This window comes from Melanaphis sacchari, unplaced genomic scaffold (assembly GCF_002803265.2).
Source record: "Melanaphis sacchari strain LSU unplaced genomic scaffold, SCAv2.0 Contig43_pilon_pilon, whole genome shotgun sequence".
Classification (NCBI taxonomy): domain Eukaryota; kingdom Metazoa; phylum Arthropoda; class Insecta; order Hemiptera; family Aphididae; genus Melanaphis; species Melanaphis sacchari.
In genome coordinates this window covers 1-72,089 of record NW_020271284.1, presented here as the reverse complement: position 1 = coordinate 72,089, position 72,089 = coordinate 1, and the positions used below count along the sequence as shown (strand labels likewise).

The 72,089-nt window shown below is 26.7% G+C and overlaps 5 protein-coding genes across 8 annotated transcripts in view; 2 read left to right on the top strand and 3 right to left on the bottom strand.

Annotated features, from left to right (window-relative positions):
- The window catches only part of LOC112597742 (ATP-binding cassette sub-family G member 1-like), a 27,501-nt gene extending 4,832 nt beyond the window's left edge, over nucleotides 1-22,669 (top strand). Inside the window, exons 2-10 of the mRNA XM_025343924.1 lie at nucleotides 10,625-10,742; nucleotides 13,971-14,306; nucleotides 18,515-18,756; nucleotides 19,269-19,403; nucleotides 19,495-19,628; nucleotides 20,739-20,907; nucleotides 21,012-21,112; nucleotides 21,514-21,669; nucleotides 22,126-22,669. Coding sequence (XP_025199709.1) covers nucleotides 10,625-10,742; nucleotides 13,971-14,306; nucleotides 18,515-18,756; nucleotides 19,269-19,403; nucleotides 19,495-19,628; nucleotides 20,739-20,907; nucleotides 21,012-21,112; nucleotides 21,514-21,669; nucleotides 22,126-22,467 — 1,733 coding nt within the window. The 3' untranslated portion in view covers nucleotides 22,468-22,669. The remainder of the gene's footprint in view (nucleotides 1-10,624; nucleotides 10,743-13,970; nucleotides 14,307-18,514; nucleotides 18,757-19,268; nucleotides 19,404-19,494; nucleotides 19,629-20,738; nucleotides 20,908-21,011; nucleotides 21,113-21,513; nucleotides 21,670-22,125) is intronic.
- Nucleotides 22,670-26,288: 3,619 nt separating this feature from the next.
- On the top strand, nucleotides 26,289-40,357 carry LOC112597841 (ATP-binding cassette sub-family G member 1-like). 3 transcript variants are annotated; one of them, XM_025344068.1, is made up of 10 exons: nucleotides 26,293-27,026; nucleotides 32,232-32,349; nucleotides 32,858-33,193; nucleotides 34,407-34,648; nucleotides 35,208-35,345; nucleotides 35,452-35,582; nucleotides 38,096-38,264; nucleotides 38,389-38,489; nucleotides 38,610-38,765; nucleotides 39,867-40,357. In XM_025344068.1, the coding sequence occupies exons 1-10, from the start codon at nucleotides 26,876-26,878 to the stop codon at nucleotides 40,203-40,205; spliced, it is 1,881 nt and encodes a 626-aa protein (XP_025199853.1). In that variant the 5' UTR covers nucleotides 26,293-26,875; the 3' UTR covers nucleotides 40,206-40,357. The 3 variants fall into 3 exon arrangements, with proteins under 3 accessions (XP_025199855.1, XP_025199853.1, XP_025199854.1); XM_025344070.1 differs by lacking the exon at nucleotides 38,389-38,489 and having other exon boundaries at nucleotides 26,289-27,026; nucleotides 39,867-40,066; XM_025344069.1 differs by lacking the exon at nucleotides 35,208-35,345.
- A 1,772-nt stretch (nucleotides 40,358-42,129) lies between these two features.
- Nucleotides 42,130-47,810, bottom strand: LOC112597759 (lipoprotein lipase-like). 2 transcript variants are annotated; one of them, XM_025343951.1, is made up of 7 exons: nucleotides 47,346-47,810; nucleotides 46,147-46,273; nucleotides 45,100-45,251; nucleotides 44,639-44,890; nucleotides 44,344-44,559; nucleotides 43,957-44,113; nucleotides 42,130-42,437 (listed from the first exon to the last, which is right to left on the bottom strand). In XM_025343951.1, exons 1-7 carry the CDS (start codon nucleotides 47,410-47,412, stop codon nucleotides 42,359-42,361), a joined length of 1,050 nt encoding a protein of 349 aa, XP_025199736.1. In that variant the 5' UTR covers nucleotides 47,413-47,810; the 3' UTR covers nucleotides 42,130-42,358. The 2 variants fall into 2 exon arrangements, with proteins under 2 accessions (XP_025199736.1, XP_025199737.1); XM_025343952.1 differs by having other exon boundaries at nucleotides 47,338-47,425.
- A 2,502-nt stretch (nucleotides 47,811-50,312) lies between these two features.
- On the bottom strand, nucleotides 50,313-54,973 carry LOC112597760 (lipase member H-B-like). The gene is made up of 7 exons (XM_025343953.1): nucleotides 54,850-54,973; nucleotides 54,440-54,566; nucleotides 53,448-53,599; nucleotides 52,968-53,219; nucleotides 51,903-52,103; nucleotides 51,181-51,343; nucleotides 50,313-50,430 (listed from the first exon to the last, which is right to left on the bottom strand). The coding sequence occupies exons 1-7, from the start codon at nucleotides 54,899-54,901 to the stop codon at nucleotides 50,373-50,375; spliced, it is 1,005 nt and encodes a 334-aa protein (XP_025199738.1). The 5' UTR covers nucleotides 54,902-54,973; the 3' UTR covers nucleotides 50,313-50,372.
- A 9,050-nt stretch (nucleotides 54,974-64,023) lies between these two features.
- On the bottom strand, nucleotides 64,024-68,285 carry LOC112597762 (pancreatic triacylglycerol lipase-like). Its single transcript, XM_025343956.1, has 7 exons — nucleotides 68,179-68,285; nucleotides 67,899-68,025; nucleotides 66,268-66,419; nucleotides 65,916-66,167; nucleotides 65,080-65,286; nucleotides 64,349-64,505; nucleotides 64,024-64,142 (listed from the first exon to the last, which is right to left on the bottom strand). Exons 1-7 carry the CDS (start codon nucleotides 68,228-68,230, stop codon nucleotides 64,082-64,084), a joined length of 1,008 nt encoding a protein of 335 aa, XP_025199741.1. The 5' UTR covers nucleotides 68,231-68,285; the 3' UTR covers nucleotides 64,024-64,081.
- Between the last annotated feature and the right edge of the window lie 3,804 nt (nucleotides 68,286-72,089).

Below are 72,089 nucleotides of genomic sequence, written 5' to 3'. Positions count from 1 at the left end.
TAATTATATTCACTGCTCAAAATATATGAATAATTTATAATGAATATAGAGCTTATGAACTTGGATTTTAACTTCTGTTTATATTTTTTTTTTTACACGTTAAACGAATTCTATTTGAATTATTTGATTAAATCATCAAATTAAGTATAATTTTAGATTTCTTTCAAGGTTTTATTGAATATTTAAATTAATTCATGATTAACTTATTAAATCTATATCAAAAAGCTTTATATTATGTGAGTTATTTAAAATGAATATTTATTACATAATATTATATAGGAACTAAAACGTATTAAAAGAGTGTAAAATTATTTTTCCAGTGGAACAAGAAGCACACACCTGCTAATAAAATTAAAATTTGTTTAAAATATTATCATATATGTCAGTTTATTTGATATTTAACGGAACATTACCATTATATTTTTATTGTGGTACGTTTCAACTGGATAAATAAACTATAAAGTTTCCATTCTAAATAAAATATTACTTATTATTAATGGTTGTATTAATCATATGGACGTATTATGCAATTTGAGTAATTTTTAAAATTATATAACCCAGAAAATTAAGGATCCGTTAATATTTAATTCGATTGTTTTAATTTTAAATAAAATATGATACAATTTCATACTGAAAAAAACATTATTACAAGAATATGAGTTGTCTTCCAACAATAAATTATAATATTAGTATTTATTATCTTAATTTAAAATTGTTTTTAACGTATATGTGTTATTAGCATTAAAATTGCCTGTTGTATAGTCCAAATAATTTTAGTTACTCGTTAATGATATTTTATATCATTTATTAATATAAAGTATAAATAAATAGACACATCTGTACTGCGACAATGAAAAAAAAAATTACGTACAAAGAAAAAGAATAAATAGAAACCAGGATAGTTAAAACAATTAATACAAAAAAAAAAAAAAGATTAAATAAATTAAATGTGAAAAGTAGGTAAGCGATTTGTTGTACAGTAGAAAAAACGATTCTAAGCAAAGACTATTTATGTTAGCTTATATTGCAAAGTATAGTTAATGATATTCTGTTTTTTGAAATTTCTATCGAAGTAATTCATTTTATTAAAAACTATTCAAGTATCTATGGTTATTCGTTTTTTAAATTACAACAAAATACAAAAAATCGATTGTCAAAAAACGGTTTTGTGAATACATTCTTATTTTTTCTTAATTTTTTTATCTTTTCCTAATTATTAAGTAAGTACTGGGAGCTTTTTAGTTTTGATCTTCTCCTCAAAAAAAAAAAAAAAAACTCTCATATATACTTTCCTCAAAAAAAAAGAGTTTAAAATCTAAACATTTTTTTTAGTCTAAAAGGCACTGAGAAATACAAAAACATATACCCACAAAGTTACACACACACCTAAATCATTGTAAAACCAATTCATCCATTGTTCCGTTTAGTTTCTAAAATTAGATGATAAGTCATTTTAATATGACTATATTATTAATTAAATTATAGATTACTGGAGTGTGGGGGTAAATTGAGAATAAACTTGATAGTGGGTGTAGGTTGTTGCCTGTCAGTATTTTATGAAGACGTGACGACTTGTGTCGATCGTGTTCTATCTCTTTAGATATTTTAGTGCAATCTTTTACGATGATGACTTAATAATTATGAATCATTCTATATAATTTTTTGTAGTTTTGATAAGATTCTTGATTAGTTTCATTTTAATAAATTAGACTTTATCTAATATTATACAGTACAACGTACATATTTGTTTTTGTACTGTAATACAATTTGGCGGGGAAAAGTATTACCTGCTACTTTACTCTTTTTATCTAAGCTTTAAACTCTTATAATAAACTATAATAAAATATCTGATTGAATTATGATATATAATATTTATAAATATTATATTATTTACCGAGTAATTATTTATAAGTTCCTCTGTACATAGAAATACATTAACTATGGATTAACCAATTAATTTTAAAACATAGAATATGTACGAAAATAATATTTTTTCGAATGCATTTAAAATATACTTTATATATTCATATACAATACTTTGAAAACATTGTATGATATATTTACTTACACATCATGTTCTGTGTTTATCAATTATTATTATTTATCATTTTAATTCAAAATAACTTAACACGCTTAAATAATTTTAATATTTTATAGCTTTAAGACTTAATTGTGTCGTTGAACTCTAGTGAACCTGATCAATATTAGACATATATATATATATATATATATATATATATATATATATATATACTTAATGAGGAATGGTATTTATGTGTCAAAGTTCTTAAGTCTAAAGGCTCTAATGACTTTCGAGATGTATAAGCCAATAAGCCTCTGCAATAATATTCAATCATACTGTATTTTATTGTTTTTTAATTTTTGAAATTGTTTTATCATATAACATAAATATAAAATATAAAATTATAATAATATATTATGTTAATAAATTCTGTTATTTGAATTGTTTAAGATTAAAATTAAAAAAAATATTGAATTTTATTTTAAAAATATGAATCTTTTTTCATTATATTATATTAATTAATTTCTCAATATTATGTGGATTGTGGATACATGATATTTTAACGATTACACTTCGCCATATATACAATTAATTACTTAATACTTCTAATGAAACGTTTGAATTTTAACTACAGTATGAGTGAGTTAGGTTAAATAATTTTAAAGAACTATGATATTAAAATATTGATTTAAAGAGTTAAAATCTGGACGTTTTACACACACAAAGACTTGTGTTAGCTATTATAATTAATTATAGTTAATTTATACTGCGTACGGTTGATATAAGAGCTATATTTTCTCTAACAAATATTTTTTTGGTGTTTTTTTAAATTTATTTTTATATTTGTTATGTTAATTGCATAACTAGGTACGGATTATTTGAATATTTTTAATTCTTTACTAATTGCTAAATCGTATTCGAATATGACAAGTGATTGTATAATATATTAGGTATGTTAATAACAAATGATGATGATTAGATATTGTACTATTAATTGTTCGTAGTTTTTTTAAATGCAAATATTTTTAAAATTATTATTGATATTTTATTAAATTTTTTTTAATATATGGTCATCAAGATTCAAGGTTAAGATTTGGATTCGTAAAGAGGATTATAATATGTATTTAAAATAGCAAACAACTACTCTAGGTAATCGTCTTCGGAACAGAATTTTACGTTTATATGCATTGAAATGCAATGCCAGTCTGAATTGTTTTGGTTTTTTATTACGTCAAAGTTTAAGATCAAAACAAATATGAGTTAACGATTAAGTCAAGTTTGTCAAGTTTGTTTTTGTCTGGAAATATCTAGTACTTTCGTATATAGTATATACAGAAATGAATTGTAAAGTCTTAATATACTCATTTTTTAATGTCTTATTTTTAGGATGTCGATCGAAAGATGTGTTATTTCTTTATCTTATTTTCATTCGTGCATTATATAACATAAATGGGTCAACTATAATAACGAGTTTTTTTATGAGTATTATTATTTTTATTTTTTTGATTACTGGTTCATCCATTTTTGTTATTAATAACTATACTGATTGTTACTTCTTTAGTTTTTACTTCACCCATCTATAGGCATTAAACTATGTTAGACGCTGTGTAAAAATGTACAAGATTTTTGATTTTTCTCTATTTATTTAATATTTCAAGCCAAAAGTAACAAGATACAGTAAATATTCTTCCTAAAAATTAATATTTAAGTCATTTTTTCTATTCATAATAAATACATTTAAGTGTATTAAAAAAAAAATAAAATTAAAATTGTTTTCATTACAATTTTGATTTAGTCATAAAGTGAAGGAGTAAACTAAATCATTAAAAATGCATATAATTGAAATTACAAAAGTATGTTATAATGGTTGTATAGCGCAATATTATGATTATTACCTATACTTTAAAGTGACAATAGTAGTTAAAAATTATTATATACATATTAAATAATTATGCATTTTGTTAATTATTGTTTTTTGAAATAGCTATAGTGGTCGCAATCGGAATTGGTTTTCTGGATGGATAATACGTTTTTATTTTTTTGGCTATTACACAGTTTACTCTTGCAATGAAAATAATTGATATTATTTTATAATAGCTTATAATTTATAGCAATGGTGATTATTGATCATTACACTAAAACAAAAGTTAGGTATTCATTATTTGACTCATGTATGATAAGTGATAACGCGTCAATATATAAGTGGTTGTCCACACTCTAGAATCTTATATTATAATATTTATTTAGCGATGGATAAATGTGATGCGTGACAGTTTTTGATAAGTAGAAAAAAAAATTTAAATAAAATATAATATAATAAGCATACATCTACCACCATACGTAAACACCAATAGCTTACGTCTGAGTTTTAATAGAATGTGGTATCTCTCCTTCCTGTTTTGTCGATTAATTGTCCTTGATAATATTGTATAATATAGATGTGTTATTAATTTTTGTCATCTTTTAAGTTTATTTTATTCTTCTGATTCAAAATAATAACTTGATAAAGCATCGCCTTCGCTGGCACTGATGACACGTACGATATTTTGATATTGTCGGCGCGTCTCAACGCTTGTGTGACGTCTATACGGAACACGACAATGCATAAAATATAATATAAAACACACTCCGTACACGATGTTAATAATTTCGGTATCCGTAGTTATCGTTTTTACTTCTGGTTTTCGTTTGTGATTTTTTATGTCGATTTCGCTATGCATGCTGCATTGTCGAGGTGTGACGATTGTGATCTGAAAAGTCGGTTCTAGTTTATCGTATAATTTGCCTTTCAGTAGAAAATATTTTGAATAACTCGAAAGTACATCTTGGATTTCGGCAAATATGATTATATTGTCGAACTTATAGAATGAAATCGATCTATGGCTCAATGGATATAACACCTTTCAATTAGTGCTTTAACCTTAACATTTTTATAATCTCAAAATGAATTCAAGTATAAAAAAAAAAATAAAGAAGGGTCTGGCTGTTAAAAATTGAAGTATTGAGTGAATTTTGGTAATCATTCAATACGTTTCACTATTTATTGTATTCTATTTTATAGAAATATAGAATTAATATATATTTTACTTTATATCCACCTAATTGGTTCTGTGTATAAAATATAAGTTATACTTTTAAATAAAATAAAACAAATTAGGTATCAAGTACCAACTATAGATTTAATATAGAGAACGAACAGACAATAGAAAATACTAAGATTTCAATGCTGGTATTAATTTATATTTTAAACTAAGATGTTTCGTGGGCTTGAAAAATAAATTATGCCACCCTTCATGGTTTCACTATACTAAGGTATATAAGCATATTAACTATTAAATATAATATATTCACTTGCTTACTTAATTATGATTTAAGTTGTATAAAATGGTTCAATTCGAATATTAAATACCTACGTATTCAGTAGAAATATATCAATGTATCATAAATTCATAAACCACAATGTGCATGCTGAAAAATATTAAACTTATAATATTGCAAATAGTTTTTGCAATCCAATTTTAAAATATACATGTATTTAAAACTGATTAAAAGTTATAACCGTAAGTAATTAATCAAGTTTCTACACAAACTGTAATTTGTTATTAATTATTAGTAAACTATTATGGGTTGTGGCAAACTGGAGTCTTGGTGACCTTGAACTGAGTTGCTTTCTATAATGTCAATAGCCGACTAACAATAATAATCGAAAGTGTATATAATATAATAATAAATTGTGAACATAGAGTTTTTTTTTTGAACTTAAAATAATATTTAATTTTGTTTGAATTATTTTTAAAATTTGTTGGTGTTACAATAAACTCAATATAAACAAAGAAATATATTGGCTTCACCTCTTTTATTGGTTATCGTAGTTTCATAAATAGTGAATATGTGATATTAAGCCAACTAATTAGTGTTTCTGGTGTCTTATGCCAAAAATACTTCTAAAATTATCACGAATAACGTTTGAAAGACATTTAATATTTTCAACTACTAAACTACATCGAACATTATTATATTTTATTATTTTTTTCATATATTTATATCGTGTACTTACTTATTTTATTTTGGTTATACGTTTTAAATTTTATTGTTTTATTTCAATTATTTAATATATTAATTACTTTTTAATTCGAGTAATTTATTATAGTTTTATGTATGGAGATAAATAATAATAATGATGATTGTGATCTATTATATATACTCGTATATTAGAATAATATATTACATTGTTGTTCTTTTTTTTTTATGATACATATTTTCAAAATTTTAATAATAGAAAATGATTTTATAAATATATTATGAGAAGTTATATGTTAAATATATTAGGTGCTTTAAAATATATATTACTGGATTACTAGCAAACATTATTTTAAAATCTATAAAATATTTATGTTATAATACCTAATGAATTAATATTTAATGTCATTACATTTTTACACAAAGTGATTTAAATATACATTTTTTATTGAAAGAATAAGGCAAAACAATATAACTGATAATAGTTAGTTTGATTAAATCAATTAAAATATAAATTAAATATATTTAAAGAATCAATTTATATTCGACATTTATAAAATGTTATAATTGATAAAAATAATAACCTTTCTACTTTTCGAATAATTCCCGCATTTTTTGATTTATTAATTTGATATTTTAATTCAGTTCAATAACCTCTTATCATTGTTCCTGTTTCTATCATTGCTACTTAAATGCACAAAACAAATTAATGTATCATAAGGATTCTAATAATTAAACCCTATACTTAATCACCTATTTATCAAAATGATAACATTTTACGAAATTAATAGTAAAGGTTAGAATCAGAAGAAGATGTAATATACTTTCCATCTTTTGATGCTGTTATAGCGAATTACTTCTATACTACCATTATATTATAGGAATATTGTATGTATTGCATTGCAAAATAAATGCAATGCAATGAAATACAATTTTTATTTTTTATGATTAAACATTGTCACAGGAATTTTATTATGAAAATCCTAAGCAAAATGTAATTAATCTATTCTCCTAAATATTTTTTATTTATTACTAAAATATAGTTTAAAATATTTTATAACATTTATTTATAATCTAATATAATTAATTTACTTTTAGATTTTGATAATTGCTCTGAGTTATAATGATGATATTGGTTATACAATGTTTTTTTTTTAATTTTTATTCAGGAAACATTACATTTTTTATATAGATAATGTAATTTCTATGTTTTTAGTATGTTTATATAATGGATTTATAGTACATAATTATTGGTCGGAAATTAACTTTAATATGTACAATCTAAGTAATGATAATTTTATACTGAGTTTAATGATAATTTAATCACTGTATAGTCAACAGAAAACAGTTGAAAGTTATAGTTATAAGGTATATAAAATTACTGAAGATTCAAATAAATAAATATTTTTATTTATTGTATAATCTATTGTTAATTTATATCATATATTGGATATTTAAAATGTTTTTTGTTTCTTTATTTAGTAATTGTTATTTAAATTATATAATTCCTAACTCATTCAGCAAGTCTCATTATTTTGAAAGTTGAAATTACAATATTTTATTAATACTTCGAATTAAATTTACATAAGTTTAAATAGCTTTATGCGTCATCTATGGGTTGAACAATAATATAGATAACTGGTTTAGTAGTACACAACTTGTTAGATTATTTTCGTTATGTTGAAGTCATATCATGGTGTTTGTTTTTAGGTATTTATAATTTATAAGCCAATTACTTTATAATATATTTATTATGTGTTCATTTTTTATTTTCATTAATATTAAGGCTCCTATTAACAATGATTATTGTTATCAGAGTAACATTTACTATTATGAATTTTTACCGTACTAGAAATAACATTTGATATTTATAGGTTTTTGTCTAAGTCTATTTGTTTAAAAAAATTAAAAATATTGGCGGTGTTGTTTTGATTGAGAGCTTTAAGTGGTAAAGAATTGTTGAGGAGAATACGTTAAGTTGAGTATTTGGGGTATGTGTATAATATTGTAAGGGGAATTTTGCGTATATCGCATGAAGGATCGAGTCCCTATATAATCTCAATATTATAGAGTAATGGTTAAAAATGTTACTAACTAAAATCAAAATAATGTTTACAAGTGTAATTTTATAAATAATATACAAAATATAATTTTTAAATTATATTCTTTATTATTTAGTTAAAATTAATTCGATGAGTAGTGCTTTGTGACTTGATTATTTATTATTCTATACTATTGTTTTTTTTTTCCATTATTCGTATAATATATAGACATAATGTATCTAATCTTTAATGTATAATATAGTATGTATAAATATGTTATTGCACGTGTACCAACTGGAAATATATTTTATTCTAATTCTATTTTCACAGAGTCGTTTATAAATATAAATTAGCAATAACTATTATTGTTTGTAATTTTCAGTACAATTTTTTTTTGTTTACTATGAACAAAATGTCTTATTAAATGACTTCGAAATTTCTAAAAGTTATATGTTGAAATACATTTTAACATAATACGCACTGTAAAAAATATTGTGTGCTGTACTTATCCCGTACTATTTAGTAATAAAATTAATAATTATACAATAATTGATAAAATGTTTTTTAGAGTTAAAATAAAAAAAAAAAACCATAATATCATTAAATACAATTATCATAATATTATATATTCACATCCTGCTGCTGTGTAATATTTGGTGACATGCAATGGTAATTTATTTCGTGTTATAATAATCAAAGACCAAGTTGATGGTTTCCGGTGAAGACGATAAACTATAAATAATTATCACCCCACGGGAGTTTTACTATTCAACTAGGATGTAATTGTAATTTATGTCATTGTATTAGTTATTTACGAATCACTTGACAGTAGGAAAATAATGTCTGGATAAGAGTTACTGCCGTAGTGCCGTCGCACATCGCCGACCTTCGATCTGAACAATATAATAATAATATGTACATATTGTACAAGGAGGCAATCGCACAGTCTACCATTATGCGAGCAACTGGACAAGTTAAGTGTAACGGTCGTCGAATGACCCATATTATTTTCATGTTCGATCTGCTATAATTGATTAGATTATTTCTATTTTATTTTACTTATAAATTAAAATATAATAGTATAAAATGATTTAATATTGTTAGTAATTGAACAAAGTGAAAAAATGTAATGTTTACATGCAGTATGGGCGAAGAGCATCATTCGAAAGTAAAAATGATATAGGCAGTTATATAATTTACGGAAATTCTTCAAAAATAAAAAAATACTATCCTTTTATTTCAATAGTATTTTATTTTATCATTGTTCTGCTCACTAGTTATATATTTAACACAATTAATTAATAATGATAGAACTATATTATGGAAATAATATTTTATTAATTACTTTGTGTAAAAAATCTCGGCTAATCTCATACGTATCGAAAAAAAAAAAAAATAAAGTATGATATTACCTATATATATGTACCTATGTCACCCGTGATCGTGATTGTGGTCTTGAAATGTGCAATATAAATAAAGGTGAACCCTCTAATAGAATAAAATATTCAGTAAAACCGTATCTATTTGACGCGAGAGTGATAAAATCATATAAATATTTATACATCAAATGATATAACGAGCGATTTCCGCTTTGAAATTCATTTCTGCCCAAGGAATCTAACTTACTGCTTCGTTTTTGGTGGGTGAGGTGACATTGCTGTTCCATAAATCTAAATCGACCTTTGACTTTTCACGTCATAAAAATACTGGTCATGTCGATTATTTTATTTTATTATTAATTAACCGATTAAGGCCCGGGTTGAGAAGACGATGGATGATATCAAAAAGATTATTAGTACTGCTGGTTCCTGGTCAAGCTCACCATTTTTTTTTTAGTTGAATTTTTTTTATCAGCTGGCATAAAATAAATATAATATTATTACTTAGTAAAATTATATATTTAGTGTGTTACGAGTCTTTAATATCAAATGAATATTTTTGAATTCTTGTTTTTTTTTCCAGCTAGATAGGCGCTGCTCAAACTATTGATTATCATTTATTTGAAAAAAAAAATTATTTGATTAGAATGGTTAAACTTTTTTCATAATTTAAAATAATACAATGTTCCTAAAATTAAAACAAGTCACAATATTTCTTAATAAAATTCGACTTCGATTACCTATTTGAATTATTTAATTTTTTTTAGTAGCTGTGTAGATAGATTGACAATTATATTTTATTTCATATTATAAACATAATATATATTTCTTTATTTGTTATTTTGACGTGTATAACGCGTCATATTAATGTGGTTTATTAAGTATCAGTTTTTTAAACTTATATGATATATTTTATTCTTAGTTTTTGATATCTCCAATAATATATATAGGATATTGTATTTATGTAATCGACAGCGTTGAGTTAAGTGTATGCTATAAAATCTTGACTTACACTACCGCTTGTTACGTATAAATACATATTATCTCTAACCTATTGTACAAGTGATCTATGATTTAAATAATAATATAGCTTGGTATCAAAATAGGTGTTATAAGAAAGTGTCATGGTTGATAAATACGTACTTGTTTTTTGTTTCTAGTAAAAAAAGAGATTTTGCACGGAATTGACGGCAGTTTCCGGTCTGGACAATTAACGGCTATCATGGGACCGTCAGGTTGCGGCAAAAGCACATTACTCAACGTTCTCGCCGGATACTCGTGAGTGCATTAAAACAATAATATTTTAATAAGCGTCGTGTACCACGGTGTGTAATTCATAATTATGAATAGATTAAAATGTACTACTAATAAATTCTAGCTTATAGGCTATTGTTTTCTTGGAGTTATAATCCTAAGTAGGAAATGTAATTTTTGTCGAACAAGATATCAAGTATTTTGGTTTTTGATTTGTGTTGTATATCTACACGACCTTAAGGTGACAACAATTTATGTTTTAGATACCTGGATATATAGGGCATTTAGACGATATGGTTGGGTAGAAATGTACTGAAATTATCACTAATATTTAGAAATATTTTATACTTGCAATAAGATTTAAATTCACCGCACTCATGGTAAATAATTTAAAATTGGTAATCACATAACTAAATACAATTACGATTTCACGTCCTTGCGCTCATTCAAACAATTTACCCCTTTAAAATCTAAACTAACAATACTTACTACAGTTGTCAATTTTTACAAACCCTTTAAATCTATCTACACAAAATGCATACAAATTTGAGCTCCGCTTAAAAAAACTCAACTTAAACAAATTTAAAACAAATTCCTCCCACGCCAAAAAAATAAAAAGGTTCTGACCTATTAAAAATAAATATTTGATGTTCTAAATTAAACCTTACACGGAGCTTCACAAATTAAAACCTCAATATTGAAACTATTAGAAAAACAACTATAAAACTATTTATTATCATAAGTCTTTAAATGATCTTTGCAAAAAATGATCTCAATACATTTTTTGTCTATCCCTCTAGTGGTTTAAAAGAAACTAACGTTGTGTCCTACACTCTTTAGTTTTAATCTAAAACCTAAGGAGTGTTGTCAGTGGTAGCTTCTCCAGATCAAGCTTTATTTAATGTTAATCTGTTTTTAGTAAATATCAAAATTGTTTGGATTGTGTAAATCAAATAAAGGAAAATAACAATGTCACATTGAATTTTATTCTTTTATTACACTCATGACAATAATTGTCAATTGATTAAAACAATGTTTCTCAAACGGTGTTCCATGGCACACAAGTGTGTCTCGAACTGGTTGTAGGTGTACCACGACCGTGGTATATGCGTATATTGTTATTTATTATTAATTTCTAATTAAATAATATATAAATAAAAATTATAATAATTAAAGTAAAAATGCCTTTTTTTTTGTTTGCCATTTATTATTTTATTACTATAGTGTTCGTCAAATTGTATAGTTTTAAGAAATGCTCCGTGAACATAAAAAGGTTGAGAACCACTAGATTAAATTGTTATTGTAAAAAAAAAAAAATTACAAATAAAAATAAAAATACAATAATTAGTTTTTAAATCACATACAATGTGTAGTAAAATAGCACTTGTATAAAAAAATTTGTATACAATGCACTTAAATTAAATTAATTATATGTTTAATTAGTTTCCAATGTTAACAAAACTAAAATAGTTTGTTATATACTTTTACATGATATTGAACATTAGAAGAAAAAAATTCTGCTGTTTAATAAGAATTTAATTATCAAATGATTTTGTTTTGTATGGGTTGATATATTATTTCTAATTAAACTCCTGATAAAAAATAGCCATTATATTATTCTTTATTCAAGATTCGATAACCATTTAAGTGAACAATTAGGTTTGTAAATAATAAGCCACGTGTAATATTTTATGCATACAAATTACAAATCCACTCATATGTTAGTTCCTTCAAAATAAATGATAAAATTATACTTGAGTAGCTTATAGAATCTGTTATTTTACTTGTTTATGACAAATATTTGTACAACTCACAAGTTATTTAAAAAATGTTTAAATACGTTTAATTGTTTCAAATTTTAATTTTGATTTAAAATATTTATAGAATAATTTTCATCGAGTTTTCACAATATTTTAGTATAAGGTATATTTGAAGAATATGGTCACTGGTATACTTATTAAACATGAAGTCGATGTCGTAAATTCATAATGATTAAGGGTATTTAATTTTTTTTAAAAATCATACGCTAACTTAATAATCTATATCACAAAAAAAATATTCCCCTAAAATGTATACACATACCTATAGACTTAAATTAAAAAAATGTTAAATGTTTTATTATTATATTTTGTCTTATAGGATAATATTGTTAGTATAGGTGTTCTTAATTTGCTTATTCTAATAAGGTTTTTATTACTGAAGAAGTAATATGTAATTGTGTATTTAATTTATATAAGTACATAAACAGTTTAATTTATTTCTATTAATTGTTATATAAATATGTTTACTTTACATTATATGATAATATCAATAATTGAAGTCTGAGTATAGTTTCCGTGTGTGACGGCATGGCTAATTAAAAATGTACTGAGGCAACGCTCCGTGCATTTTTTAAATATTTTGGACAACATCTGCACTCAAATTGCTAGTTATAGAGATGAATAATTTAATATTTCTGTAATATTTTATCGATGAATTATACAATGATACAATATAATAATAATACAACATATATCGTTACACCTGCAATGTGAATTAAATATATTTAATAATGGCTATAATATATATTAGCCATAATTTAATTGTGAATTTAAATTAAATTAGGGACTTCATAAATCTTGCTTAAAAAATATGTCTCTAAAAAAGATTTGCATATTTGATGAGTATTATTATTTTATAACTTTTATTATGTTGGCGCAATTTTTAATTTCATTATTTAAAAATAAATAAATTGGAAAATAATATTTTATTTTGTTAAAATCATCCAATAACAAGTTTTGATTTTTTTCTGTTGTAAAAATTACTATTTGAATTATTCATGTATAAGTTTTGTGTGATATTTATTATTGTTTGTTGTACAAAAGATAATATTTAAGATACCTGTAATTAAAAAAAAAGAACATTTATGTGCCTAATTAATCTAAGTTTTTCTCCCCTATCCCAAAAAATAAAACCGATTAAAACTTTGTCAAATTTGTCAATTTTAGGGCAAATACAAATTAAATATTTGTATAAGACATATAGGTACTACTTGCAAAACCTGCTTTCTTTGTGTAATAGTCAATAATGTGTGAATATTTTATCCATTGACAAACTTCAAAAGGTACTAAAATTTCTCTCTGGTTGCGATTTTTTTATAATTTATGATTGATTTAAGGCACGAGCACTTGGCCTTTCAGGGCCATGTTTCCAGAATGTCGCCAACATGTTATAATATAATACCTGATCTACGTTATTTAAATTACGTTGCAGGATAAGTGGAAGTTCAGGCCAAGTGTATTTGAACGACTCGTTACGAGATGAAAAACAAATGGCCAACATAAGCTGCTACATACAGCAGGACGATTACGTGCGTGACCTGTTGACTGTCAGAGAGTCGATGACGGTCGCTGCCCACCTCAAGTTACCAACAACCTTATCGGCTATATCAAAAGCCGATCGAGTGGAGGACCTGCTTGACGCGTTGGGCCTATCCGTTCATGGAGACACTATCACCAAACGGCTCTCCGGAGGCCAGAAAAAGAGACTGTCCATCGCTTTAGAACTTATAACCAACCCTTCAATATTGTTCCTAGACGAGCCCACCACGTGAGTACCTACTGCACGTCTTGCGATACATACAATGCGTTATTATTATTATTATTTTTTTTATAATATTTAATTTCCCTTATAATAAATTAGGTATCTGATTTTTTTATGTAAACAATTATGAATAAAAAAAAAAAAAAATTAGTAGGGAGAGAATAGAAACTAAGATATAAACTAGAATATACTATTATATATATTTAGTTAATATTTTTTTCAGTCATATTTAAGGCTAGATACTTTTATGAGTTTGCATGTTTTTCAATAATATAGCTAAGCAATATAGAAATTTGTTTCTTTCTTAGTTTTAGAAGTTTGAAGCAATCATTTTTTTTTTTTGAATATTTTGCATATTCAGGTTTTTTTTTCTTTTTAAGTGTATGTTTTATTATATTTGTATTTTAAGTACATATTTCACATATTTTATTAAAAAAAAATTTAAAAAAATTATGTGAGAAAGAGAATAATATTTTATATATATTTACAATATTTAATATTAATTTTTTGGAAATTGAAAAAAATAGATTAAAATGATTAAATATAAATATTTATATAATCTATCTACTGCGCGTTTTCCTAATTATTTCTGTTATGAAAAACAATGTCAGTCGATAAAGAATACGTTGAATATGGTCAGTTAATGTCAATGTGTTTGTTAGTATCGTATGTGTTCTCATTTGGCGTATGTTAGTATAGTTACTAAGTACAGTTTTGTTGTTGTAAAAATTAAATTAAAAACGCCTTGTTTAATAATTAATTAATTAATAATTTTTAATTTTTTAATGAAAAATAAAATATATTAAGAGCATATTTTAGAATTTTTGCATATTTTTAAAGCATGTAGTTCCTAGTCAAATTTATTATTATTATTATTGATTTAAGCAGTCTGTTATTACAGAGTTAATTAATGATAGTTATCAAATATTTTTGTTACAACTTGTATATTTATAATTAAAAAAGGTACCTAAGTGGGTACTGCTCTGCTGTACATTAGGTGTCAAGTGGATCACTATTAAATATGGATATGTTAAATTTGAATTCAATGATAACATATCATTGTACATGAAAAACTATTCTGAGCGGAAACGGTCTATCAACCTTTATCACCAAGTGATATATTTTTTGTTTTTAATGTAGCTATATTAAATTAATTTACTTTATTTTTAGTGTTATATACTTGATATTTTTAGTAGGTTGATATTATTTTTTCGAAATAATTGAATTTATTATATTAATAGTTTTTTAATAGAAGTATTTTATCAACAACTTTTATTGTACTTGACTATAAAGAAAAAAAAATTAATAACACATTATAAAATGAATAGGTACATTCATTATTGCCCAGCTTAGAATTAAAAATAAACAATGCATAATAATTGTGTAAAAATGTATTATTATAAATAATACGTGGAAAATTGTACGAATTGTTGATTATGAATTATGATATACTTAGTTATATAGCTAATGTTTGGTTACTGGTTTTTCGTTCATTTACTTAGTAGATATTTAGATATCATAAAAATGAATAATATAACATAAATTAAATAATCATTTTATTTGTTTATATATATATATATATATATATATATATATATTCATAAAACATCAAAGACAGAAATGGATTTGATTCACAAGTATCACTTATAAAATAAATCTATTGTATTTATATAATGTGTATATACACTTGGTCGTCAGTCGTTTCTTTAATAACACTTTTCACGAGTCACTTACGACGTGACTTTTTTGAAGGTCAGCTTTTCTAACTTCTCATTGTATAACTCATAAAGTCATAACTGATTTAGGTATTGTCTTCAGTGTTTGACAAATGATTACAGTAAAAATATAAAAGAGGTGTAAATCCAAATGAATACTTGTATGAAGAATGAAACTTTTAATATACGTACTGGTTTTTATAAAATAATCATTTAAACTTATTACGTAATTTTACGTTAATACTATTGTTGATTAATTATTATTTATTACAGTAAAAAACTGTTTGACAACTTTTATTGTTTAACTCGGAACAATCCTTTTATTGTATGTTACTATCATTATTTTCTTTGTAATTACTCTGATTCATTCCCTATGACGTCATTCGGAAAACGTCAGCGGATGATCTCTCGCATAAAACTGTTTCTAATGGGTTTTTATTTTGTAATATTGAAACTTTTCACTTGGCTACGTTTCAATAATATATCAACTGATATTTTTCCATTTATTTTACTAACACCTTAGTGAAATTTGTGATTGGTCTAAAGTGGAATATATAATTATGGTCAATCACATTTCTGAATTTAAAATCCGATTTAAAACAAAATCGTTCTATTTGTTTTTGTAATATAATTTTTAACTATACAACGTATTTTTTAGTACGAGTCAGTGGCATATTTAGGTTTTTGTCATAGGAGGGGGGGTATAGTTTTATAAATAAAGATACCAATGAAAATATTGTACAATATATTATAATATTTTAATTTTTGCAAATTTAATCAATTATTGATAAAAAAAAAAAAAAAATAAATAATAATAATATTTTAAATAATATAATTACTATAATTATTTGTGTGTATACAGCCTATGGGGGATTTATTTATTCCCTTGCCCCCCCCCCCCGTAAATGTGTCACTGGTACGAGTGTACGGCTATTGATATGTTATTTGTGTGTTATCTCATGTTAAAACGTAAAGCAAGTATAATTATGCTCGAATCTAAACTAACATATTACATTGTTTCATATAAATAAAATAAAATAATATATAGATGGTTCTGATGCGCCTAATCAAAATATTAGATTTATCTAAGCAGGTATAATATAGGGTAATTTAAAATGCTTACATATATTTATATTTTATACTTAGAACAATATTGTATACATTAAATTAAAGAAAAATATGTCAAGTTTAATTAGTTATGCTTATAAATGTTCTACGTGAGCTCCTTTGGTCACACAAATAACATCTAGTCGGTAGTCAAATTCATTCCATGCTTCTTGCAACATATATTTTGTAATTGACTCCACCGCTGTTATTATTCGATTTTTCAATTCATCTAGGGTTGATGGTAATGATGGTAAATATAAATCATCTTTAACACATCCCCAAAAAAAATAATTACATAGTATAAGATCTGGTGACCTAGGAGACCAGCTGCAAAATGCTAAGTCATTAGGTCCATTGCAACCAATCCAACGGTTAGGGAGTGTTTTGTTTAGAAAACCATGGACATCTAAATGCCAATGTGGTGGTGCTCCGTCTTGTTGATAAATGTAGTCATCAGAATATTGTTTTATCGTGGAAATAGCCAGATTTGAAGCATTTTTAAATAAGATCTACCATTTATTGTGTTTTTAATAAAAAAAAAAGGGCCATAAACCAAAATCTTGGATATGGCACAGAACAAAGTTTAGGTGAGTCACGCTCGTGTTGGATTATGGCATGAGGGTTGGTCGTACCCCATATACGAACGTTATGATGGTTTACTTTATCACTTAAGTGGAAAGATGCTTCGTCACTAAAAACTAATCACGAAGAAACATTTTTATCCTGCATAAAAATATCAAATTCAAGTCATTTCAACTTATCATTGGGTTTAAAACCTGCAACAGTTACAATCTGTATGGTTTCATAGTTAAACGTCGTCTTAAAACAAGCCGCTAAACAGTTGCTTGTAGAATTTCTAGTTCTCGACTTGCGCGGTTAGTTGATTTAACACGGATTGCGTTGAAAACTCTCTCTAATTCTTTCCGCATTATCGGATACACGAGGTCGACTTTTGCTTTTTCCTTTGCATAAACACCCTGTTTTTTCAAACTGCTTATATCACCGACGTATGCTCTGAGTAGTCGGTGCTTCGATACCATAATGACTACGAAAATCGCGTTGCACAGTTATATTATCGATTCCACTTCGAAAATCGCAACACACAAAACACTTTGCATTGTCCGCTCGACATATTTGCGGAAACTAACATATTATTGCCTTAAGAGATAATTTAAAAATAATGAATTTATAACATTGTAAAACTTGGGATTACGTTCTATTAATTTCTACATAACTTGATAAGATAAAATTTATATTTAATCATTTTACAGCTATCTTGAATTGAATGAATCATTTTAAATAACCCTTTAATAAAAATATTAATGATGACATTTATACAATTTAATTTTTATTATGATGCGATTTGAACTAAATCTAAAAATATTTTCATAGTGGTTTGGACAGCCAATCTTGCAGCCAGTTCGTATCATTGATGGCCGATCTAGCGCACAATCAAAGTCGTACCATGGTGTGCACACTGCATCAGCCTAGTGCTTTACTGTTTGAAAAGTTCGACCAAATTTATGCGTTGTCCTCAGGTCAATGTATCTACCAAGGATCTCCTAACTTAGTGATTCCTTATTTCGCTGAACAGACCATCGTATGTCCACCATATCACAATCCGGCAGACTTCTGTAAGTATATAAAAATATTATGTTATTTTTCTTAAAGGACTTTGCAAAAATTCATGTTAAGCAGTTTTATTAAAAAAATGATTGATCATCCCTGGTAATTTAAAATCAATTTCAAATTAAATTGATGGCTTGAACAATTTTTTCAATTTATTCAATTATACTATTTGAAGAATTATGTTTTTCGAGAAGTGTATTTTTTAATTTATTAATAATATGTTTATCTTGTATTATTTTTAAATTTATAAGTTAGTAATTTGTGTTGATTGAAGACCGCTATAAGATATTATTAGACTATAATTTCTATGTTGAATGAGTTAGGAATATATTAGTTTAGATAATTATCACACATCCAAAGTTAAAGTTAATTTTATAATATTTATTTAATTATATTTTATTTTATTTATTATGGTATAAAACAGTTTTAAGATTAATTTAGTCATTTGAACTATTGATATTTGTATTTTAAATTTATTTATATTGTGTATTATTATATTTTTTTGTTTATTTATTAGTGATCGAAGTGGCAATAGGAGAGTATGGTACTGATGTACTGGTCAAACTGGTTGATACAACGAAAATCCCATATATTAACGGACACAATAATTGTAATTTAATTTCCAGTGATCAAGAATTACAACTAAAACATGGTGCGTTTCCTTTATATCGTGTAATGTATATTTAAAAATCATAGATGATGGTGGTGATTTGAAATTAATAAGAAATGTATTCATTTTGTAGGTACATGCTTGAAAAACAATAATAATATTGACAAGAAACAACCATTTAAAACCAAGATCTTAAACAAACCTCCATATTATTTACAGGCTTATCATTTGTACTTACGAAATGTCATTATGTACAAACGTAACAAAGTGAGTAAAATATAGCCAATGTCCAATACCAATTTTATATAAATTACATGGTTACATTCATTTAAACAATATATAATATTTATACAATTGTGCGGTATAAATATAGCATGTAGATAATATAATTCCGATAAAAAAGCATTTCCCGGATGTAGACATTACACTCGTATTGATAGCGTACGTGTTGGACATTGTTAGAATTTGTTGGTCGTTACTAGAGACCGGATTTATATACAAATGCATATATGTATTGAAATACAAAGCTTTTTAAAATCTGATGAAAATTGTTTCCGATTTAGATTATTCTTATTAAAATAATACTACCTAATTGTATTTTGTATATTTTAACGTTTTATCTATTAAATGCATTTTTTTAGTTTTATAGTGTATATTATTATTTATAGCACACATATTTGTTTTCGTTGTATTTTCACATTCACAGCCACATACCTATTATCGATATAAATACGATTGACCATTATTGCCAAAGATAAGATGACAAACTCATATGCAACATATATTAAATTGATATAAATCAATTTTTTTTTCACTTTTTTTTTATTAATGTGGGCAAATATTTAATAGGTCGAGATAAAAAGTGTTAAATAGCGAAAATGACGAAAACTTTTATATCTTTTTTAATACTTATTTTTCACATAATTTTAAATAAAATATTTTCGATTCAATTTTTAATACATATTTAATAAAAAATACATATTTTGTAGCACATTATAGTATTTTTAGAAGTATATTTTGAAGATTTCTGGTACATATAAACCCAGTCACTAGTCATTACTTGCCGAATTATAGGCCTGTGGTACCAATGTATTCTAATAAAACTTACCTTGAAGTTTTTTAAAACCATTCACCGTAATATCGAGTTTTAGTCTAACAGTTGTGAAGTTAAAGTTAATGAAGTACTCTATCAACTTTATTTCAGTGTCTATCGTGTACCAAATATGTTTGCTATAGTAGTATTTAGTGTAAGTAATCGTATACTACCAATGTAGTGTTAACTTCACTTTCACGAAAAATTAATTTTCAGAGTTATTATTGAAAAATAATGTACATCAACTTTATTTAATTTAAAGTATATATTTTAAAAATTTTCAGACAAACCTTATGCTGCGGATCATTGCACATTTCGCCATTGCTCTTATTTTTGGATACTTATACCGTGGTGTTGGCGACGACGCATCGGTAGTGATCAGCAATATGGTGTTCATATACGGTACAAATTTGTTTTTGGTTTACACCGGCCAGATGGCCGTTATCGTATCTTGTGAGTATATTCTATTAGTAGGTATAGTACTTTAAATAATAGCAATTATCTTTGTTGTATGAATGTATTAATGTTTAAAAAAACCATTATTATTGTCTATCCAGTTCCATTAGAGTACAAGGTCTTGAAGCGGGAACACTTTAATAGTTGGTTTACACTTTTCCCGTACATGGTTTCCATATTGCTGGTTGAAATACCGTTTCAGGTGAGGTCACAAAATACAATGAAGTCAGTGAATTATGTTTGATGGATTTTACTAACCTATGAATTCATAAGTCATGTTTTGTTAATTACCTATTTTTTTGCATAATGTTAAAAACACACAAAAAAAAAAATTAAACCAATAAAAATAAATAACTTTTAATAGTGGTAATAAATTGTACTTGAGCGTCGAGTTTTATATTTTCCATATTAGCTTAAAATTTGGTTTAGGGTTTTATATTTTTATCCCAATAAACGATTGATTCTATAAAGCAGTATTCACGTTAAATAGTATGTAATGTCCAATTATTTGTCTAAGGCGTTATGGTCTTTTCAAAAATAAACAGACATCTAAACGTGCGTAGTGTCATCGATTTTAATATTAATTTTTTTTTTTGCTTTTAGATACTATGTTGTCTCGTTTATATTTTGCCATCGTATGTCATGACAAACCAACCACTGGAATTGATGCGATTTAGTTACTTCACTATTTTTTTGGTGGTTACATCTTTGACGTCGCAAAGTACTGGTTTCTTGTGTGGCGCTACTTTGCCAGTTAAGGTAAATTTTGTTATATTATTTCTATTCACTTTGTTGATAAATACTAGTCATTCATCATTTTTTAATCGAAATACTTCAAAGTTATTCCTAAGACTTGTTTAAACAATTAATCAAATTAAGTGAGATTAAAAAACATTATTTAAATCAATCTCTTTGTATTACGAAGAGAGGTACTTATTTACATAGTCAATATTATAGTAAAAATTGTAATATCTTGGTATAAACTATATATTATCAACAATTTTCATCACGATATAGTTTCATATACTATATTATCTATTTACTTTCAATACTTAATAGTTAATATGTTTCAAAATTTAATTTTTTTTTTTTTTTTTGATTATACTGCATAATGTAGTTATCAAAAATTATAACGAGAAACAAATAATTAGCGATTGTTAAAAAATTTAGTCATGTATGGAAAACGTGTGTGAAAAAAACGAATCTTTGTTTCAGGTGTCTGTATTCGTCGGACCAGTGTTCGTGGTACTCTTGTCTGTGTTCGGTTTCGCAATACGATTTACGGACATTCCCGCCATTTATGTGTGGCTTCACTATTTCAGTTTTGTACGAGGGTCGTTCCAGAGTCTCGTGTATACGTTGTACGGCTTCGGCAGAGACGTCCTACCATGCTCTGACGAAATGTACTGTCATTATAAGAACCCAATAAAGTTTCTCACCGAAATGGAATTCGCTCAAGTGAACATTTATCCCGAATTTTTCTACATATGCTTCTTTTTTCTGTGTACTTACATACTGACGACTACAATCATATGGTACAGGTTGAACAAACGGTAAATCTAACTCAAAACCTGTAATAGGATTGATGAGCATTAAGTCATAATTTTAAATTACGTGGCAAAATATTTTATTTTGGATGCGCAATAATATATTGTATAGTGTATGATGATTACTAATATGCTAATGTTATTTGTGTGTAAAAATATTTTATAAATTACAGAATATGTGTATATAACATTATGTTACATAAGAGTTTACTATTGATATGATTTTTATTGTAATAAACAATACAAAGAAAAATTATTGTGATAACTGATAATATGTGAAGTTAATATTGTTTACTCGTGATATATTATGTTCGTTTGAACGACGTTGCTCTATGTATGTTATATAGAAGAACACATTTATCTTGTAATCAAGTTCCTATAGAAAATTGTTTTTTTTTTGTTTTCTCATAAAAATGTTTTATTTAGGAACATACTTATGGCAATTTTTTTTTGATTTGTTTGTCACAAATACGTTAAGTTTTTCAATACCGTTTGATATGCTATATAATAATATTGTAATGTTTTTTTTACTCGCTATCTATTTTTGTAATATATGATATTATTACATTTTAATGTTTAAGCATTTTGTTAATGTCTCAACTCGTATCGATATTTCATCTGTTAAGCGAAAAGTGGTTACTTTTAGGTTATTATGTTATAACATTTTGGATTATTTGGAGAACACTAGCGGGACGTTTACCATATAAATTCAGCTAGATTTTGAAATTTAACACAAACCGAAATTGAACATAACAAAAAACATATTTCAAGTCAAATCTTAAATTTCTATATATATCTACCTATCATCACGATGACACGTACGTTTGATGATTTTGTTGATAGCGTAACTTTTAATCGTAAAAATCAGAAAAAAAAATCACGCGTTTTTCGTAAGAAATGATGGTAGAGTTACTATAGTAATGCTTTGATGGATTGATGGAATGATGGAATGACAATACCTCATGGTAATTTTAATATTATTATAATATTTCAACGCATGTCAAGTCCTCGCTTCAGAGACCACGCCCAAATATTAAGAGGTTTGTAGTGGGCCACGTGTATAATGTTGTAATAGGTTATTATTTCGAAAAAAAAGACACTTGAAGACAGAAACCTTCAGTTTTGACTGTTTTCGAAACGTATGAGCTACATGTATGATTGACGGCTGATATTTTATTTTCGAATTATTATTTGTGTAAATAAATAAGCTATACACTAATCGTACGTGTACCTACACATCGCAATGCGGATATAGTAATAGAATTTTTTTCTGAGGCTGTATTTATTTAAATAATCGAAGAAACTTGGTATTCGTAACACAACGTTTTAAATGTTTACAATTTTTTTTTTTTTTTTATGAAATATTTGATATTTTTACTTGATATATTATGTGCCTCAGTAGAGCTGTAACTACTTGCTTACATTTTTTTGATTTCATATTATCTTGTTCAAATGTTTATTTAATGTCTAAAAAACTTAACTGCCTTTATTTTCTTAAGTTTTATTTCATATTTATAAATTATAACGTTTTACATAATTACACAACACATGAGAATAGTATAATAATTGTAATAACTGTAACAATTTTTACGGAGTATTATGTAAGCAATTTTAATAAAATAAAAATAAAATGAAAATTCAAAGATTAAAAAAATATTGAAATTTCAAGCTTATTTGGTTATGATAGTCACTTTAAATAGTCGTATAATTATTAAACGTCTCGCAGTGGTTTTACTATTTCAAATAGTAATATGATATGTTGACACTTGCCTGTAGTTTTGTGTTATATGATGCGCCCGAGAATGTTAATTTACTCTACATTCATCCATATTATTATATTATTTAATTAATCTAAATATTTTGAGAATTAATTATTATTATAGATAAAAATATTAAAATAATAATTAACATAATTGTACAAAGGTTGAACTTTAAAGTCATCTTTAATAGTTTTTGAATTAGATAAGTGCAAAAGATTAACTAAAACCAATACAGAAAAAAATATTTTTTATATGTATCCGATTTTAATCAAACATGAACTCAAATGGCTATAACAAAAATTATACATAGATATATTTTCAGTATTCTTAAATAATGTTAAGGAACTAAACATTTATTATTGTGTTAAAAATTATAACTTATACTTGATTTTGGTATGTTTACCAGTTATTATGTTGCAGTTTCATTACTATGTGCTGATGTACTCATATATTTTGTACATTACATTATTTGAATACATTTACATGAAATATTACGTTTAGCACTCTATCACGCGAGTGACTGAGTACCTGACCGGAATTTCGCTCGTCGAACAGCTTCAATAATCCTATGATGTTTTTCCACTGATTTGATAACAAATGTACATCGTATAATGTATAAATATAAATTATTCCCAATGACTACAATGTGAGTGTAATTGGTGATGGGCATTCGATCGACTGCATTATCTTTGGCTCAGTATATTTTATTCTTCGATAAGTAATATTCACCTGCTGCACCGGCCGATACTTCGCACGTAAATAAGGGTGTGGATGACTCGGTGACTATAAACACATCAATACCTGCAGATATGATCCCGTTGATCAGTAAGTATATCTATAGCACGGCGATGTCTAGGATAAAAAAAATGACAGATATTGTGTGCATATAGTAAGAAAGCAAAGTAGTTCAGTTTTGAAAAGCACTTGAGTAAAAGTATTCAAAAACTTTTGAAGAAATATTTGGAAAAAATATTCTAAGTATTTAGGAGCTTTGTTTTGAATTATGCGAAGTGAACATTTTTTTTTTTTTTGGCTCTTATATTATTTATATCAATATATTGTATTATATAGGTAATATGATCAATAGTGCTTTTAATTAAGTTATTAAGCAGCATAATATACAAATGTTATCAAATTATGCATAACTCGCATTTGATAACGGCTGTCGACTATAGTAAGTTATATAATAATAATACATATATTAACAGTAACTCGTAGATTATAAAATTAAATTTGTAAAATATACAGAACTAATGACAATTTAAGAGTTTTTGAATAGTAGTATGTTAAAGCAGTTGTAATCAGGACGTGTCGGAGTGCCAAAAACTCAAATCTTGAATAATCGACATCGAGTTTGAAACGCTTAGAACGCAATAAATTAGATTTTTCATTTTATTGTTTTTATCATTGATCAATTATTTTAACATGCGAAATATCATTTTATTTATGATTATATTCAAAATAACTGCTGTTAGGATCGGTTACGTAGTATTGAACAAAAAATTCCTAATAATTTTTATTTCATTTGGTTTTGTAAAACCTAAATACACTATAATATATATATATGTAAGTAAATTTATTTAGGAATTACCATTGATTGCAGTCTATTTTATAATCAATGATATTACTATAGATGCGTCGGATATGTTATTTGTTCTGCTAGTATAAAAAATGGCAATTGTATATAAGCGATAAAAGTACAAGAGTAAATTATGTAGTATGCAGTATAACTACTACATAATCACCGATAGTTAGATAGATACCTACTACGGTTGGTTCGAAAAAAAAGTGAAATTTATTTTGGAAATTAGTATGACGGCGATTTTATTTTAGTTCAATTTAATTCTAACCTTCGGTGACAAAGTCTAGTCTCCACGGAATCACTAAAAATAATAAATTGACAATAATGGTAATTATTATTATTTTAACCACGTGCATTGTGTTCAATTATTATTATAATTATCGATTGGGCCGTCGTTGTCATCATATAACGAGCGTGTCGTGGCGCGGACGTGATGTGCGGCTTGTACGAGCAGTGTAACAATATTGATATAAATGTGCGATAACATCGTTGTAGAGCAGTATAATACGTATAATATTATAATACGCGATCGACACCGAACGAACTCTACCTATATGATGGACAGTTCAATGGTGACGGCGGGGGCGGTCGCTCATCGCGTTTGCGTTTTTTTTTTTTTTTAACAGAAAATTCGTTTTCTCCCAGCGACTTTCCACCACCGCGGAATAATATGTATTGCGCACATCGACCGAATAATAATATAATATAACACGCGTGTTCGGTAGTATATTTTTTTGTTGACAGAAATCGATTTTTTTCCACATTTCGTTCTGTGGCAATATAATTAATATAATTACGCGTGCATCTACCTACCTGCTCACCTATACAAGTCCAGCTTAATATTATATAATATTTGGACGCCGGCTCGACTTGTGAGGTTAGGTTAGGTTAGTCGTATTCCTGAAATAATATCGTCATATCGTCTTCACAAATTAATCGGCCTTAACTGTGCCGGTGGTATGATGTTGTAGCGATTCTTGTAGATCTTGACGCTTCCTCCGTCTCTTTTTCTCGATCTAACTCTCCCCCTTTTCTCTCACTCTTCGTTCATTTGATCTTTCTCGAGTCTTACCGGAATGTTCAATCGTGCCAAATGCCGCCGGACTGAAAATAACAACGAAGACAAATCAACCACCGAACTACAATCATTCTCGAAAAAGCCTGAAGTCCACTTGTCGTTCGAAAGTCTCACCTATACTGTGAACACCTACAGAAAGCTAAAAAAAGGTTAGCGCTGGCAACTGTTATTTTTCGTGACGCGCCATTTATTACTGCTATTTATGTTATATTATGCAACATTAACATACACACACACACACAAATATTGTAAACAGAAAAACTGATCATTTTAAATATTTCTAAATAAAATAACGTTCGTGTTAAAATATTTTTATCTTTATTATGAATATTTTATATTTACGATAAAATAACTGTAACATACATTTTTAATTATTTTGTATGTATTAAGTAAGAAGCCAACGATATTAAAATGTTGTAAATGACAAAATATAGATTTTATTATTTTACTGGAAAAATATACCTAATGTGGTTAAAATTAAATACCACAAAATATTTTTCAAGGCTTAGTGTTTAATCGAGGTCGTATTTAAATAATATGTAGGTGTATGTTAACATTTTTAACATAATTTTTGAAAAATAAAAAGGTCAACAATTGATTTAAAACATCATTATAATTACATAGGATATAGAGATAAAGAACAATTTACAATTTTTAAGTTATGTAATACTTTCATGAAATAGTCATAATATAAGCTATTACTGAATAAATTAAAATTAAAAATTTGTTTTTAGATTTTATTTAGTTATTTATATATATGTTTTAAATTATGGATTAATTTTTAGTTATTTTTGAATTATATATATTAAAAAAAAAATAAGTAAATCTTAAAACTGTAATACTAAGTACTTCGTAAGTTTTTTTCAAAAAATATGTAGATACAATTTTTTTTTTTTAATATTCAAAGCTTAATTTTTTAAGACACTCTTCAAAATGATGAATATTTTTGAAAATCATTTTATTGCACGAAATTAGTAATTTCTTATGGATAATTGAAGTTCAAATGTTGATGGCGTTTTGTCGTTTCAGACGTTCAAATGTATTAATAACGATTTTTTCTTAACTGATTTTCGTTATTTAGTTATTATTAAAAAATTATTGATTTTAAAAACTTGAAACATTAATTTAAAAATTATTTGTAGTTATAAATTTATAAAATGTTTAATTTTCATATTTAATAGTTGGAAGTTTAATAAGAGGTTCCTTGTAATTATTTTTTTAATTAGGTTGGTATATTTCATATTGCTATAAGCTTAATGGTTTGACCATGAGCTTATTGTTTTAATTATTCTTATTGATTCAATAGTTGTTTACTTATTTTAATAACAATTGTTTCGTATTTAAAATAATTTTATTAGTAAAATTGTCAAATGTTCGACATCTATCACAGGCGGTCCATATTATATTAAGACGCCTCTATGAACTACCAAACCCTAATATCTGACCAGTTCACCCCTAAGACCATCAAAAATGTAAAATAAAAATTGATCATAAAAGAGAAGAAAAAATAGCTGCAGTCATTCTATGGTTCATAATTTACTATTCGTGTTATGGATATAAAAACAATAATAATATTGCTTACTATTCTAAAAACGTTAATAAATACAATTCTTTATTAGTTATAGAATATTATAATATTTATAATACACGTTTCGGATGAGTTGATATTAACTAAAAAAAAAAAAAATAAAATATTTATAGATTCTATACATCTATAATATTATACACCTTTGAAAATAGCTATAACTTATTGTCTTTTCATAAATAATTTATGATAGGGTTCTTGTTGAATAATCAATATTTTTTAATGGAAATATTGTATTGATATAAATCTTAATAATAAATATTATTCAATTATGAATAAACTTTAATATGGTACCTACTTGAAAAATTACATAATACTTAGCCAATTAACTGAATTTTATTATTATTATTTTTTTTTTTTTTTTTTTTTTTGATTATAAATCCTTGACAACAAAGGCCATTGGGAATTTTAAAAGTATTTACAATATATTAATGTACAACGTAAAATTACAATTTATTGATTAAATTTGAGATAGTAATGAAAACGATTATTGAGTCTATTGAATCTTTGGTGTTGTTGAATGAAATCGAGATATATTCTGGAAGTTTGTCCTTTTCTTTGAATTCTTAAGCTAATCTTTATTGTTTACTGATTTGAAAAAATAAGTGTTGAATGAATAATATTTAAAATAATTTACCTATTAGTGAAGATATATTTTTACAATTTATTATTATTTTTATAAGTAGGTAATGCATAAAGTCTACGCCGTAGACTAAAAATTGTATATGCATTCATAAAAATAAAATTTCAAAATATAAACATATTCAAGGTTTATTGATTATTAAACCCCTACATACGAATACGTCATTTTAAATTATCGTTAATTTTTAAAATAAGATTAAACTTAGTCCCTGTATGAAATACATACTTACATGTATTTCACGATAATATCAATATTTGATAAAATAATTTAGGTATATATCCGATATCGTATATAATATATATAAATATATATACACAGCTGTGTATCTTATGTCGTACGCGGGGTTTTTTAACGGCTATGGATCGATAACATGAAATTAAAAAAGAAAAGAAAAAATACGTGTTTCTTTATTTTAAACCACCAATTTTTTTATAACAATTTTAAAATTTTTAAACAACATCAAAATCAAGTTTTTTTTCAAATATTAACAACTATATTTTTTAATGGATTCTTATAAAGCTTAAAAAAAAAAAAAAAAAATTGATGTTAAAATCATACATTTTGGTTCACTGGTTTATTTACTACGGGGACCCTAAACTTAAATAAATTGATTCAAATGAAATGTATTTCTAGAGCTAAAAAAATTTCTTTTAATCATCTTTTAATGCAGTTCTACAGCTTTTTATGAACTTAAATCGAATATCTTATCTTACACGCATAAAAAAATAAATATTTTCTGGTATAATAGCCTACAAAACTGTTGAACGTATTTTAACATACAATTATAAAATAAACAAGTTCATATACTTACTATTGTTGTATAATCATTATAAATCGATTAATTTAGATTTTTTCTAAATAATTATTTTGTTTATTTAAAATAATTTAAATTTGAATAATTATTTATGCAGATAAGTATTATAATAGTATTCAATTATTATTATATTAATATTGGAAATCTTTAATTAACACATGATACAGTATACAGATACATATAATTGATACATTAATTATTTTTATAAATGATTGCAAGTGGTTTATTTAAAATCATGATTATTTAAAGATTTCAGTTATTCAACTTTATTTTGATTGTTTGCAAATGTACAAATATATTTATATTACAAATCAGTATAAGTTTTAATTCGATAAAGGCGTTTTTATAAAGAAGTTTAGTTCAATAAACATTTTATTGTGCGAGTTATAATGCATTCGATTGAGGAACAAGTGAATATGGTTCTACCAAATGTCTTGCCAAAACTGCTATATAGTTTAATGTTTTACATCCAAGTAAAAAAATTGATTAAACATATTTACTTATTTAAAATATGTAATTAATTCTTATACGGAAATGTATGTAATAGTGATAGTTTTAAAATTAATAAATACATTTTTTTTCAAATAGAAAATAATGTTCATTAGATAATCTATTTCCCAAGTTTTTTGTGTCTGATAAGATTTTCGATTTAGCTTTATAAATAGGTATAGAACTACATTAAAAGATAATAAAAAAAAAAAATTTTTTTTTAAAGCTTTATATTTTTATAAGAATCCATTAAAAAATATAGTTGTTATCATTTGAAAAAAAAAGTTAACTTTGATGTTAGTAGAACTGCTTGCTTAAAAATTTTAAAATTGTTATAAAAAAATTGGTGGTTTAAAATAAAGAAACACGTCTTTTTTCTTTTCTTTTTTAATTCCATGTTATCGATCCATAGCTGTTAAAAAAACCCGCGTACAACGACATAAGATATACATTCTGTATATAAGTTATTGTTATTATTTGTTTTACATTTTTACACTTTTTGAGAGAAGACTATAATTACTTAAGTAATAAAGTTGTGTATCTTCTAAAGGTGTATAATATTTTTACTTTTTTATTTGTTAAAAAAATTCAACAATATTTTTTTAATAACTAATTTTTACTTTGAATAAACTGACAACAAAATATTTTCAATCAATATATTATTTTAAATTTTATTAATTAATATTATTTGATAACATTATTATAAAAAAATACATACTTATCATAATTTATTAACTTATTTTAGTCATTTTTAAGCATACCTTAATAACTAATATTAATTGTCGAATATCTAATTCAGTTAATTTTAATTAAATTGGTAGTTGATAGATATTTTAATTTTTAATCATAAATTATTGTTATTTTAAAAATATAATTTAATTAATCAGGAAGATATTATATTATTGTAGCATAAGTATTAATTAATTTATCAAATTATCTAAAATGTATTATAATTGCCATAACAAATTTATAAATACACCACAGAATATTATATTCGATAATGCGTGGTTCGACAGGTAATATTTTAATTCGTAGATAAATTGCAACTTTCTTTTTTTATAATTGTACAAAAAAAAACAATCATCTTACTATATGACAAAAATTTTTTTTTTTTCAACTACCTATGGCATCTTTATTTAAACGACCAAAGATCTTTATGAATATAATATATTGTGGTTAAATAAAATATGATAAATTATAAGTAATAATATAATAATAATCGTTCTTAAATATCTATTATACATGAACATGTTTGAGCTGTTTTAGGTAGTATTATCTCCAACGAGATAGCCCCTTTTCTTAGCCTAAGTCATTTAAACTAAATCGTATGGCTTTAGAGTATGTTAATGTGACATTTTTTTTGTTAAACTGTAGGTATATATAAAATGACTTGTTAGTACAGTAAAGCAGTAGGTACATATTACACACACAATTAATGGTCTTCAAATGTTTTCGAAAACATTTTTTTTAATACAATAATAATTTAACCATAGTAGGTATAATATTTGTGGAATTAGTGATTTTAAATTTTGGCAGATACAATTTTGATTATTGAAAAACATACAATGATATTTAAAAAAAAGGTGAAAAGTATGTGTTATACTCTGATGAGTATACTTTCTAATACATATATTATGTACACATTATCATTTGCTGTGTTTTGTACATAATAATAATGCTAAAATTATTTTTATTATTAAACTTTTATAATTAAATTATATGAACGACAATATTGATTTTAAGATTACTTATATTAGCCTCAGTAATAGTCGTAATTACCCAAGCGTATGACCAATAATCGGAAATTGTTTTCGATTCTTCAGTGAAAAATGAGATCTTGCACGGTATCGATGGCTGTTTTCGGTCCGGACAATTAACAGCTATCATGGGACCGTCAGGTTGTGGCAAGAGCACATTACTCAACGTACTCGCCGGATACTCGTAAGTACATTAATAAGTAATGTTTTTATAAATGTAGTCATATGCCGCGGTGTGTAATTACAGACTTTTAAAATTACGTTGAAATCATTGTAATCTGCAGGTTATGCACGGTTATTGTAATCATGAAGAATAATTGATTAAACTGCGTGATGTTTCGATAAAGTAGAAAAATTGTAAAAGGCAATCGTACTATATTATATCACTTTTAAGTTCTAATACAGACCCTGTGTAATTTTAGTAGTGATGGGGAAAGAACAAGTTCGTTTTGTGTGAAATAGACATGTTAAATTACAATATTATTACAAATAAAATATGACAATTATTTTATCATGAGATTTAGTAATTAATGTCTCATGCAGTGTTAGTAGATAATATATTATGTACATTTTTTTTTCTTATTATAAAATATAAGTTTTCGTAATAAAATTTCATTTTTCGAAATTTTGGCGTTATATTTCCGAAACACTGTGAGTATGCTTCATTGACATGGTTTAAATATACGTTGCAGGATCAGTGGAAGTTCAGGCCAAGTATATTTGAACGGCTCGTTACGAGATGAAAAACAAATGACCAACATAAGCTGCTACATTCAGCAGGACGATTACGTGCGTGACCTGTTGACTGTCAGAGAGTCGATGACGGTCGCTGCCCACCTCAAGTTACCAACAACCTTATCGGCTATATCAAAAGCCGATCGAGTGGAGGTCCTGCTTGACGCGTTGGGCCTATCCGTTCATGGAGACACTATCACCAAACGGCTCTCCGGAGGCCAGAAAAAGAAACTGTCCATCGCTTTAGAACTCATAACCAACCCTTCAATATTGTTCCTAGACGAACCCACCACGTAAGTACCAGATAATACTTTCACCGAAAGTGTTATAGATGATTTTTATCGAACTAATATAGTAAATTATTAGAAACATTGGCAGTCTATACTATTTTCGATACGATTAAAATGAAGAAATTTGATTGAAGCAAATATTTATACAATAAGCAAACCGACAAGAAGCCTTTTTGATCAGTAATTTAGATAGGTACTCATTACAAAGCATAGTATTATTTTTTTTTTCAGCATTTTTCAAAGAATGCCAAAAAGTTGTTTAAAAACTAAAAAGATATTAAGCTATACGTTTTATTTAAGTCTTTTTACGTAATAAGGATACATGATTTAAGTAAAATTTTGTTTTATTTGAACTACAATAATATTCTTTTATAAAATTTAATATCTGTGTTTAATATTCACGTGTTTTAGTTTTCGTGTTATAAACGCATATATTGTAAAATTTTAATCAGAAGAGACAGTTTTATGTAGAGCTAACTTCATTGTTTGAATGAATAATTGATCTGTTATAAATCTCTAAGTTGAAAACATTATTTGTATTTGTACAATGGTTGTTTTTATTGCCTATTTACATTTTTTTTCAAGTTATGAGTACTTATGTAAAATATTAAAATTTTAAAATACTCAAGTTATAACTATTATAGCACGAGTATTAATAAAATGCATCAAAAAAATAATATAGCACTGTAAACGTTTAAAATTTGCTAGATTTGTAAATAATAATCGGGTTACAGTGGAGGCAGCCTTTATATAGTTGTGGTGAGGTGCATGGCCGCCGGAATACACACCGCATTTGACCGATAACTCATGTGATTTAGTATAGACTTCAGTAATGTAAACCTAAGTTGCATTTAATATAGCACGATAGAACAGGTGACAAAAATATTTATGAGTGCGTTCAGAAATTAAAATATCATACAAACACAAATAATATTAATACTATTTAGTTTGGTAATAGGTCATTTTACTATAATATTAATGCTAAATTTCTAACAACGCCAAATTGCAGGTTCTGATGCTGAATGTAAAATTTGCATACAATTTGTTAGATCGAACGTTCATAAGACATATTATGACTGTGATGTTCCTTTACATTTTAATATAAACATCCAAAAATCTAATCTACCTAAATACATCTTAAATTTGATCGTCTTATTTATAATAATAATTGATATGGCACTATAATAATATATTAAATGTAAATATCTTACCGTAGTGGTTTGGATAGTCAATCTTGCAGTCACTTGGTATCATTGATGATCAACTTAGCCCATAATGAAAATCGTACCATTGTGTGTACATTACACCAGCCTAGTGCTTTACTGTTCGAAAAGTTTGACCAAGTATACGTGTTAAGCTCAGGTCGGTGCATTTACCAAGGACCACCTAAATTAGTTATTCCTTACTTTGCAGAACATTCCGTCATATGTCCACCATACCATAATCCAGCTGACTTATGTAAGTATATTATGTATAATACTTTAATTATTATTACTTTTTCGATCCAGGAACGTATCTAAGGGAATTCATGGAGTCTGGATCCCCCCACATTTTAAAAAACTAAACATAAAAAAATTGTATATGAATCATATAAACAAATAAAAATAAAAATTGTACTTAAAATTATTTAGACTTCCCCCTAAAAACTATCTATGAGCTGTTTCACTGTATTAATTATGAAAATAATAAATATACAATTTAAAATCGGTATGTATTAAAAAAAGTTGAAAATCATATATTATGTATATATCACAGGTGTATTCATATACTCGTATATTTAATAATTTATTGGAAACTTAATATTAATAATAATAACATATTATATTGAACATTTAATATTTTAAAGAAAACATATGTTTTAAATCTTAACCTCAATTGACCTTTTGAATTCATAACTTTTTATGATAAAATAACATATAAAATGATGATTACTCTTTTACTTTTTTTTTTCAAGTGTATATGTTATGATTAAAAAAAAAAAAAAACCTGTAAGTATATATGTGTATTTTTTTCTTAGTTATCGAAGTGGCCATAGGCGAATATGGTACTGATGTACTTATGAAATTGTTTGATGCAACAAGAATAACGTACATAAATAACCGAAAAAAGTGTTATACAATTTTTGGTGGAGACCACCAAGCACCACTTGAAAATGGTGCGTTCCTTGATATTAACATTTTGTAACACAATCACATAGAATAGAATATTACTAAAATAGGTGCAATGATAATAATTTTCATACAAATCTATTCGCTTTTTAGACGCGTGCCAGAAAAACAATATCGATAACAAATTTTTACCATATAAAACCGAAATTTTAAATAAGCCACCGTTTTATATCCAGATCTATCATTTATTTTGGCGAAATATAATCATGTACAGACGTAACAAAGTAAGTACCTAAATTTGTTATGTTATCAAAAATATTCATTATTTCAAAACTTCATGTTGCTTTCTTGTACGCTCAAATATAGAGTGCGAGTCCATAATATTTAACCCATTTTAACTTAATCATATAAGCCTTATAGATAACGTTTATTCTTATTTTTAAAGATATTTATCTTATAAGTTTGAAACGAACTGCTACACGAAGAAACTTGCATAAGTAAAATTATATCTACACACATTTTTTTTCCAAATGTAAACTTAATAATGATGTATCTTTTATTTTTTATGTTTTAAACAATGATATTCACAGAGATACTCGAAAAAAAGGTAGATCAATTCCCACATTTTATACCAGGTCAAGAAATGCTTTTCATGAGCTATTTCACTTCTTATCTTACAGTTATAATGAACCTAAAAGTCGAATGCTTCGGTGCTGTAATAATATTTTTTATTTCAATTATGATTCTAAATCTAAAACTTCATAATTTATGTTTAACTTTTTAAAATATAATTAACTGTACATTTATTTTATTTTTTTTTGTAAATTTTTCAATATATCTATTTCTTATATTAATTAATCTGAAGTTAATCTATATTATTATAATATATGTAATTATTTGTACAATCTACGGTCTTTGGATATAAATAGATAAATATATAAATAATAATAATATAACGTTATTAACTGCCCATATTAAGTGAATTTTATCGGATTTCAATACAACGATAGGTTATAAATCAAAAGTCATAGCTGTCTTTATTGCATATATTATGTATCTAAATTCAATAAAAAGTTGTTTTGTTTTTAAGGACACCACACAAATAGGCATTTAATATAATTTCACAACATAAGTATTATATATATATTACATTTGATAAGTATCAATTAATTTATAAACTAAACTACTAATTTCGAAATAAGTTTTATAAATGAGTCTCATAAATACTTAAAATTATTCGATTTTATATATTATTTCTAGCAAATTTGACGATTTTTAGTCGGTAAAAATTTCATGTAAAATTATTCCTAGATATTTCGCGAGGTATACGTAGCTGTTAAAATTTAAAAAGGCATATCAATGTTAAATGTTTTATTTTATAGCCACAAAAACAAAGTGTTTACTTTATTTTTAAAAATTTACTAACTACTTATATATTTATTGATTATATGTTATTTTCCATAACTAGTCATACAATTTTAAAATTTTAACTATACTGTGTATACAGATTATGATACTATAAGACATTTATTGAGTTATATGTTATAGGTATTAAAACGAATACAAATAACTTAGTACAGATTGTTCATGTTATGTTATCTAAATGTACATAAATTAATATTAATGGTTAATTAGATTAAACTTTAGTGACAATATACGTATTTATATGAATCCATAGTTTAACCGTTGTGAATTGTTTTTATTACTCATTCACGCAAAAAAAAAAAATGTATACTGTGAATAAAAAATTTAATTTTTGCCGTTCACTGAGGATATTGTGACATTTTTTCAATTATATTTTTAATGATCAATTTTTATGTTGTAATAAAATTGCATAACTTCTTTAAGTCATTAAATTAAATTAAAACGTACCTATATTATATGATAGCAAAATATAAATTCAATTTGAATTCATAGAGTTATGTTGATTTTTTATTTTTGTATTGAAAAATAGATAAAACACTGTGTCCTTCAAAAAAAAAAAAAAAAAAAATGAGTGCTGGTAAATTTTTCAGTGTGACTAAAACCCTTAAGGCTCGATTACATTTGACGAATTTACTCATTGCTCGTCAACGAATGAAATCGTGCGAGACTGAACGTGTAACGCGACTTGTCCGATTATATTGAGCTATTAAATTTGTAATCTCGACCAGTCACTAGTCGCTTTCACACTAGCGATGTCTTCAGCTAGGGAGATTAAACAGACCACAGAGCGATTTAATTCGCCAGAGAGTTGAATAGTCAGCGAGTAGTGACAAAAGTAAGTTGGTCGTCAACTTTATTCGCTGGAGAGCAGCGAATATTCTAACACGTGGTGACTAAACGACTAGATGAAAATTACATAATCGAGAGGGTTTGATGGCAGCGACTAGTGATTAAAATCACCCATGTAATCTAGTCAAAAATTTATAGTAACACATAATATTGAGTTCAATGTGCGTATAATATTGTTTGTGATTAAATTCCTATAGGGTGTTGAAACAAACCTAATAATATATATATATATTTCATTAAATCTATGTATTTGATAATCCGCTTGTAGGAATGGTAGGTAACGTCTCCGTCACAAAACGTTATGGTTTGCCTGACCGTCGTATGATATCTGTAAAGTGTTTGAAACGAATTCACTCGAAAACGGCATCGAATACGAGAGAAAAAAACTTATCGCAAGACCAAAAATGCATCCCTCGCCTAGCTCAAAATCTTTAAAACGTCAGAAAACCGAGATATTACGTTGCGAAAAACAAACAGTTAATCTCGACCGTCCATTATAACGCGTCTTTTGAAATGTTTTCAGACCAACGCGCTGCTGCGGCTCGTCGTTCATCTCGTTGTAGCTCTCACAGTCAGTTACCTATACCGCGGAGTGGGCAACGATGCAGCACGAGTGCTTAACAACACGAAGTTCGTGTTCGGTACGAATTTGTTCTTGGCATACACCGGTCTGATGGCGGTCGTCGTTTCTTGTGAGTATATGATATACAGTTATTAAAGAGCCCTGAGTTATACGAATTCCTTCGGCCTGCGAACTCATATACTTATATATCCTACCTTATATTTGCTTGACTGCCGATATGATCACGTGTCCAGTCCCATTGGAGTACATAGTCTTGAAGAGGGAACACTTCAATGGTTGGTATACACTTTTTCCGTACATGATATCCGTATTGCTGATCGAAATACCGCTTCAGGTGAGTTCGCAAAACACGATGGTCAACACTGTATACACTTGGTTGGTCGCCGTTTCGAGATCCTTCCTTCGTCGGTTCCCAAATATAAAATTGCTGTTTTGTTTTTATTTTTCGTCCCAGATTTCGTGTTGTCTCGTCTACATCATACCGGCGTACATAATCACTGGTCAACCGTTGGAAATCATGAGATTCAGTTACTTTGCCGTTTTCCTAGTGGCCACTTCACTGACGTCTCAAAGCGCAGGATTCTTGTGCGGCACAACTATGCCGTTGAAGGTTTGTTTTCCCGGCTACGGGGTTGGCTCTACGATATACATATTTACACTATGATCGAAAATTGATTGTTATCACTTAATCAGCCTATGCCTATCCCAGTTAAAATCTGTCGGATTTCAAAATTTACGCCGACGACTTTTTTTGTGAAACCATTTTTGTTTCGAGTTAAGCTAATAAAAGTCTATATTGCATAGACTTCGCTATATAAATGAGTTAATAATTATCGTTATAATAATTTTTTTTTAAACTTTGACAGATGACGTTTCTCTTGAGTGTTTACACTTTCAGGCCGCCGGTTGTCATTTGCGCATCGCTATTGTTAATTTTGACCTTTTTTGTAAGACATTTGCGCATCATTCGATTTTTGGGTTATACATCATTTGCGCATTAGCCGTTTAAAAGGTCTTACGTCATTTGCGCATCAATATTATTGAACTATAGAATTTTAAAAAAGGTGTATACCCAAAAGTGCTAGTGATTTTCTAACTTTGATCTTGAAATTCATTCATCAACTTTCAAATATTGTACAGATATTTCTGTTTTAAAATATATTTTACGACGCATATGACAGAGAGAAATGGAGAGATTTTGTGAAGGCAGCGATGGCATTTATTTTCAATTTATTCAAATTATATTTATATTTGTACTTTATGACTGTAATGTGCCGACAAAAGTGTTCATTTTAATATGTGTATTTGTATAATTATTATGACTGAAATTCAATTTATTTTAATTATATGAGTTTATTTATTACATATGATTTATGGAAATCATTACATTTTCAATCAAAAACTATTTTTTATACAATTCTATTGTTCAACATGTTGGTGCGCATTTGATGTATGATAATTTGGTGAAGGTAAAACGGACAATGCGCAAACGATAATTAGCGCTGATGCGCAAATGATGTACGATATTTTGGCACAGGTAAACAGACGATGCGCAAATAATGATGTACGGCCCTTTCAGGCGTTTAAAAAATTTAAGGTTTAATCGTTAATTCTACTGCGTAATTGAAGTTAAGCGATGCCAAATGCCAATAAATACACCAGAAAAAAATGAGTTTTATGCAAGTATCTACTTAGTAAATTTCTGTTTCAGGTGTCTGTGTTTGTTGGACCAGTATCGTTGGCGCTCCTCTCCGTGTTTGGGTTTGCGATACGGTTACCGGACATACCTGTCATGTATGTGTGGCTGCATCATTTTAGTTTCGTTAGGGCGTCGTTCCAGAGTCTCTTGTACTCGCTGTACGGCTTCACCAGGGGAGTTTTACCGTGCTCCAATGAGTACTGCCACTACAAAAACCCAGTGAAATTCCTCACCGAAATGGCATTCAATCATTGTAATATTAACCCTGAACTGTTGTACGTGTGTTTCTTTTTTTTATGTACTTACGTGCTAACAATAACTGTCATATGGTACAAGCTGAACAAACGATAAAATCTTACTCGAAACCAAATCTGAAATAGGATTAACGAGTTCTTAGATACTAAATCTGTCACATCAATGTTTTTTCTGATGTGCATCGGTTATAATTATTATTTATGCATGAGTCATTTTTCAGCACAAGTTATTATTATATTGTATTTGGTCATAACTCATAATAATATAAACCATTCGATTACATATTGTTATTTATGTATATTGTGTATTTTTGATATTTTAAGATAAAATTATTAAATTAAAAACTCTTTTACAATCCATTTGAGTTAAAAATTCAAAACTTTCAATATATTAAACTCAAAAAATCAACTTATGTCTCTCAAAGTCCCAATATTTATACGTATGATAATCATACGTTATATAAAGATCTAAAAGTAATGCCAGTACAAAGTTATATTTTTCTATAAAATATTTCATGATTAGTAACTACTTAACTTTGTGTTGAAATACTTTCATCCTTTTTTTACATCGAAAAATTTTCTACAAAGCTTTATCGTGACACAACTGGTGTCATGATTTTTTTCTTAATGGACAAAATAATATTATAAGTATAAAATTAAAAACTAAAGTAAGAATATATACAAATAATTGTTAAATTACGTAGACTGTGTCACTAATGGATTAGGTGTAATCAAAAGTTTAATTTTTATATATTTTTACACTTTTAACGTTTGCTTATTGGTCTCTACAAAAAAGATAGTAAATACTTTAAAGAAGTAAAAAAAAAAAGTTAATTTGATTTCCCTTGCAATGTTTGCAAACTTCTTGTTGCTTCAATTACCAATGTATACAAAAAAAATTCACATTGTAAACGTGTTACTAAGAAATTGTGTTTTAAATTGTTTTAATATTACTATTTAAAATGTATAGAGTGATTTTTTTTTTTACCATAATGTTATATTTTACAATATACAATTAATTATTAGTTATGGTGTGGTATTATAATTTTTTTTCACACCACCTTTTACTGTTGTAATATTTAATTATAACAAAGCGTTAAAAATATTTCAAGAGTATTCAAATTGAGTGAAAAACTTACTTTGTTGTACGATTTCACGTTCATAACATTTACAGCACCACTGAAGTACTAGTCAAAAGTGCCAGTTACTAGAACTTTTCTCAAATACCAATGTATATGAAAATGATCCATATAAAATTATTTGTGTGGCTATTTATTTTGGGAGATGGACAATCGACCGACAACTATTTGGTCCGTAACAAAATCAAAATACCGATAACAATATATGTAATAATTAATAATTAAATTTAAATTATTAATTGGTGGAAATAAATAAGCCATTATTGTATTATAATTTTTTTATCTAATTGAAATATTTTATTGTGCGAGAATGAGCACTCAATTGATGCGCTACCTTTTTCCGACTGTGTACATTTAATTGAACCATTGAAGATACCTTGCAGTCACTGTGCGTATTTTTATAATATAGGTAAAATAGAAAAATATTGTGAAATTATCCTGTCACAAAAAGGCCGAGAAAAATTAGTAATGAAAGGTTATTTAATGGTAAAAGATAAAAGTAGAGATGATTCTTTTTATTGGAATTGTGAAAAAAAAGAAGTCTTATTTAAATGCAAAAAACGTACGTCCACAATTTTAATTGATAGAAGATATAAGTTGAGATCCAACAATGACATATATTATTGTCGGATTTTTGGTTGTCGGTCAATAGACCCAAAACTATTTGTTTTATTTTATTATACGTACCTATTATCACAAGTTCTGGTCACGTAGTGTAGAAATAATAAAATATGAAATTGCGCTAAGTATCCCGGATGTATTAAAAACCAAACGATGTTTCGTTGTAAGTACACTAATTTACTAACAATTTATATAAATTTACAGCACATTTTTTAACAAAAATAACAGAAATTTAAATCATTTACTTTAAATAACGTCCATAATAATTTATATCAACATTTATAAATAATAATACAAGTAGCTATAATTTAAATCGATTTATAACACGACTAAAATATTAGGCACTTTGAAACATTACATTAAAATACTGATAATTTATGCTTTGTGCTAATTATAAATTATAAATTTTGTTAATTGTTGAGAAACCAAATGTCTTTATTGCTCGTTCACAGTTAATTAACGTCGTTAGTAATATAAAGAGAACACAATTTTAGAGGTCTTCTTTTGGTGTTTCTGGAGCATCAAAAGGAGCAGTACTTCTGGTTCTTAAATAAAAATCACCTCTCGCCCTGATAATAATATAAAACAATAAAAATTATACGTGTGTTGTGTTAAATGTTAATCATTTGATTACTTATAAAAGTATATACTAAATATATTCAAAACTGAACATTTTAGACTATATATTTATGGTATACTTCAAACTTATCGTTGTTACACTATAGCTATTATTTAAGTTATCTTATATACTTAAACATAACGAATTATTTCAATTATCAATATTAATTTTCTATACACAATGAAAAACTAATTTTAAGCTATTTAAAGGCATTAGAATTTTATTTTTTAGCTTTTTTCAATAAATATTAATACAATTATTTGCTTGGTTAATAAGCAAGTACATTTAAAATGAAATTCCACATACATCATTTTTATGTATATTGAAAACAGAATGAAACTTCTTTTTATAGACATTTCTTTAACTTTATTAAATATTTAGGATAAAATAATTATTTTAATTATTTTAATAAAATTTAAAAAAATATTAATATAGACTTGAAATTTTTATTGATAATATATATTGTACTTAGTACTTATATGTATTATACAAATTTTAAAATATTTATTAACTTAAGTTAATAATAAATTTGGCCTATTTTATAAATATTAAATACTATAATAATAATCTATAATAAAACATGTTCAAAGTTTTAACTAAAATCGGTTAATCATAGTACAAGTATATGGTAAACACCCAATGGATCGATATTGTTTCCTAAGTTTTATCAACTATAGATCAAAACATGACACTATGCACAAATTATATCATGGATAGAGAGAGAGAAAGAAAGTGAGATGGAGGGAGATTTTGATGGCAGCGCTGGCCCTGAATGGACCGAAGTTAGGCGAAGAAAAATATGATAACCAACATATTTTTTATGTAGACACGGAAAACTTGAGATAAATTCAACGAATGCTTGAAAACCAACGTACATTCAATATCATTAAGGTTGGTATTGGTCTTATGTGTTTAAATAAAAAATATGTTCAGAATTAAGAAAGAATATCATGATTTAAAATCATAAAACTAACCATTGTAATTATGTTAATAAGTATTTAATTTTAAGATTTGTATTTTTTTTAAATATATTTGTACAAAATATTATTGGCCATATTTCTACTAACTATAATAATAATATAATCTATAACCAAATGCAATTATTTTAAAAAGCAAAATAATAATTGATTTTCGGGGTACAAAATTAAATGTATGTATTAGTCGGTACCCGTCGTTTTTCCCGAATCGAAATTCCCGAATGAACTTTTTGCCGAATAGTATTTTGCCAGAAGGTCCGAAAACCCGAAACCAATTTTCCTGAACACCTACCTTTTTCTCGACTGTTACTGTTCCCGAAATAAAAAAAATTTAAAAATATTGTTATTACTGGCGTATTTTCTATGTATTATATTTAATACCTATTGATATAACTTTTATTGAAAACTGTATAATATTTTTTCAGGTAGAAGAGACAAAGAAAAAACATATTTTTATGTATGAAATGTTATGTAAATGTGGTTTCCACTAACTTGGTTGAAGTGCCATGTCCCATCGGCGTTGTGATGTCTTTGTCGCATTTTTCTTCTTCGTAATCACTCCAGGATCGACACTTGACCCCCATCATAGAATTGGCATGGTACACCGAGTCTTCGTACAGCATGTATGCCCTAGAGTGGCTGCAACCGACTGCGTGCAAAAGATAATTGTCAGGTGAAATCAAAACAGCATAATCGTTGACTGGTACTATTATTATTCGTATTTCGGTATTTCACATTCGGGTGTTATGTGTTATTACAAATTTTATAATTCTAAAATTCTGTATGACCAATAAGTTAAAAATTGTCTTCCGGTATTTACTGCGTTAAGCTTTCTAATACATTATCATTTTAACATTATAAGACAATGCATATACTCACCAACTCCAATTATCCTTTCGATTTGCATACCATCGTAGCAACCCGATTGAGGCACAGTGCCGCCGTTCGGAAAGAAGTCTACATGACCTGCTGAGTGATAAATTCCCGTAGAACCACCGGATGTATGGATAATGTCCACGAATTGGGCGTCAGTTTTTTTCAGCCCTTTTTTCTGCAATTTTGCAAACTCAAAACCCGGTCCAGCTGGATCAAGACCTAAGATGAGACGTTATTTTCTAAATTCTCATTCGAATATCAACCACTGAATAGTCATATTCCTGCGCTTATTACTCACCCGTAATCCGGCCGATTTTTCCTGACTTCATCAGAGATCCACACACGCCGGCGATATGGGCTCCGAGACTGTGACCGATCAGATGTATGTTTTCTGGTTTGATTATACCGAGATTCACGATATTTTCCAACACCTTGGATAGTCTAGCACCTATTTTTGACGTCATCAACATCGGCAACATGTAATTCCGGTTTCCCGCTATGCCACCCCAATCCACGGTTATCACGTTATATCCTCCGACATTTATATAAGCTGTTTGAAAGATATCAAATATCTATGTATTATTTCCCATGCATTATATTATATTAGTGCATCGAGCCAGCCATGTTTAAACACATAGCCAGATTGATATGATGCATTTATGCAGCACAATAAAAATTAATATCAGTATATTAAATGTGCAGCGTGTCCGTATATATCGATAGTTAAATTTTTTTTTCTTTCATAATAACACATTTTACCTGTTTTGATACAAAACACACCATCCTCGTGTATGATAGAGTCGAGCCATCCATGTATGATCACTTTCAAAGGCAAATCCGGAATCCAATGTTCTAATATTTCATATTCGTGATTGAATCTTATTTTTATCGAATCATGATTACCAATATCCCTAAAATCAAAGACCGTAATTGATCTTAACTTCCAAGTTGATGTAAACATTTTTTTCATACTATAATATTATTGTTGTATTTTCGCTATTTACACCACATATACACTACCTAGATAAGAGGGCATTGTGTAATCTATATAATTTTGTACTTAAAATTTATTTAACATTTTATGAACTATAACTGATCGGTAAATTTTCAGGTATATTACGAAAATTAAAATTTATATGTGACACAAATACCATCTCCCTATAAATTACCTGCAGCTTCAATTTGATATTATAATATTTCATGTTTGGTATTTTATACTGTCCAAGTTAAAATCGCTCAACTTCTGATTTTGTTTTATTTTAAATTATAAACATTATTTATGAATACACTCTATGTTTAATGATGGTGTATTTACATACATTATATAGATTTTATTTATCTGAACCGAAAAAACTCTTAATCTACCTATTCTACGTACCAAAAAATTCGAACCTTCAATTTTTTACTATTACTAAAATTGTTATCTTCAATCTTTATTAGAATTGCATTAAAACATATTGATATAGAGAGCATTCAGCGAGCTTATTCGATATAACAATCTAATCAATATTTTATTTTTTACTTTACTTTGCCACTGTATCAAACGTATATCAATAATTAAAATACTTTAATTAATAATAATAACAATGATTGTTTTGACACTGCGGTCGTAAATAAAATTGATATCTAAATTAATATTTTTGAGACTCAATGTGGCTGAAATTGGTCAATTATGTTATCATAATAAGTAATTAAATAATCTATCTATAGAGTATAAGATGCCATGCGTTTGTTTGAAAGAGTTTCGCTCAGTACCTATTATTACTAATACTATTATAAATATTATTACGATGCAGTGTTACATACGAGTTCCAGTATTGAATATCCACGTTTTGATCGTTGACGGATAACATTTGTATGTATTTTTGATCAAATCCATCCCATCTGATGACTGCTTTTTGTACAAAACGCATAACACTTCGTACGAAACATGCTAGAGCAAACATGCATACATAAAATACTAAGAAAATGTAATTTACAATATTTTAATATAGACCTTAAAGTTTTTTTAATACCACTGAATACTATAATTTATACTGTAGGAGTATAAATGTATGGTGCACGATGAATAAAAGGGGAAAAAGCCAAAATCACTACTTTTTTGAAAACGAAAATAACGCATCAATTTTTTTTGACTGCGTGGTAGCTTTTTATTGTTGACAGATAATTCAAAACAATAATTGAACATTGGTCAAATAAACTTATTCATATTTATTTTTATCCTAACATCATCCATACAAATTTAAACACGGTGAAATTCATATAGCACATAACATACCAACCAAATTGTATCTTAATATAAAAATTATATTATGAGAGTGTTTTTTTTTAAATCCAAAATTATATGAGTTCATAGAACGCAATATTACCGTCCATATATAAATACAATGTAGACAATGTAATACACTTAATGTGTCTAATGGTGTATCAATATTAATAAATTGTTCGATATAATTTTTTAAACACGGTTTTGGAAATTAAATATTGCATAGAAGTACAACAACCATTGACACTCTTTTATAATAGTTTCGCATGGGCCATTTACTTGTTTTCGTTATGTTATGTGGCCTCAAATATTAATAGGTATATATAAGTGAAAAAGGAAGGGAGTTGATTCAAAAAGCATAAAAATAATTAAAATTACACGATTTGATGTAATTTTTCCTATTTAATTTACCATTCAACTATTGAATCATTATAAATTATGAGAGTTTCGAACTTTATAACGTGGTGATTGGATTTATGCACACATTCCTATAGTTAGTCAGCGTGATTTTTAGTCTTATTATGGACTGGTGAAATCTTATGCCTCCTTCTATTAAAAACATAAATGACGACACTATAACTTTGTCATAATAATATAATATATACCCCACCAAAATCAAAAAAGTTAAAGGTAAATAATGTGACGACCACGTGTATTGATTACGATGTTTCGGAACGACAATAAAACCATACTATACCACCATAACGAATTTATTTTTTGGTCTTTTTTACCGATTTACCGTTATTCTGTTGAACTGCGAGCACTAGGATCGCCGTGGTGATGTTGAGCAGCAGCGTTCGGTGCATTTGACGAGGCGATAACTACAACTTGGTGATTGAAAACCCGATACGATACCATCTATGTCTGCGCGCGTAAAAAGCGATAGCTCTACGTAGTCCGAATTTCTGCACTTGGTCGGTTTCGTCGTTTCGAACATATGATTATTGTTTTCGACGTTAATTTTTTACGACAAAAAAAAATTAATTGTTTAACTTTTTGCCCCGCACGCTCATCGGCGTAGTACGATAATTACGGTTCGACGGTGTGTGTTACGGTATCACTGTTTTGCCAAACTTAACCGACAAAACAATGGGATAAAACACATTCAAACGATAAATTATTCCATTATTATTATTATTATTATTATAATTTTAATTATTATTGCAACACATTACGGCGAAATCAGTAGACACATATTCGGATTTTACGCGGTATGACACATTAGCGTGACGTTTGCGACGTATACGAGTAACGTTTAGTAGCGTGTATTTCACACATCGCCGCAACGCGCAGAACGATTGATGATAATATAATAATTACGACAATTATCGTTCTGTGGCATTTTCTGAACTAGAAACAATATAGAACAACACCGATACCGATGTACGGCATAATAATATGAAGTTCAGGCGGGATGCGATCGACGAAACATTCGGTTAATTTTCTTTTTTCGGTACGACCGTTTAACGCGCAATAGACGATAATATTATTATAACAGTATACTACTAATGTTAATGATATTATTCGTGTTCGTAGCACCGACGAAGTTTAAAAAAAAAAAAAAAGGTAAATATATTATGATAAAAATTTACTATAACGAACTGTGAAAACGAGTAGCGTCTGATTTTTGTAGTGTTGTGTCAGAGTCTTTGGCTTATCAACAATCCAATTATGGTTGCTGATCGTCGAGAAAATTATATTAATATTAAAACAATAGTTGCAATACATTAAAAATCATATGATCCGAGATAATTACTGTAACGCGCGTTCATCATCCAAATCGTTTCGGTTATGGCAATCGATACGTTCGTACAGTCGAGTCAATCTAGAGTCGATATACTATTATACATTACGTGTTATTGTAATTATTTTTTAAACTGGCTGACGATAGAATTATCATTTATAAATCACATTTAGTTTAAGCATATGAGTCGTTCGAACGGTTTCAATACATTTTGATAACGTACATAAATTAATAAGATTACTTCAATCAGGACCCCCTGTATGTTGTGATATACTGATAATTGATATAACTAAAACATATTATCTCGAAATGCCAAGGTAATATTTAGTATTTACGTACTTGACGAGGGATTTAAACGGAGTAAATCATCAAGGTATAATTTTTTTTTAATTTATCATTTCACTTCAAATCGCATAAACTATGGGTAAATAGTAATTAAAATACAATTAGCAATACAAATCGTATTAATTTCGTAAAATAATTAAAATATTTGGATTTATTTTTACCATAAATCATGAGATAATAACGCCATTGTTATTAAAATCTAGATATACGTATAATAAGTAATCATAAAGTATTACAATTAAATTAATTTTAATAATAAGTAATAACAAACTATAATCAATAAAGTTTTACTCAAATATTGGCACTCGATATCAACAGGAACGTTCATTAAACATTTAATGAATCGAAAAATTGATCGAAACATTCTCTGATTAGCTGCAGTCAGTGTACAAGAATCGACTGATCTATACCAGTGACGGTAGTTGCTACGGCGGCGGCGAAGGAAATATGTTCAATAGCGCTTGTCACACCGTAAATCTATACTATGGTCGCAGTCAGTGCTTTTAATGTTTCACTTAAAACAAAACTTGTGTCGTCCTAACTCTTTAAGCTCGATGGGATCTTATGGGAGAAAATTAACCAGCATATTCATTTGTTAGTACTTAATACGTTATGTCGCTCTAATTTTTAGCATAAGTATGTTTCGAAGTGCACTTCATGTATGTATTTTTTATTATTTTTTTTATGTTGAATATTTTTAGCTCGATGGTTGTTTGTCTTAATTGATAATCTATTAAAAACACTGGTATATATCTTTAATAATCGTTAAATATGATTGATACTTGTTAAAATAATATGCATGTTTATCCGTACCGTCATTGTAATTGCAGAGTGTGATTTTAAACGGAACGAGCGATTGCTTATCTTATACATCTGCACAAGGCGCACTTTTGTAGTACACATAAATATTTCGTTTTAATGTATAACATATTGCTCAAGACATATTTTACATTTGAAACTAGTGTATAGGATGGATCGCATAAATCAAAAGACATTTTATTCGTAGAGGGGAGGAAAGAGATTTCATTGAAAATAAATTACACGTTTTCCAAAGTTATTATAAGAGCTTCTTAAAACTAGACAGTTACTTTAGGCCTCTCTTATTAATGTTACGACTTATGAACACAATTTTCTAACTATTTATACATTCTAATAGTACCAACGTCTAATAAGAAATAATTAATACAATTTAATCGCTTAAATTAATCATAGCTATGACCGAATGACCGCTTTACAATAGTAAGCGTTTTTATGTCACAAGTAAAAAGTTTTCTTGAGTGATGTATTTATTTATTTTTAATGTGAATTTGTTGTACCTTATGATTTTTGTATATGGGATAATAATACCTAGTCAAATAATGAATGTAGGTCTACTATGAGGTCCTATCCAAACTTTGACAATGATTAATAACTTAGTGGAGCATATTGTAATATCTAAGGGTCAAAACTTCGTTTATTAATTGTTTTGAGTTGAAGAACTACAATTACAAATACATTATATTATATGAATAAAATTTATTTTGTATTTTTACTATATGTGCATGCAATAGAAAAATAATATATTTATTGCTTGTACCTACAGGTGATTAATATAACAAATTTTAAACTATGGACGTATCTGTGTAATGTTAATAATTATTTATAATATATTATGCAGTTATATAAGTATAAATAATCTTATAAAATACTAAAAGGTTTCGATTGACTTGTCTTCAAGTAGAAATCACCCCGAGCACTAAAAAATAACAACATTAAAAATTAGATTTATTGACAACAACAGGTACACAAAAAGTATATAAAATTAAAGTATTAAAAGTGATTTTTCATAGTAAAAAACATTAAATAGCTGTCATTAAGTAATTTTTTCGATTTTTACGTCTGATTGACATTTATTATATGTATATATTACATTATTTTATCCAAATTATTTAGAATTAAAATTTTTATTCAAACTCTTTATTTTCTAATAAAACAAAATAGATTATAAGTAGGTATGTAATATAATATTGCCATTCCGTAATATTTTTTTTCAAAAAATTAAGCCATTATTTGGAGGATTATTTTTATGTTTGTTACTATGGGTTTTTAGAACACGTGTTTCCGTACATGAGCCATAACTTTGTTATTAAGAACGCGGGTGGTTAGCCATCCGAGGATTAGCAATGTCGGACGGTGCTTGGCCGTAGTATTATTTAATATTTAATGTTTGGGGCCAAACACTATGCCATATTATGCCTCACTTCCTTTCGGTAACAATCGTGTTAAAATGTTTAACATTTCGCAGTGAAAAATAGTGTCATTGATTATTAATACAAATTTATTATATAATCAATGACAGTATCAATCATATTATTTATAGTCAAAAATAAATATATACAAGTGTGTTTAAAATTCTCACACAAAAAAAACTTTTTAGATGAATTAGGTTAAATATTAAAAATAAATTATTAGTGATTGTCTGACAGTTATCAAGGTGCATATTTACTTAATATTTTCCTCTGCGTCGTGTCCCATCATAATTTTAGTGTTGTTTTCACACTTGTTTGTTATAAAGTCTAACCACGAATTACATTGTGTCGCGATTAAAGATTTTCTATTGTACACAGAGTCCGCATAGAGTTCGTACGCTCTCGAATGACTGCAAATTACTGTAATCAATTCAATAATAGTTTAAAAATTGAAAAGTGTATTTTATGGTGACATGGTGTTATCTATGTGTATCTACGGTTATTTCGTCGACATTTAAAAGTATCATGAATTGTGATGCATACACATTTTATGTCATTACATGTGCACAGTTATGTAAATCTAAGAGATAAATGCGTTTATATATGATTTATTTTGTATAAATACCTAACATTAACCATTTTGCATAAGATTAAATTATTATATTTTATGGTGTAATAATTTCTTGGATTTGATAAATATATTTTTATATCAACTTAATTCAAATTAATTTGGCTATTACAGAAATAAATATTGATGTAAAATAAGTTGTTGTTATTTATAATTATAAATACTTCTGGAATTTATTATTTATTTTACTCAACATACAATTTAATAATTTTTATTTTGACTAAACAATATTAGTTTTTATTCTTCGATTGTGGATAGTGTAATGCTGCATATGATTAAATAAATTAATTATTGTTCGTTTATAACGTCTCTAATTAGTTCCTTAGAGTTGGTTTATATGTATGCACTTACAGAGTTTTAATTTTAAAATACTACATCCCGGTTGTGGTGCTATTCCGCCGTTTGGATAAAAATCGACGTGACCCAAACTATTCATATAACCAAGAGTCCCTGCAGACGTGTGTATCACGTCTACAAATTTTCCATCGTCTTTATTCAAGTGTTGTTTTTGCAAAGGAATAAACTGAAATCCCGGGCAGGCTGGATCCAGACCTATAAATTAAAGTGGTATAAAAAACAGTTACTTTTATATGCACGGTATATTTGAACTTAATTCATCGATTCGGTACCTGTACATACATTATGATAATACACGTGTCTATAGTATGAAAAAATGAATACAAGTATTAAATTTATGGTAACAATGAATAGGTATAATAAATAATGAACACTTGCTGCTACCAGTCTAGATCTACGTGTAAAATATTATATTTCACGAATAAAATAATCGTTAAAAACCAAAAAATAAACAACTATTATCATCATCAAACGTTGTAATGTACAACAATGTTTCTTGATCTTTGTATTATGGCGACGCACTATTAAAATATTTCATATTTTGTGACATAAATTTAAAAAAAATTATAAATAATGAGTAATATTTGATTTTAATAATTAATGTACAATTAAAAACAGCAAGTAAGCATTAATGTGTCGTGACACACTAGTTGAGAGACACTGACGTAAAGGATCAAATATATATTTTTCGTTTGTAAATTAAAAAACTCAAATTAACATTTATTTAGAAATATATATTTTAATTTGTATAGAATAAGTAACTTATACACTATACATATGGTATAGTCATGGTATTAAAATTTAAAATGCTTTTACATAATATTATTCATTTCTATACTGACTCACTAATATTGAATTTATTTTGAAGAACTAATTACAAAATATTCACATTTGATAAAAGCGATGGTTATAGGGTTTTTTTTTTTTTTTTACTAAAACAATTAATAACCAGAAAACGTTGAATAATATTTACTTCAATTTTATAATTGAGATCAAATATTTGGTTGCAATAACAAATTTCTAAATCATTATTTAATAGTATAGATTCAGTTTACTCACCGGTGATCCTGCCAATTTTCCCTGATTTAAAATAATAACCGCAAGACCCCATGACGTGAGCACCGAGACTATGGCCTAATAAGTGTATGTCCGACGGATGTGTCCCTGTGTGTGCGACCAAATTTTCAAAAAATTCGGCAATCACATAACCCACGGATAAGGTCAAAACAGCTGGTCTGCTATAGATAATATCTTCTGCTATATGGCTCCAATCCACCGTGATAATGTTGAACCCACCAGTGTCGACATAAGCTATAATATTACTTAAACATAATGTTAACATATTGCAAGCGTTTATATCGGTTAAGTATGTGTAGTTACGTAAAGCATAACGTTTTGTATTTTAGTTTGCTTGGTCATACTCTTAACAGTCATAGTCAATTCATAATTTGATTAATTGTGTTTTATCATTTATATTGTGGCTCTATCGGGATATTATAATAAGTCGTGCGTATAGGCTCGTTTTAACATACGACATACCAGTTTTAATGCAAAACACTCCAGTGAAATCATCATCTGACGCAAGCCATCCGTGTGTAATAACTTTTAAAGGGAGACCGTCAATCCAATAATCAAGTACACTTGATACTTTATCGAATGCAATATCTATTGGCTTATCATTTCCAAGATTACTATTTGAATAAATAAATAATCTTTTATCAATACATTATATACTTAAAAATAAAACAATGTTAATACCTCCTATTATATCCAAAACTAAATATTTTACAATTTATTGATAGATGATATTTTTCGAAAAAAAATGTATATAAGAATTAATAATGTATTATTTATTTAATATATCTAATCCAAAAATTATATCTTGTTATATTATTGCAATAACGAATTGGTCTTAATAAAATTCATTTGAAGAACTAAATGGTTTATAGTGTAAAGGTTATGTCATTTGAGATGTACAGTTTTTAAAATTAAATTAATTTATCATAGTTAGCATAACCAGTTAAAATGATTAAACTATGTTAATATGTGTGTAAAAAATGTACGTATAATTATAATAATGGTATTAATCAGATAACTTTAAAATTTTACAACTTTCAACTAGATTGAAAATATTTTACATTTTTCCAGTGCCTTATCGAGTACCTATGTACCTATTATTATAATAAAACAATGAAAATTAAAACGAGTATCTTATCCCATTTTTTAACAAATTTTCCAGTGAAACTTTGTATAATAACTATAATAACTAATAAAATAAGAATTAAGCAATATGTAATTTGAAAAACCTAAGAACTTAAATAATATTATAAATGTCATAACAAACAAAACTATAGAACTATAAATGAAAAAATAAGATTTTGAAATATTTTTCGTTTCATTCGGAAACTAAAATACGGGTACTTTATAAATGTGTTTAATTTTAAAGTTTTATTATATTTTTCAGATGGTTTTGTTGACTTTTTAATATGTACAACAAAATACAACTACGAAAAAGTGTGTGTTATACGTACGAGTTCCAATAGAAAAAAGTCAATTCGGATCCATTGACAAACTTTAGTTTAATTTCGTTTTCGGGATCATCGTCTATAATATCATTCCAAGTATCGCTATCATTTCGATCAAATAATATAAACTGAGCTAGAATTTGAGAATAATAATAATAACAAAAAAAAAAAAAAAAAAAATAAAAAAAAAAAAAAAAAATTTAAAAAAAAAAAAAAAAAAACCACAAAACGTTTTCTTTGGTTAATATAACAACGTATTAAAGATTTTTTATTCTATCTTCATACAATAGTATGTATTATCAAAAAAATAGTTTCGTTCAGATTGTGATCGATAGTAACGTGGATATCGCAACTCTTTATCGACATGTCAAGTCCGATTTGATATCCAGTACGCGTATTCTAATAGTTATACAAACCTTGATGGATCAACTGGAACACAAACAGTACTGTTACAGTGAGGACGTTCATGTTATTACCAAAACGAAAATGTACGGTACCAAGTATAGAATGTGAGTATAATATATACAAAGAACCGTTGTAGCTAAAATGCACGCTTGTTGATATATTGTTAACTATTTAAATTAGATTTACTCATAAACGTTTTCATATCTTCTGATTATTATTATTATTATTATTATTGTTTATCTGCAATGATCGTGTGTAACTTACCCATTTGCGTATGTCCGAATCGTCTCATTAGTTCTATTTACCAACCAATTAACCTGTATAATGACTGTTTCCAAAACCGACCAACTAAATAAATTATAAAAAACAGCCTAGATTTAATAACCTAACCTTGGAATACCTAGGTACTATATTGTTCAACTGCGAAACCTATATAATACATAGTCTAGTTAAGTGATAAATATTTTAAGCATGTGGTATATTGTGTTTGTTTAATCATTGATTTTCGTGAGTATATTTTACTAAATATGTTATATATATGTACCTAAAACGAATGTATACATAGGTAATCATATCATCGTAACTCATTATGTATAGTAAAAATAGTTGTTTTTTTTTTTTTTTAATGCACGACAACGTATAACAATTTGTAAAAGACCATTTAATGATTTTAATGACTTGTGCAAATTCAATACCTACATATTAAATAGTGTTATTAATTTTAATTCGAAAATATAGTTACGTATAGGTAGTAGGTACATGCCAAAATATTAGTTATACGAAAACATATTATAGTTAAATAAATAATACCTCATTATGATAATAGCTAAGTTATAAATACCCATTGCTATAGCTTCTAATTTGGAGTACACAATTTTGCTAAATTAAACTTATTAGTCGTCCCCTCGTTTGAGCTGTTTTAAGTGCATTTTTTTAAATACAAAAACTATGAGTCGTATTAACTGCTTAGATAGTTGTATATGATAAATTGATACTTACACTTTTCACTTATGATTTTGTAATAATCGGGATGCGATCCACTTTTGTGTGAACAATACTACACCTCTCCCTTTCATCTAAAATAAGAAATTGACTGTTGACGGTCATAAGGTCCGTGGTTACTTTTTGGATTATAATTGTGTGTAAAATTGATATGTAACATTATACATCATTTTTTTATTTTTTGAAAAAAATATTAACAGTAAAAAATAAAAATTGATTACAATATAGGAACGACAAATTTTTTCATATTATTTCTGTTTCGGTTATTATTGATTTTTGTTGCATAATCGATATATGTATTTGGCTAATTTCTGTATGTGTGGCGGTGTTATATAGAATAATATTTAATGTCACCTCAGCACATTTGCTTCGTAGGCTTGACCTACCTTAATAATAATATCTAACTTGCCAAAATTATTCCCACCTTTAAAATAAAATAAAATATACGACAGTCCCCATAGTTTTTTTTAATGAATTTAATTTTGAATATTTGGTAAACATATCCAGATCTTTATTATTGTTAATTAATTATAATGACACCATCGTAACACGCTAGTGTTATCAAAAAAGATTTTAAAAATTTTAAGTAAAACTCATAAAATCTAATGATATTTTAAATGCACTTAAATTAATTGAATTTGTAATTATACCAATATTGATTTAAATATTTTCTCTTTTTAAATATCATATGACAATATAGCCATACTTATATTTTTTCAATTTTTAATATAAAATGAGTTTTTTTTTTAATATTATATTTAAAACCAATTTTATTGATATAGTTGCAAGTATATATATTATATACTTTCTTTGAAAATTATTAAAGATAAAATACAATAAAAAAATACGTGGTTTCAATGAATAAAAATTTTACTTTCGTAGACGTGAGTTTTTAAATCATAATTGCGTTACAAAACGTTGTTTAAAATATTTAAACTAATGTATTTTATTTGATTACTAATATCGCTATAGCTATCCGTGAATTTTTCAGGCATGATTTTATGCTATAGCTCATAAATATATGTTAATATATTCTTTAAAATAATTGTGTTTCACAGAATTTTTGAAATTAATTGTAAGTAAGTAGGTACTCGTAAAATATTTTAAACTCAAATAAGACTAACCAGTGGTGTACGTAGGATTTTACAATATAGGAAGGAAGTTTTAAAACAAATAATTATTAAGTTGTAATAGACTCATTGACTTAAAAATAAAATAGTTGATTTTTTATTTCTTACTTAAAAATTAAGCATAAAATAATTAAAAAAATATATGAAAAAAATAAAATAACAACAAATATAAAAACCAAAATAATAGGCAATAAAATAAATTTTTTATTTAGTCCAGGCACAGAATATAACCAGGTCCAGGTTAGGATTGTTGGTAACATTAGTTGAGATGTTATCATAGATTATAGAACCTATCTATGGATTGGAGTTGTAATTACAGACTAAGATGTATATAATATCTTAGTCCGTGGTTATAATAAATAGATAAATACATGTTTTGAGATACTATATCGTGAGTAGATCTAAAAACAAAAATATTAATATGGGCATGGAGGGAGGGCTTCAGCCAGTTAGCCCCCCTCCCCCCTGCGTACACCTTTGAAACTGACTCAAACAATTGAGTAATGTAACCCTTCCACTGCTTGCAGGATGAATTAATTTATAATACAACCCGATATACTAGATAATTAACTAGATTTTTTGTTCACTATACGTATATCAACCAGTTGAATTTAATGCATTTATTCTTTGAGTATTTATGGTATAGTGTTTTTATATACTTTTTATACAGATTTAGGCAAATCGAATTGTTGGATTTAAACATCAAAGAATTAAAAAACTGAAATATAAATTATGTATTTTAAGTTAAAATGCACAAACATAGACTTATAAATTTAAAAAATGAACCAAATTGCTTGTTAGGGTCAACAGTATTAATTAGGCGCCATGGGTAATTATGATAAAATAAATATGTTTTAGAGTAAATAAAAAGTTTAATAAATAATAATAAACGAGTTGAAATTTAAGTATTGTTTATAAACTCAATAATTAATTGTTTAATTGTTTAATTTATACCTACTTAATTAAACACAATATGTATTTATTTTTAAAATATTTATGAATATAGTGGTATTTAATTTGGTGCATTTAAATAGTGAGTGCATATTTTGATATATGTTTATAATACACATAATGTATATGACAATACAAACATAAATATTTATTTATTGAAGAAAAAAACATTAAAACACACTAATAAAAAATATATTTTCCATTTAATTTTTTATTAACTCAAACTTTGTGAATTGCGTAGGTGGTAACACACATTGTGTAATGCTGAATTTGCTACGGCTCAGAGACGATTGAACAGCTTGAAATTTAGCTTCGGATTACAACTCAAATAGTAGTCAATACTTATAGGTATTTGAAACCCTATGATTGGGTAGACAGGTAAACGAAAAAATAGATCCTGCACCAAAAAATTAACAATTTACCTACATTTTATCATTTTTTTTTTTTTTTATTCACCTAATAGAAAACAATATATTATATATTATGTACATACAACTGTTGCGTTAAAAGTGGACACAGTAATAGTGTACAATCTTTGACACTAAATAAATAGGATAATTAAGTAGACTGTATAATAATAAAGATTTTGTTTATGTATTATAACAAATTGCAAGTTTAATTTTTTATTAATGACTACAAATAATGACTTATAATAATAATAATAGTAACAAACTGCTTGGTTGGCAATATATTCAATTCATAATACGAAAAAAAAAATAATAAATATAGCAAAAATAATGACTCAAAAAAAAAGGTTCAACAAGAAACAATTATATAATATATATATGCCTTAGAAGGCAATGATAATAACAATTTTTAGATAGCAGCCAGCTTATTTGAATTACAATAATCAATATACAGTCTCAAACGGCTTCAAATAATAATAACAATTATATAAGTTCTTTGATATATAAATATGTATAAAAAATTAGTTGTATGAGTTACAGATCACACAATAACCAAAGAAAAACACTTCCTTGGCCACAAATAACAATACCAATACATACACCAAGACTATATAGCTAATAATAAACCACATGCAATGTTAAATGCGCTGGTTCTAATAACAGACACAGACACGAAGTGTCAATGTTGCCCTATTGGCTATTACTGGTAAAAATGACTACCCTATACTAAGAATAATAACAATATAAATAAAATATAACACTTCAAGTAGCCGAACTGTAGTTACCAGACAATAGTGCAAGGATACCAGCGTCGATCACAGCAAAGGGCAAGAGTAATTAACAGGAAGACATTTGCTAAATGTTTTACACGAGGCTTTTCTTGTACTAATATATAATATGTATGCCACATAGATGTAGTCCACCGAACGGACAAAAAACTACAAAACATATAATATAAATAATATAACGACGATGATCAAAAAATGAGAAAAATAAGTAGGCACTTTCGCCACAGCTGATTAACGATAAAAACGTTTATGGCGTCACGTGTTAAAATGATCAAATTTTATTAATACTTGTGTATGTGTAAAAAATGTACCTATAACTATAATCTTTTTATAAATTATTCAATTTTCTAATTCAACAAATATCAAATAGATTAAAAATATTCTACGTTTTTCGAATGTCTTCTCAAGAACCTACTTAAGTATTTATTATAATAAAACAATGCAAGTTAAAACCAGTGTCTAAAGAGTTTTTGCATTAGCTCCGTATAAGATGTATTGTCAAAAAAATAATTTCATTCAGATTATGATCGACAGTAACATGGTTATCGCAACTCTTTACCGACACGTCAAGTCCGATTTGATATCCAGTACGTGTATTCTTATATATAATATACAAAGAGCCGCTGTAGATAAAATACGCGCTTGTTAATATATTGTTAATTATTTAAATTAGATTTACTCAAAAACGTTTTCATATTTTCTGATTTTTATTATTATTATTTATCTGCAATGATCGTGTGTAACTAACATATTTGCGTATGTCCGAGTCGTCTCATTAGTTCTATTTATCAACCAACCAATCTGCATAATAGCTTTTACCAAAATAGACCGATTAAACAAATAATTAAAAACAGTCTAAATTTATATATAATCTAACCTTGGAATACCCAGGTATTATATTGTTTAATTGCAAAACCCATATACCTAATATAGTCTAATAAAGTGATCAATGTTTTAAGCATGTGGCGTGTGTTTGTTTAGATAATTGATTTTTGTGAGTAAATTTTACTGTACGTGTTATGTATAAAATTAAATGTACCTAAAACAAATATATACGTAGGTAATCATATCATCGTAACTCGTTATGTAGTAAAATAGTTGGTTTTTTTTTTTTTTTTTTTTAATGCACGACAACGTATAACGATTTATAAAAGACCATCTAATAATTCTAATGACTTATATGCAAATTCAATAGCTATATAAATAGTGTTATGTATTGTAATCCGAAAATTTTAGTACATTTAGGACGTTTAGGTGATAGGTATATACCAGAATATTAGATTTACAAAAACAGTCTATAGTTGAATAAATAATACCCTATTTGGTCCATTATAATAATATCTTCGTTAAAATACCTATTGCTTTAGTTTTCAATTTGAAGTACACAATTTTTCTAGATTAAAATTATCAGTCGTTATCTCGTTTAACCAGTTTTAAGTATGTTTTTCTAAATACAAAAAGTGTGAGTCGTATGAACTGTATAATTAGTAATATAATATAATACCTACACTTTTCACTTCAGATTTTTGGTATTTTTAGGATATTTTGAATTGAACACTAAATTTTAGCAAGTAACCTCCAAAAATTAAATTTTTTATATTTTCACAGTACTTGTTTTTTATTGCCCTGCCAGTACTTCGTAAAAAATTTATCGCCCCGTCATAAATAAAAAAAAAAACAATACAATAAATACAAAAATATTTCAATATTTAATATTATTAAAAATAGTATAAAAGTATAAAATTCAAATTTAAAAAATGTATTATAATTATAAATTAAAAATTAAGTGTGTTAAATTACAATGGAGACCAGAACTCAGAAATATCATTTAAAATAGCTTGAAATGCATCTTGTTCCCCGAGACGTGTTCTACACATAAATTCAGCCAAATAGGACTTCAAAAAATTTCTATCAGTTCCACGGCGCTTTTTATTATCCCACTTTACAGAACCCCATAACCTCTCGATATTTTGGGCGTGTGCTCCTGTGTACGTATTAACAAAATTATAAGTATGGTTAACGGTATTATGTTTGAATCTCGCTTGCTGCAAATTATTATAGGCTTTCCAAGAATCTGACATAATTATTGAATCTGGTTTTATATACTTTTGTATTATAGGTAACAATATTTTCTCCGATCGATCAGGTATACTAATTATAAAACACGCGTTGGTTTCCCGACATATTCCACCGAAAATCCATTGCTATGGCAGAATACGTCCAGCATTATTTTTTCTACGCACAAATAAACTTTCATCTATTTCGACAAAAAGACCGGGGCCACCAATTTCTTATTAATTATTTTCTAACTTAATTATTACCAAAATATTTCCTAAAATAAATTATCTATCACGAGTAAAACACGAAAATTGTATACGGCAGAGCGATAACAAACAAGAGTGGCGGGGTGATAAATAAATTTTTTATGGGGTACTGGCGGAGCGATAACAAATAAGTACCATTTTCTCTGCTTCGGTTACTATAAAATCAAAAACAATATTTCTGATTATAATAATCGTACGGTTTTAATCGATTTTTGTTACAAATTTAGTAGACGTATCCAGATATTTATTATTATTAATTAATCATAATGACACCATAGTAACATTGGCTAGTGTTTTTAAAAAAGTTTTAAAAATGACAAGTGTAACTTATGAAGTCAAATTATATTTAATATTTTAGATAATATGTTACGGTCAAAGTGTATAATTCGGGAGAATTATAATCTGAGATTCGGTAGAACGATTGAGAATACACATTCAGGTACACTTTTTTTCAGACTCCAAAAATCAATACAACGTTTGGGAAACAAATTATTTTTTAAATAATACTAGGTACCTATATTTAGGTATCAACGTTTAGGTGCAAATTTTTTACTTTTAAACTCTTACACTTTATTTTTAGAACCTATTAGAGTTACCCAGGAGACTCCGCGAGGAGGTTGACTCTTAATAATCTTCCATAAATGTTTATTTTATTTTTTATCATTAATTATTTTATTTTATATATGATAACAATTACGTATAAGTTCGTTGTCACATATACTACGATAATACTCATAGAATACCTACCTAATCAAAATAATATAAGTAATTAATATTAATTGGTTTGGAAATAAAATATAGCACTACTGTAGATCACGTGTTTATAAAGTGTACCCAAACATGTCTTGTATAATTTGTGTATTGTGTACCCAAACGTTCTCTGATTTACCAGGTAAAATTATAAAATACCTTTTATTTTATGTGTCCAAACGCTGTGTCTATTTGTACCCAAACATGTTGGCTTTTTAGTCAATATGTCTAAACGTTAAGCGGTCCTGTAGATATATTATATAGAATTTCAGATCAGTTGAAGTTACACCATTTAAGGAAACAATTGTATTTTTACACATATTATTATTTTGATTTTTGAATATTCTTAAAACTTTTATTTTTTTAATATTTAAAATGGTTGATTTAAAATTTTATGAAAAATTTAATATTCTTTTGAGTAAAAAAAAATTTGAATAATATATTTTTAAGTAAAGTAAAATACAACGAAGTATTAGAAGAAGTTAAACTGTTAAAAAGTGGAGCAAAATTAAAACCAAATGATTATAAATTATTGGAGCGCTATAATATAATAAATACATGTAATATATTAATAAATTGATTGTACCGATAACTGATTCAAATACTACCAAATATAATGTTTATAACGAAGAGTTGTATAAAATAATTCATGACGTTCATTTGCTAATTGAACATGAGGAAGAAACCTAATGGAAAATGAACTGAACGCGAAATATAAAAATATTACAAAGGAATGTTTAATGATATTTAAAAAATCTAAGTAAATTAATTTTAGCATTTCACTTAGAATCTAAGTGAATTATGTCAGAGAAAAGGTAAAACTTTGAAAAAAAGGACTAGTTGTTAAGCCAATCATTTCTTTAAAAATTAATACTCGTTGTCAAGTAGATTTGATTGACATTCAAGCTCAACCTGATTGAAATTATCAATTTACTTTAGTTTATTATAGTATTTTTGATTTTCAGGTTAAAATGTAAAAATATTATCGGTGTAAGAAAACTCCTACACATTTAATGATGATAAAGATAAAAAGGTTATTCGTGTAGGAGTTTACATTTGACCGTCCGGGCATTGTACTACAACGTCCGATTATACACTGACAGTAACAAATATATTTAAATGAATTGACTTTATAATTAAACTAATATTTATTTAAAGGGTTTCTCTTTTTTACATGTCAAATAGCTATATACTAATATATATTTTTTTAATTATTATAAAAAATGAGTTTTTTTTTTTTTTTCATTAAAATCAAACCCGATTTTATTGATACAGTTGCACGTGTTATATCGATACTTTCATTGTAAATGTCCGCACTGTAATGCGTTTAAATTAAAAAATGAGCCAGTTGGCGTACGTTGCGCGTTAGAAAAAGTGTAATTATCGGAAATTGAAACACCAACTGAACCATTGAAAAGTTTACTTATCGGTACGAATCCAGATTCAGTTGTGATAGAGATGTAATTTAAAATTTATTAGTAAAAATATAATAAATTCAAAAAAAGAATATTTGGTGTATGTTTATTTTTTAGGCCGCCATCGTTCCCAGTGCTCTATTCTTCTTTCAGTTATATCCCAGTACATCACACTCCAACACACTTAACAATAACTTAGTTCTTTTTTAATAGACTGCCAAAATATTTATTAGAAATAATTTATACGGCAGAATAACGTTTGCTGAGTCAGCTAGTTTATTATAATAATATTCATTATTTGTTTTAAAGCTAAAGCACATTAACATTAGAATTTTAGGTTTTATTTCAATTCAAAATTAAAAACCTTTACATATTTATGCATATCTATTTATATAATGTTTATACTATTGATGTTTGAAATCATTTATTTTGTGATTTATCTATTTCTGATTAATGCAATAAAAATATGAAATATATTACAAATTAATACTATAAGGACTGGATCCTTTGGTCTTCAAGTAGAAATCACCTCTAGCACTAAAAATAAGAACGGTATAATTTATTAATCAGAAAAAATACACTTACATAAATATATTAACATAAGAAATAAATACCACTATTAACCATTTACTAAAGACACTTTTCGATATTCATTTTTATAAACAAACATAAATGAGAGTAGATAAAGAAACAAAATTGAACTGTTGACCATAAACTATTATTTAAATTCATTATCAATCTACCTGTGTGATGTGTTGTGCCCCATAAATTCACGAATGTTGTTTTCGCATTTGTCGTGTTTAAAATCTATCCATGAAGGACATTTTACAGCAACTAATGACTTCATATGGTACACAGAGTCTGCATAAAGTTCATATGATCTTGAATGGCTGCAATGTACTGCAAATAATTAAATATTTTATAAGAGCACAATAGCTAATTAATTGATCAGTTACGCCACACTATTTTATCATGTGAATAATTAAATTTGTTCTATTAATTTGTTAATTCGATGATATTTATTATACGTTTGAATAGATCATACGATTGTTATAATAATTAAGTTATCTACCTATTTTAAATTCAGGTAATTTTAGTTAATTTATCACTGAGAACGACCAATATAAAACTAATGAAATATACCTCTGCCAGGTAGAAATTATCAGTTATAAAATTAATAATTATAAAAATAACCCAAATAATATTGTTATCAGGCTTGTATTATGTGGTACATATGATTGAGCCACAACTCAATTGTTTCAAATTGAAAACAGTTTCTATGTTACTTTATGCCGCAATAATACTTATTCAATGGTTCAATGATTTTTGATAGAATAATTTCATCTGGATGCAATACAAAAAACAAACGTCTATTACTAGATGTATAAAAAGTACCTTGATATTACGTATATATCAATCATATATTTTATACCTACCAACCTTATTAACCTTTTTAGATTGACAGAATACTTACTGAAATCTAGTAAATCGAAAAATGAATAGCATCCCGGTTGAGGAGGTGAACCAGAATTGGGAAAGAAGTCGGCGTGGCCTATACTTTCAAAGAAGCCCATGAACCCTCCTGAAGTATGAATAATGTCGACAAATTGGGCATCTTTTTTGTTCAAGTATGGTAAATGAACAGCTACAATCTCGTATCCAGGTTTGGCCGGATCTAAACCTATAGTACATAATTACATTTTACATAATTTTATAAGCACGCGTCACAATATACATAGGTATTATTATGATTTAATTAAAGACTTTCATAAATATAAAATAGTTAATTTACATTTTGTTGTAGGATCAAATGTTATTCAAATATTTTTAAATTTTCATTAATGATAATACAGAACACGTGATAGATATTTATCTAATATTTATTATAAATTATGGACTAAAAACCCATTCACAATCTACAAAATGATGTGTCATATTATTATTTTTAATTTCAATTGTTATCAGGTATTAATTTCAGGTCATCAAAATTGAATTTGCATCATAAAGATTAGGGGAAAATATTTAAAATATAAACGCAAAACGCAAAACTTTGATGTGTAGCTTTGAAAAAAAAAAATAAAAATATATTTTTGAAATTGAACCCGGATCAACCGATAGTTTTCTTAGTTTTAAATATAGGTAATATTTTTTGTTTTAATTACATTGCAAATTTATGTTTTCATTTTTAATTGTTCATTTTAATTTTAAAACACCAGCAATTTAGGTATTATATTATGATTTCATTTTAGCAATAAGCATGTATACAAGACACGTATGCAACATTCATGTTAGTATGTCCAAAGTGCTCACCGGTAATCCTGCCGATTTTTCCAGATTTAAAATAAGAACCACACGATCCTACAACGTGGGCTCCGAGACTGTGACCTATTAAATGTATATCCGACGATTCTATTCCTGTGACACCAACCAAACGGTCTAAAAATTTAGCAACCGTAGAACCAATGGCTCTGGTCAAGATTGCGGGAACTGGGTACTTAGGATCTTTTGCAATACTACTCCAATCCACTGAGATTACATTGAACCCGCCGACATCGATATATGCTAATATAGTTTGACATTGAATAAAATATTATTCGTCGAGATCAAGTAAAGTAGGATTTTATTTAATTATCAGAATAATATTAGTTGTTTTATATTATACCGTTTCTAATGATAAATACCCCATCGTTATTTTTATCCGATGAAAGCCATCCATGAGTAATAACTTTTAAAGGTAAATCTTTTATCCAGTAATCAAGTATACTACTTTCGTTACCACATCCAATTGGAATCTTTTTACTATTTCCAAGATTTCTGTTTAAACATTAAAAAAAAACATTATTTAAAAATTAAAAATATTTTTTATAGTGATATGAATACTGTACATTATTTGTCATTTGTGTAATAGAAATACAAGCAATAACACAAATTTTAAAAAATGAATTAAAATTTAACATTTAGTTAATCACAAACTATATATTGTAAAAAATAAAATACAATCTTAAAAGTCTGAGCAAATATTAATAATTCTTTGAATTTTTATGTATTATATCAACGTATTACGTGTCGAAACGGAACCGGCCGCCGTAATATTTTTACATCGTACGATGTCGCGTTAAAACCCACACATGTAAAATCCGTTTTTTTTGCTCTAATAGTAAAAGAGTGTTTTATTGTAACCTTGTTGGCCATAAGGGTTAATTATTATTAAACGTGTATACTTTTTGTGGCGTTTATTGCCATGAAAGGACTTTTTATACTTATTATTATTGTTTCAATATGTCGCGCCGCAAATCATTGTGTATTTTTATATTATTGGTTGTAAAACGTCACATCTACCCGTCCGTTTATTTACTATTACATATTTCGTGGGCGCAAATCATTGTGGTTTTTTTATTACTATGAACTATTGTGTATTGTATGTGCATTTGTCAACTTTATTATATAGACACAATTAGAAAACTGACCAGCAGGGTACCGACAAAATTGTGAGTTTTATACATTTATTTTTTTTTTCAATTTTAATATTTACGTATACCTATATTTATTTTATATTCTTCTTACTTGTTATCATGGAGATGCCGTAATTTGATTTCTGTCATTCCCTTTATTACTTAATATACTTTTTTAATTATTAAACAAATTGATAGTATTACTAGTTTATTTATTATTAATAAGATTATCTATACGTACACGCTCACACATATACTCATAACAACTCATACATTTATAACACACTTGTAGTTTATCAGTACTTGCCCGATGATCTCTATCACTGCTGATTGAGCTACATACATTTACACATTTAAATTCGGTCGACGTAGAACTAGTGAACTAAGTATTAGAATATTAGACGAATAGATGTGCATAATCATTTTATTAACCCCTCACCCTCATCCAGTACAATGATGCTTATAAATTAAAATAATAATAATCTATGCGCAGGTACCTTATAACAGTACGTAACACAGTACAGTAAAACCTCTCTATAACGGAATCGTTTGGGACCAATATTTTTTCCGTTATAAAGAGTTTTCCGTCATAGAGAGGTAGGAAATTATATATTATTTACACCGGGACTATTGACATTTTCCGTTATAAGGAGGATTCCGTTTAATAGAGGATCCGTTATAGAGAGGTTTTACTGTATATATTAACTATTTATACTACGATTACCTAAAAATATTGGACAAAGCTATTATATTTATAAAATCGTTATTATTTTACATAAATTTAAAAGTATTATTCAAAATTATTACTCGATTTTATCTATAAGACAATAATATTACATACGAATTGGAATAGAAAATCTTCAATCTGGTTTCATCGATAGACTGTGGTTGTTCAATATCTTCTTGATCAGAACTGTTAAGATCATCCGAAGTAATTCCACCTTTTTGATTAGATGCTTTTATATGAACTAGAATTCAAAAAAGATTTCTTTAAAAAACTGAATTGTAATTATTTATCATGTAATATGTATCTCTCGAATAATCCTGTTAAATAGGTATACATGTCTGATTAAATAGTTATACAACAGTTAATAATATAATATTCTAAAAGCCATACAAACCCTTAACTATATGGATAGCAAACAGCATGAATATTGTTAGGTAGATGCTCATTTTGAATTCAATTGCAAATGCACAACATTGGCCTGACTATTATGATGCAAAACTCGTCACAGAAGAGTGATTTTTAATATTTTATTAATTGTACAATTTTGTTTACCGAAAAAACCTTTTTTTCGATAAATAAATTTAATTGACGTGTTTGTATATGAATGAATCATTATGCTTGTCACCAGTCAGCTACCTTCATAAATTATTGTTGTCAATCGGCTAGCTGAAAATATTGTGTAAAAGTTTCCTAATCCTGGAATATTTTAGAAAACGAATTTCATAGAGATAACAGGTGAAGATTACCATAAAATAACACGTATGATATTTTATGGACGCTAGATGACAACTGATTTATTACATAAATATTTTATGTGTGTGTATATATAATATATATATATATATAAATATATATAAATAAATAATAATAAATTAACCTATGAATAATTAATAATTTTCTATACATAATTTCATTTTCAAAACATTAACTATTTATTATTTAGATTAATTTTATAATACGAAGTTGTTCAAAATTTTCTACAATCCGTCGGTCTTGACCGACTAATTAATAATTTCAAATAATATAAAAAAATAAAAATATTATAATAAATTCGTTGTCAAGTAGGTATCAAACTTAAAACTTTTATTTTTATTTTTCGAGGGAATTATTTTGTAACAGAAAATAGAAAACAGCAAAAATTCTCAATATTCTACCGTAGTAGAACTATATTTTTTTCATCACAAGAGTTCTCTTAATTTTTTAATTACCATAACCCCTTAATCACCGAACTAATAAGAACAGCCAATTAAAATATCTATAAATGTTGGACGATAGTTATATTTATAAGTGGATTTTATTGGATAAACAATGGCACATTGGCAAATAGCACATTGCACATGGCATTAATAACTGTGATTTGTTTCAATTTGATGCAATACGAGACGTGCCAATATTGATATTTGATATTATCATAGTTGAAATGTTTTCAGTTTTCTATGATTATGTAGTGCTGTTTGTATCATTAGACCAACAGTTATTCAATTTTCAATACACTTGAGTTGTCAAGAATACCAGATTACTTATTCTTGTACATCGAGGTTGACACCGATCGAAGAACAAATCACACAAATCATGAAGATGGTTATGTGAAATTTTATTTAATTAAGTTTTAATTTTCTCTCTTGTGCTGTCGACAACGACAGTAATGCACTACTACGCGTAGTTTACGGCGACCATAAACGTTACTGTAATCACGTGAAAACATGACGGCCATCAGCATTAAGAATTTAAGCAACACGAAGAGTTACCATATCTAGCCACCTTTTTAATATTTGACCACCGTATAAATGTGTGTTCTTAATGTTATATACGTATTGTATAATATACTCGTACACGACTACACTTATTTGTTGTTATGAAACATCTCTATTATTTTACTATTACTATGATTCGGTGCTATATAAAAAAAAAAATTGTAACCCTTCATCTAACCATATGGCAACTACAATAAATAAATGAAAAATAAATAAAAATTTGTCATATATTCATTTTACATATTAAATCATGTTATACGATATTGCACAATTGGAAATCTATACTTTATCTAACGAGTACGACGCTAATTCTGCGCATTCCTATGCGACACTGAGCAGTGACTCAGCTATCAAGATTAATTCTGAAAATTATAAATTAAATATCTGGGGCATAGAATATTATTTTTAGGTTTATATTGTTTGCAATCATTTTTGAACTATTTTAACACACGATTGATTATTTTATCGTTATGTGTGTCTTAAAATGTAAGAAAATTATACATCTATTGACTCTTGGCCTAATTTAACAAAAATATTTAGAAAAATTACCAATTAATACTTATATTTTGACAATGATATTAAATCAACCTCATCGATTAAATATGACAAATGATTTATGAAACGTTAGAAAATGTTCAACAGTTTAATCTTGTAGATCCTGTTTATTATACTCCGTTATCATGGTTCAATAATAACAATATATTTTATATACTACTTAAATTTCAGTTTAAAAATTTAAAAATTATAAATTTTCTGAATTATAATTTTTTATATTTGCAACATCATAGTCCATGTTTTATAGTGATGTTAGTGGTAGACAGGATATGCGTCACTTCCGAAAATTGAACTGAACAACTGGTGAGTACAATATGAACGCAAGAGTCAAGTTGCGAAGTGATTATTTAATAAATATTAATCGTACTTATATATAAAATTATGCTCAAGGTCCCAGATGTTATTTATACTATCTGTGTACCAATAGTAATAAAAAGATAGGTAAACATAAAAATGAGAAATGATCAATCATAAAGCTGTTACCTAGTAAATGTAGGTGGATATATTTGTTAAACATGTGGACGTACGTTTGTTTTATTCGTCGATATTTGTATGAGTAATTTTATTGACTATAAAAATCATAAAGGTATTTTTCAGTTTAAAATATTAAAATTGAAAACTTCACTGTGGACTAATTAAATAACACACTAATGTTTTGCTTAAATACTATATTATATAATATGTAGTTATAAGTATAGGTGTTCCACGCATATATTGAATATCATGAAAGGCTGTAGAATCCCAAAAAAATAGGGAAAAAAATATGTTTTAGTTTTTTTTTTTTTTATGTCAGAACGTATAACTACTAAGGAATTTTAAAATATTTGGACTGTATTATCGGTTAAAGAAAAAAGCATTAACTGTATAAATCCAAATTTGTAATACACGCAATCTATATATAGGTTATTTTTTCTTTTAGATGATAAATAATTTTTGACATAGTATGTATTTGTTTGTATTTGATGCCTAGGAGCAGTTAAAATGTTCCAACTTTGATGAAGATTTTTAATATAAAATTAAATCTCTAATTATTACTTTGCTTCTTTTTTTAGGAGGAGTGGTAAAAATTAAAAAGTAAAAAATTCCCAGTTCAAAAAATCTTGAAATTATAGTACAACATTTGTTATAAATTATTCTTGTCGCAACAAATATTATATTTATAACACCGTTTTTTACGTATGACTGTATGAACGTTTTGTGCACATATTATACAATTTAGTAGATATTTATGATAAAAATAAATACTTGTCTTCCAAATTTGTTTAATAGTATAAGTGTATTGATAGTTAATACTTACTTAAGTAACGCAGAATATTCTAAAAAAAAAATTTTCATCATTTTTTCATCTTTACTAGCACTACTATTATAAGTTTTATTATGAGTTAAGTACCACTCGATTTCATTGTGAAGAGAACTTCCGCACGAAATATCAATAATGTAGGTACTTATTATTAAATATTAAAGCATGTCCGCCCGACTTGTGTAATTGGCGATATTGGTCAATATACATGGAAATTCATTAAGTCGCACTGCTAGAACAAGACTGCCACAACTCAAAATTCATGAATTTTGAGTTATGACTACTTTGAATAGAGAAAATAGTCTATAAATGCAAGAACGCACATATCTAATATAATTTTTATTTAGCCAATTATAGAGATGTGTCAGTATTGAATTATTTAAATGTTAGTTAATTTTCAATGCAAGAGAGCCATATTCACTTTATGGCAGTATACTTATTTTAATTTATCCAAATTATCACTGAAGTCAAAATTCAAGTGACTGCCTTATTTCGACTTGCGGCGTTCTTGCACTGAATAAAACTAATTATCGTGTGTATGTTGATGGAAAACAGCAATATTTAGAGTTGTGGCAGTATTGCATTTATAATTTGTCATAGTGCAGCCACAACACAAAATATGACTGTATTGTATTTATTAATAGAATAGCTTTCGTTTGCGCCAGCAATACGTAACTGAACGAAGTGGCTACCAGA

Bases quoted from the DNA above. Each gene is read 5' to 3' on its own strand.
- LOC112597841 (XM_025344068.1), top strand. From the start codon at position 26,876: ATGTTCAATCGTGCCAAATGCCGCCGGACTGAAAATAACAACGAAGAC. The intron at 32,350-32,857 runs GTAAGTACATTA...TATACGTTGCAG, and splicing joins AACGTACTCGCCGGATACTC to GATCAGTGGAAGTTCAGGCC. The intron at 34,649-35,207 runs GTAAGTATATTA...TTTTTTTCTTAG, and splicing joins CCATAATCCAGCTGACTTAT to TTATCGAAGTGGCCATAGGC.
- LOC112597759 (XM_025343951.1), bottom strand. From the start codon at position 47,412: ATGCACCGAACGCTGCTGCTCAACATCACCACGGCGATCCTAGTGCTC. The intron at 44,560-44,638 runs GTGAGTAATAAG...GTCTCATCTTAG, and splicing joins AAAAATCGGCCGGATTACGG to GTCTTGATCCAGCTGGACCG. The intron at 42,438-43,956 runs GTTAGTGGAAAC...TATTATTATCAG, and splicing joins GGACATGGCACTTCAACCAA to GGCGAGAGGTGATTTTTATT.
- LOC112597760 (XM_025343953.1), bottom strand. From the start codon at position 54,901: ATGAACGTCCTCACTGTAACAGTACTGTTTGTGTTCCAGTTGATCCAT. The intron at 54,567-54,849 runs GTTTGTATAACT...CTCAAATTCTAG, and splicing joins GTTCCAGTTGATCCATCAAG to CTCAGTTTATATTATTTGAT. The intron at 53,600-54,439 runs GTACGTATAACA...TTATTCAAATAG, and splicing joins ACTTTTTTCTATTGGAACTC to TAATCTTGGAAATGATAAGC.
- LOC112597762 (XM_025343956.1), bottom strand. From the start codon at position 68,230: ATGAGCATCTACCTAACAATATTCATGCTGTTTGCTATCCATATAGTT. The intron at 64,506-65,079 runs GTAAGTATTCTG...AATTATTTGCAG, and splicing joins TTTCGATTTACTAGATTTCA to TACATTGCAGCCATTCAAGA. The intron at 64,143-64,348 runs GTAGATTGATAA...TCTTATTTTTAG, and splicing joins GGGCACAACACATCACACAG to TGCTAGAGGTGATTTCTACT.